This window comes from Macaca nemestrina, chromosome 10 (assembly GCF_043159975.1).
Source record: "Macaca nemestrina isolate mMacNem1 chromosome 10, mMacNem.hap1, whole genome shotgun sequence".
Lineage (NCBI taxonomy): Eukaryota > Metazoa > Chordata > Mammalia > Primates > Cercopithecidae > Macaca > Macaca nemestrina.
The window spans coordinates 6,051,987-6,116,641 of NC_092134.1; the positions used below are offsets into that span (position 1 = coordinate 6,051,987).

Genomic DNA, 64,655 nt, shown 5'->3' on the forward strand with positions numbered 1-64,655 from the left:
ATATAAAATTATGCAAATAATACTGTTAATAATAATAATCTTATAATAACTACTATTATTATTAAGGTTGGCTTTATTGGAGTAACCTTGCTGAGGATCTCTGAATGACAAAACTGTTTTAGAATCATTTAAAAGTGATTAAATGTGCTAGCACCTTACTCTTCCTGGATATAGATTTTAGTGCCAACTTGTAATATGGGCTTATAGAATTAAAAATAGCAGCTTATCATTCATATTATGCTTTAAAATTATTTTAGATGAATCAACATCATATTGTAATTATCTACTTAAAATACATCCAAACTTTTATACATATTATTACCCAACACTAAACTAAATGAGCAGTTTGCATGATTGGAGAAGTGGAAAACATTCCGATCAAAATCAGAACATAATGTTTGCACATATATTTTTAAACAGCTTTATTGAAATATAATTAATATACTACACAATTCACAATTCAGCGTTTGTAAGTGTATTCACAGACTCATGTAACCTTCCCCACAATCAATTTTACAACATTTTTTTGCTCAGAAAAGATATCTTGTATTATCATTATCATTCACTGCCCATTACTCCCTCCTCCCAGGCCCTGGCAACCACTAAGCTTCATTCTGCCTCTGGACTTACATATTCTGGACTTTTCATATACATAGAATCATAGACTAGGTGTGATGGCTCACACCTGTAATCCAAGTACTGTGGGAGGCTGAGGCAAGAGGATAGCTTGAGCCCAGGAGCTTGACACCATGCTGGGCAGTATAGTAAGGCCATGTCTCTACCAAAAAAAAAAAAAAAATAGCCAGTTGTGGTGGTGAATGCCTATAGTCCAAGCTGCTCAGGAGGCAGAGGTGGGAGGATCACTTGAGCCCAGGAAGCAGAGGTTGTGGTGAGCCATGACCTTGCCACTGCACTCCAGCCTCGGTGACAAAGCGAGACCTTGTCTCAAAAAAAGAAAAAAAAAATCATATAATGTGCAATGTGATAGAAGAATAATGGACCCCAGAGATGCCCACAGCTGAATCTCTGGAATTCGTACATATATATGTTACTTTACATAACAAGAAGAGATTTTGTAGTTGTGATTAAGTATCTTGAGCTAAGGAGATGATCCTAGATCATCCAGGCACATCCTGTGCAATCATAAGGGACTTTATAAAAGGGAGGCAAGAGGGTCAAAGTCAAAGAGGAAGAAGGTGGGATGAAGGAAGCAGGGATTAGAGCAATGTGGCCAGAAGCCTGGGATTGCCCACAGCCTCTGGAAACTGGGAGAGGCAAGCCACAGAGTCTGCCTCCGGATCCTTGAAAAATAACGGATCCTGACAAATGTTTGATTTTAGCTCCTTAAAACTGAATTCTGAATTCTAGAAATGAAAGAGAAAAATTTTGTGTTGTTTAAACCATGACATTTGTGATAATACATTACAAAAGGAAACTAATATATGTGGTCATTTGACTGATTTCTCTTTTTTTTTTTTTTTTTTTTTGAGACAGTCTCGCTCTGTTTCCCAGGCTGGAGTGCAATGGCACAATCTCGGCTCACCACAACCTCCACCTCCCAGGTTCAAGCAATTCTCCTGCCTCAGCCTCCTGGGTAGCTGGGACTACAGGCACGTGCCACCATGCCCATCTAATTTTTTTTCTGTGTGTGTGTTTTTAGTGGAGACAGGGTTTCCCCATGTTGGCCAGGATGGTCTCAATCTCTTGACCTCATGATCCACCTGCCTTGGCCTCCCAAAGTGCTGGGATTACAGCTGTGAGCCACCACCATGCCCAGCCTCGACAGATTTATTTCACTGAGTGTAATATTTCCAAAGTTCATTCAAGTATTATGTCCTTCATGTACTTCATTTCTTTTTCATGGCTTAGTAATATTCCATTGTATGGATGTACAACATTTGGCTTATGCATTCTTCAGTTGTCAGACAGTTGGCTTGTCTCCACTTTTGACTATTCTGAATAATGCTGTCATGAGTATTCATAGACAAGTTTTACACATGTTTTCACTTCTCTTGGGTATATAGCAAGAAATATTAGGGTGAAGCAAAAGTAGTTGCCGCTTTTTACCATTATTTTTAGTAACGGTAAAATAATAATGGGTGTAAATCAGAGTGACAGAAAGCTACAAAAAAAACATATTGCATAATTTGAAGATAAACACACCAAGTTTTCAGTTTGATTGAAAGATCTGATTGAAAGAAAACTGCAGGCCGGGCGCGGTGGCTCAAGCCTGTAATCCCAGCACTTTGGGAGGCCGAGGCGGGTGGATCACGAGGTCAGGAGATCGAGACCATCCTGGCTAACACGGTGAAACCCCGTCTCTACTAAAAATACAAAAAATTAGCCGGGCGCGGTGGCGGGCGCCTGTAGTCCCAGCTACTCGGAGGCTGAGGCGGGAGAATGGCGTGAACCTGGGAGGCGGAGCTTGCAGTGAGCCGAGATCGCGCCACTGCACTCCAGCCTGGGCGACACAGCGAGACTCCGTCTCAAAAAAAAAAAAAAAAAAAAAGAAAGAAAACTGCAATTCCTTTTGCACCAACCTCATACAACGGTTTGTACATAAAATCCTGCTTTAACATTTGAGGAACTGACACACTCTTCTCCACAATTGCTAGGCTGGTATACAGTAAAACAAGCAAATGACAAGGTTCCCATTTCTAACATTCTCATTAACAAGTGTTATTTATTTATTTTTTTATTCATTATTTTATTAATTTTTAGAACCATCTTAGTAACTGTGAAGTGGTATCTCATTGTGGTTTTGACTTGGATTTCCCTAATGATCGATGGTACTGAACTTCTTTTTAGGTGCTTATTGGCCATTTGTATGTTTTATTTGAATAAATATTTATTCAAGTCACTGACCACTTTTAATTGGGTAACTGATATTTTTAATTTTAATTTATAAGAGTCATTTCCATATTCTGGATACTAGACCTTATCTGATATAAAACCTGCAAATATTCTGTAGCTTATCTTTTCACCTTCTTGACTGGTTTTTTTTGATACAGAAAAGTGTTTTTGATTAAGTCCAATTTATGTATTTATTTGGTTTCTTGTGTTTTTGGTGTCAAGTCTTTAAATCACTGCCTATTCTAAAATCATGAAGATTTACAGTTGTGCTTCCTTCCAAAACTTTCATAGCTTTAACTTTTACATATAAACATACAATTAACATATAATCCATTAAGTCTACTGCTAGTTGTGTATCCAGAGGAATTAAAAACAAGTCCTTAAGTAGGTGCATGTGCTTTATACTCATAGAAGTAACAATAGAAAGAAACCTGGAAACAACCCAAATGTCCATCAGTGGATGAATGAATAAGCACATCGTGTTACATCCACACAATGGAATATTACTGAGCCTTGAAAAGGAGTGAGCTATTGGAATAGATAGCAACATGGATAAACATTGAAAAGATGATACCAAGTGGAGGAAGCCAGAAACAAATGGTAACATAATGTACAATTCTATTTATATGAAATATCCAGGCAGATAAATCCATAGAGACAGAAAGGAGATGGAGGCTTTTAAGAGTTGGAGGGTGGGAGGAATTGAAATAAATTACTTAATGGGTAAATGGTTTACTTTGGAAAGAGGAAACTGTTTTGGAACTAGATAGAAAGGGTAGTTTCACAATATTATGAATATATAAACCCCACTGAGTCTTTTACTTTAAAATAGTTAATCATACGATATGTGAATTTCCACTCATAAATTACTATAAAGTTACATTTTGGGGTTTATTTTTTTTTCTGGTATTTCATAAGGACTATGACTTTTTGTCAGCTTGAATTTCCTGATAGCTACAGCAGATTTAATAAAAGGTTACAAATAGATTCAGCATCCTGGGATCACCAAGAACCACAGGCATGCAATAACAAATAAAATGTGGGCCTCTTTGGTGAGAACTTCATGATCCACAGGGTATGCACGGGCGTGAGGGGATGGAGGAAGAACGTGCTCAGTACCACGAGAGACATGAGCACAGTGTTTCAAGGGTTTGGATGGAGACAGACACTGGTGTTCTGCAGGGAAGACTTCGGGAGGTGATGTTGGATAAGGCGTTTGGGAAGGTAGAAAGCTTTAGCAGCATGTGGGGGCTCATGTGGAGGTTCCAGGTGTAGGGGACTTAGCAAAGACAAGGATGTGGGAAACACACAGCAGTGAGAAGAGCATGCAGCTTCTATTGACTGAAGGAAAGAGCACGTGTTCAGCAGTGAGTCCCAAGTCTCAACACATGAGGGACCATATTCTCAAGCTTTTGTAAACCTGCATACAACTTGTTTAGAAGGGAAGACCCTCCTAGTCACACTATAACTATGAATGTTAATTAAAATGAGGACTGACAAAAAGTGATACCTATTTACCTCAGGCATTTTATTTTAATTTAAACTGTATAAATGTCACCGATTTCCCTCTCCTTTCCTGTAAGACTGTAGCAATCACTCAAGGAGGCCGTATCACATTGCCAGCATCCCACGTGAGGACGCCACAGCAAAGGCCTGCCAGCCTGTGCACAGGTGCCATCTGGAAGTACGGGGAGATAATGCCCGGGAGGAGGCATTCCTAAATGAATGGGGAATGGATGTTGGTGGATAAATGCTTCCAGCCGTCCATTGGGAAATTCTGACAGGTGTTCCATATGGCCACTAAAAATCCCAGTTTCCCAGTGTTCACAAGCACAAAAAACAACCACATGGCGTCTTCCCCTCTGTATCCTGCTCTTTTCCTCTCTTAAACCCACTCTCCGTGATGCTCCTGGAAACACCTCCCAAATCACCAACCTCCAGCAAGATTTTAACTCAGATTTTATATCAGCGACCCAAACCATGACAAGGCACAGAAATTTTTCTCTGGCCTGGCATGCTGGTTGGAGTTTTCCATCTTCTTTCTTGCATAAAATATATCTATCACTCATCTGCTGTAATAATCAGCTTCAAGTAAACTGGAGCAAAACCTAAAGACACTTGAGAAACAACCAGGAAAGAGAGTCCATAGAGCCTTTTATCATTTGTTTCCAAAATTGAATGCTGTTTTCTTTACTCCCAATTTTACAGTGTTTCCTTCCAGCAATTTATATTTATCCAGACTTCCCAATGTATCCAAGGAAGTTTTCCTAGAAATCACATCTCTCGTTCTTTTCACCATGTTAAATAATTAATTATACTACTCAATTACAATAACAACTAGTCAATCCAAAATGAATCTGCTAAAAGCCTGCAAAAAATCTGGAGTCAAATGTAAAGTATATCGGAGTTAGTTATCTTTGTTAGAGGGGCATAAAGGAGGTCAATTTAATTTTCCAAGATCCAGGTAATGATAAATGAATTATGGGGGAAGAAATAGCCTATAGAAGAATATGAGATTGAAGAGTCAGATTCAATACAGATACATGTAGTGAACATATATATTATATTTTAATTAATACATAATACGTTTGTGTATGTATATATGTGTTTACACAGGCATACACACACAGAAACCTAAAAGCATCTCAAATAATTTTGATGTGATAAGATCGTATATGCCGTTAACATGTTAAACCTCAACATCTCACTGTGCACATTAAGGACATAAACTGACATGTAGAATGAGTGCAGTCCACATTCAACAAAGAGTCTGGGAAATATGAATCACGCTAAACCTGGAGCCCGTTTTGTAGAAACTATGCAAACACTCTATGGCTCTTGCACCACAGGAATATAGATGAGCCCACACTCAATTTTACCGGAGGCTTAAGATGACTGGACAGTTTAATTAGAAGGAAACTGTCTATTTTTTTCAAAGTAAGAAATTGAGAATCCATCTCGATAGGTATGCTAATGTATAGTTAAACAATTCCTAATAATGAGAAGTACAAACAATATGATATTTATCAGCGTTTGTCCTTTATTATAAAATCAAACCTATTGAATGTTACACACATTTTTCTAGCTCAGACTTTTAGCTAAATGTGGCGGGTGGAATAAAAAGAAAGGAAAAGTTTTCCTGGTTGAATTTATTGAAAATGTTTATCCCTACCATTCTTCCTCTTTATCTAGGGTCAGTTAGTCTCACAGAATATTCACATTGGAAATGAGAATACCAAAAGAATAAAACATAAAACTGAGATTTGGGGGCTTTTAGTAAGTTCAGATGTATCACCATTGAAAATATGAATGCAATGGAAACCTGGAGCTTCTTCTAGCAATTGACTCAATCTTGAATTTGTCTTGAATTTAGGTCATGGTGAAAAAACAACTGTAAATTAATGATATTGACAACATAATTGTTTTGCCACGCTTTGAAGCACCATTGAGACGTAGAAATATGTTTCCTAATGGTGTGCACTGCCAATAGTATCAATGAGCTGTCAGAGGAAGACCAAAATAATTTGGATTTGATATATTCATGGGCAAGAGAACTATGTGCTTAGATTTAAGGATAAGATAAGATAATGCAAGACAGAGAAGATATTTCTGTTTATATTTCTTCTTGTCTTTTTTAGTACCTCTTTCTCTTCTTAAGAGCACCCCAATTTATTTGCGTGCATTAGAGAATTTAAGACAGCTCCTCCTCTCCAGTGTTTAAAAGGTGGGTTAAAAATCCCTAACTAAACCATTTGTCTGAGTGGAAAGACAAATTGCTTGATGAGGTTCCAAGTCCCATTCTCTCAAAGTCCCTTTCATTTTTCCAGAAGGCTCCTGACAAGAGACTGCTGGGGACGTTCCTGTTCCCTGCCTTCCGGGACTGCCGTGGGTTGCCCATTGATGGGTCAAAGTCCAGCTACTTGGTAATTCAATGAGTCCCTAGTGTGCATCCAATAAATTATCTTCTGTTTATATTAGAATAAACTGTTTTTAATCTGCGTGCTAAGAATCTCATTAAATGCATCATAAATTTCAAAATCAAAAACTAAAAAAAAAAAAAAATATTGTCTATCGAGTACTAAAATTTGCCTGGGTGTTCTTAAGTATATGTGGAATCCATGCCTTCAAAACTCGATAATTTTTCTTCTCCAGTAATCCATATAGCAATTAGTCCCCCCCAAAGTTAATTAACATCCTGTGATCACAGTTTTGGTGAGTGCTCCGTAGGTTCCCGGACTGAAGAAAGGGAAGTACTCGAAAAGATTTCAGTGAAGATAAAAAAGACAGGGGAGACATTTTGTACCAAAATACAGACATACTGGCTAATTGCTTTTTTTTTAAGCTTTACAAAAAAAAAAAAAAAAGAAAGAAATAAGACTTTTAGCTCAACACTGCACACACAATTCCTACCATCAACTGCACAGCACATGAAACAGAGTATTTTAAACATGAGCCAAAATCTAGAGATCTCAATTCATTTATATACTGTCTCTCTAAATTCTCTAAATGTACCTGCCACTAAAACTGGATTCCCATATTCCCTTATCTAGTGTTGTCCCTTAGACATGGTGTCCCAGGCCACTTTAGCACAATAAGATGAGCAGAAATGATATGTATCACACTGAAGCAGAACGCTTCAAATACAGCTTATCTTCTCTAGTTAATCGTTGTCTTTCTCCGGGCTTGACTCAGACAAATATGGTCACCGTGGAAGCCACATGCAGAAGGTTGTGGAATCACAAAACACAAAGGGCTGAGTTTCTCATGACCACTTAGAGGAGGGCCGTATGTGATCAAGAACAATTGCTTTGGTATTAGAAGTAATAGATATAAAAGAAATAAACTTTTATCAAGTTTGAGCTGTTACATATCTTTGGATTTGTTTGTTAGAGCTGTCAGCATTACCTTAAGTGAGAAAGAGAGAGAGAGAGAATGCTGCACTGTAGACGTTTGCATAGTTTGTGTGACATAGGCCTGAAGATATACATTTCTTTCACTCAATAAATACTCTATGCTAGATAGTCTGCAAAAGCTGTTGATAAAATGTAGTTTATCATTTTTAGAGCATCATGTATTAATCTTCTTGGTCTCAGAATCACTATAAAGTGATCTTAAAAATTGTTGATGACCCTGAAGGTCTTTTGTTTCTGTGAATTATACTTGGATTTGCATTTACTATATTAATCATTAAGAGTAAGCTTTTAAAAAATATTCATGCATTCATTTGAGACAATATAAATATATCATAGGTTAATACAAATATTTTTTGTGAAAATGACTATACTCCCCAAACCAAAATTTATGGGGATGTTACATTTTTTGCAACTATCTTCAATGTCTTACAGAAGACAGCTGAATTCTCAGATCTGCTTCTTCATTTACTGTGTTATGACAGGTTGTTTTGATTGAAGTATATTAAAAATATAAACCCCTCCTCCAATGGAAAAATAGTAATTCAAAAAATCTATTCAGATAAATGTAGATATTTTTCTTTGATACTATACCCAAAATCAACAAGTGGGATTTAAAAAATTATTAGGTGTATTATGGAATTTGAAACTATATCAATATACAATTCCTACTCTGCTATATTAAAATCCATTGGTATATCTTGCATATTGAATAGTTCTTTTAGCTGTGTTGGATTTTGTAACATGATGCATTAATAGTTTGAAAGAGATTAGTTCACTGTTTCTTCAGATCTTTCCTTTTTCACAATATATTTTTTTAAAATCATATTTATTCATGTCATCAGTGATCTCATTAGCAGTTTTGAGTATTGAAAACATATTAAGCTTGTGATGATAGATACAAAGTTTCAAAAATTATTATTGTTACTTGAAAGTTCAAATTTTATCTCGGGTAACAAATGTCATCAGTTTCCCCCTGCCCTTGAAGTGACAAGCTTGATTCATATTTGAGAAAATGTCTGCCAAATTCCAAAATCTGAATAACTCACAGTTTATCTGTCAGTTTGTCTTTCATACAAAAAAAGGAGTTTCATGAGTGTTTTTTAAGCTAAGAACTCAAATAATAAGAGAATTCATTTTTTATGATAAACACTATACTCCAATAGGCAAAAGAAGTGCTTTATGCTTTATACAATCTTCTTATGTCCTGACACAAAATACTTAGAGATCTATGCTCAAGTGCTGAGATTTAATAAAATTGATAATCTTTCCTTTATCAGAAGATTTAGTCGTGATGTCAGGGAATCTCACAGTGATCACCAGAGCCTTTTCATCCCACTGCCTTGATCTATGCTAAGGTACCGGCGGTATCACCCCCTGCCGTTTTCCTCCATCAGGGCAAGGATCGGCGCACTTGCCCCAGAATAAACCATGAGTAAAACGTTTTCCAACATTTCTCTGTTAGAGTACCACTTCATTTTCATCACATAAAAGGCGATCTTTGATGGCTACTTAGTGCTCATGCCAGATAAAAATAGCAAGCCCAGGTGCACTTAGGGATTCATCCATTTTTATCTTTTTACTTCTTTCGTTTTTTATGAATTATGAGTTTATTATAAAAGAGGGAGCTGGAAATTATTTCACTGATGAGAGATTTCAGAACTTCAGTGGAGTGGGCAGCTTCGTGTGGATGCCATTTCAATAGTGATTTATTTCAGTCTAGATACTTTCCAAGTATGTAATTATCTCTAAGAAGAAAGAATCTTTGCCATCTAGAACGATGTTGATGCCTCTGTATTCTGGGAGAAGAACTTCATCTCTAACTGTTGTACTAACTGGCTGAATCTCTCCACCCTTTCCTTTAGAGCCCAATCCAATAGCTATGACTATTGCTCGCATGACTTTTCCTCGAGATTTTTCTGGAGACATAATGCATCCTTTAGTTACAGTTTTGGTGGTACTCCTTTTGACCAATACTCATCAAAGAGTGGAAGGAACTTTCTTTCTTTTTTTTTTTTTTTTTTTTTGAGATGGAGTTTCGTTCTTGTTCCCCAGGCTGGGTAACAGTGGTGCGATCTCAGCTCACTGCAACCTCCGCCTCCTGGGTTCAAGTGATTCCCCAGCCTCAGCCTCCCAAGTAGCTGGGATTACAGGTGCCCACCGTCAAGTCCAGATAATTTTTTTGTATTTTTAGTAGAGACGGGGTTTCACCATATTGGCCAGGATGGTCTCAAACTCCTGACCTCAGATGATCCACCTGCCTCGGCCTCCCAAACTGCTGGGATTACAGGCATGAGCCACCGCGCCCAGCCGAGTGGAAGGAACTTTCTAAAAGCTGGTCCTACCATCACTCCTGGTTCCACAACTCATCCTCATCCATTTTCAAAGCAAACGTATGATGCCGCATATGAGATATTAACTCAGTCTTCATGTTGACAGCTAAGTCTTTCTGTCAGTGGGATACTGTATCATGGGAAAGTGGAGGTTCTGTCCTTTCTTTTACTAGAGTTTCACCTGGGAGAAATCCAGCCATGCCAACCCAGCAGAGCTGTGACATTCCCTTGCCTACTGTCGATACCACATCATAATTTACCCTTCAGAAACATCATGTTTGTTTTTCCCTTCTAATTTGAAAAGCAGCAACAAAAAGTTGTGACTTTAACGAGCACACATTAGTGCACATATTGGTGCAAAAGTTATTTCAGTAATAACTTCACCAAAAGTATTCAATGCCTTCTTTCAACTCGAAAAGATTAATCACAAAATGATACTGAAGTCTGTCTTATACCATATTGTTATTTGAGATGTTCTCTTGAATACGACACAAGAAATTAACACTTATTAAGTTAAGGGGAATATACATTTTTTTCCTGTTTTATTTACCATTTAAACTTCCACCTAGATTTAAAATTTTATTTTATTTTTTTAATTGACAAATAATAATTATACATTTTAATGGGGTATCTAAGAATGTTTCTATATATACACACAACGCAGAGTGATCAGATCACAATGACCAGCATATTCATTTTCTCAAACACTTATCATTCATTTTTGGGGGAATGTTTAACATCCTCCTTCTAACCATTCGAAACTCTATAATTTTTTTTTTTAAGGTAAAGTTGTTGTATTAAACGTCGTGTCTTTAAGGACTGGGAAAATGACATAACAAGCTTGAACAATATGTGTAAACACATGTGAAATGCAGTTTGATTTCAGTAGTTTACTTGGAGAAAAAGCTGTGGAAGAGGACGGCCACACTTTCCTGCTTCCCCAGGGCTCAGGGTTAGAACGAGGAAAGGCGACGTACAGACGTTAATCAAGGTTCAACACTCAAGTCATGTAAACGTAGTTAGTCATTGGGCCCTCAGTTGCCAAAAAAGCCAGGCACTTCTGAGGGCTTCCACCCCTCACCCAAACCCTGTGCCTCCCTTCTCAAAGGGGGCACCCCCCCTCCAAGCCCAGCTGATCTAGGGAAACTGTATAATACATTATTGTTAACTATATTCATGCTACAGTGATACAGAACAGTAGAACTTATTTCTCCAAGCTAGCTATAATTTTGTATTCCTTCTTAATTTTTTTGTTTTTTGTTTGAGATGGAGTCTCAATCTATCGCCCAGGCTAGAGTGCAGTGGCGCGATTTCAGCTCACTACAGCCTCCTCCTCCTGGGTTCAAGCAATTCTCCTGCCTCAGCTTCCTGAGTAGCTGGAATTATAGGTGCCCACCACCATACCTGGCTAATTTTTGTATTTTTAGCAAAGACGGGGTTTCACTGTGTTGGCCAGGATGGTCTTCAAATCCTTTAACAAATGTCACCTTCTCCCTCCCTTTCTCCTCTATTTCATAGCCTCTAGATTTTTTTGAGCAGATTTCTCCCTTTCATGAGATAGACAACTATCTCAGCAGTCATTTTTAATTTTTTCAGCATTTTTATGTAGTTAGTGCTGTTTTAGCTTGAGAAAGCCAGTCTTCAGATCTCACTTTTGAAGTTCTAACCATCTTTAAACAAAGAAAACCATATTTTAAGTAATATTCGGATTATTTTAGAATAAAATCCTATTGAATGGTAAAATTGCAGATTTGGAAAAAATAAAACTGTATCAGTTTTTGAAAAGCAAGTATCATTTGAAAGCTAGATAATAGGGTATCTCTTGTGTTTTTTCACAGGCTCAAGGAAAACTATGTCTTCAAAATAATGTCTTATTGAATGATAATGAGGTTCCAACATTCCGCAGATAAAGCTGAAGATAAATAGTAGAGAGTCAGGAGAAGCACTAAAAACAAACAATTATTTTCTGAAAATGTACACTTTTTTTTTTTCTAAATTTTCAGCCTTGGAACATTTTAAGAAACACAAGAACACACAGGCACACAGCCCATGAATCTTCACAGCAGTGACATCGCCACACATCAGTAAAAACTGCCCTGTACACACCTAAGAGATTTTTGAGTGAAAAAGGCACCAGTATCTTAGCATTATTTTGTAAAATGTTGTGATCGTAGAGGCCCTTCGGATGATTGCCTGAGACCTCCAGGGATTTTCTGAGCACATTAGTAAAAGCATTGTCCCAGAGATTACAGCTTAGAGGATATAGCTATGTAACAATCCTCCCTCCCATTTATATGATATTCATCTCCTATTTATATGGTATCCATACATGTTTTGTCACATTCAATAACTCATTTGACTCTCCCTAAATCCCTGCAATGTTGTAAGTACACCACGGAGGGATCATAGTCACTTTCCAGGCATGAAAACTGAGGCCCTGTAACTTGCCCAAGTTTATGAATTTCCTAAGTATCTGAATCAGGACAAATTTTGTGACCTTTGCACATATATTTTTCTTCAGAACATTTATCACATCCAGGATAGATACGGCATGTGTGCACATGATGTCAGAAGCTCAAAATCAGAAAAGAAATGTAACAGGGGGAGCCAATTAAAAAGAGAAGAAGGTGCAAATAAAAATGCAAGCAGTGAAGTCTGACATAAAATATCTTCTCTCTTAACATGAATAAGCCCATTATCCCCTTTTCCAACCTCACTCAGAGCTAAGTGATCCTCTCTGGAGGTGAAGAGCATTTCAAGCTTGTCGTTCCTTGCCTTCAGCACCCCCCCAATCGCCCACTCCTGACATGCATGTCTCTTTCTGCCACTTTTACTATCCAATATGTGAAAAGATCCTGCTTAATTATTCTCATCTTAGCGTTAAGTCTATCTTGGGTCTTAGAAATGTCAGTTTACAAAGAATGAGATGCAGAGGAAATATAATTTTAAGAACCTCTTTCCATATCTGTCATCTGACACCTTTGTTCTCAAAAATTAAGACAATAAAACAAACAGAAGCAAACAATATCATTCACAACCCAATGCAAATTATTTCCTTTAACAAGAGTTTAGAAAACTGTAATTGATGAGAATAAATAATGTTTTAAAACAATAACTTTGTGGATGATTTGACATTCACTATTTTTTGAAGTGAGCTTCTCATAAGATGAATGGTGATGTGCTTTTGAAGAACTGTCTGAGGCGTTTGAACAAGTGCCACTCCATCTTGAATAGGTACTAGGTAAAATAAGACTGAGGCTTACCAGGATGCATTCCCAGGCGGCTGGGCATCCTCAGTCACAGGATGAGATAGGAAGACAGCACGAGATACAGATCATAAAGACCTTGCTGATAAAACAGGCTGCAGTAAAGAAGCTGGCCAAGTCCCACCAAAATCAAGATGGCAACAAACCTAACCTCTGACTGTTCTCACTGCTCATTGTACACTAACTATATTACATTAGCGTGCTATGAAACACTTCCACCAGCGCCATGACTGCTCACAGGTGCCACGGCAACCTCAGGAAGTTGCCCTGTATAGTCTAAAAGGGGGAGGAATCTTCAGTGTTTCTTTTGTAGAAGAAATGATGCACAGCGTAGACAGAGAAAAATGGTAGATCTTGAATTAACTGGCAAAAAAATCCTATAGGCAGTAACTAATATCTGGACCAGTAAATTACCGGGACAAAATAAGTGGCTTTGTTGATGTGAAGAGATTTAAATGGGCGTAAACAGCTGCAAATGAGACAGGAGAGCACTCAAATAATATAAATAAGAGTAAGGTAATTAAAGTCAAGTGTAGTCGGAAAAAACATGCAAAAGGCAATGAGTGGTCGTATTTCTTGAAGGGTCTCTCCCCCACACTGAGTACACAGCAAAATTCAGATGAAATCCCTGAATGAAGAGATCTCAAAGGCTAATCACAAAAGAGCTCTCTAGAACCACATGGAGAGGGAAAGGAGGATTTCCAAGAAGAAGTGGCCAAGGAGGTCTTGGGGAAAAATAAGAGAATTTCTGCCAAGAAAGTACGTCTACCATTGACACAACCAAGAACCAAGAGATTTTTAAGCCTGTTAGAAGCCAATGTAGACCCACCGAGTTTCTGTATTAGGCAATGTTAAGCCATTTGGATTCTGAGACACTTTTTCTTCCTTTATGTTCAATTGAAATAGAATTGGTTATTCCCTCGGTGAATATTTAATGAGCTCTCCTTTCAGTCTCCCCATGTGCCAGGTGCAAGGAGACCAAAAGAAACGAGGTCCTTTCTTCCCTCATGGAACTTAACAGCATAGAAAACAAAGATTTCTTCCTCAAAGGTTGTTTATAAAAAGCAAATTTGCACATGTGAAACCTGTTACGAAAAAGCACACTGAGAGCGACAAAAAGTGACAGCATGCATCAATAAGATTGGACATTAAAACACCAAGAGAAAAACCCCAGAAACGTGCTTGTCTGACAGCAGTATATAAAGCAACAAACGGGATGAGTCAGGCAGCTTCAGAGGCCTCGCTGCATCCAATGCTGGTACCCGACAAACAGCCAGTGCTCATGGTGATGATATTCAGATGCACAAACACACACACACATGCACACACAGTGATACACACACACAGACACACACACACAGACACACAGTCACACATACAGACACAGAGTCCCACATATGAACACACACAGGTACGTACACACACAGACACACAGCGATGCACACACACACAGACTCAGATGCACACACACAGACACAGTCACACACACACACACATGCACACACATAGACACACACAGTCATATACACAGACACATGCATATACACAGTCACACACAGACACACAGTCACACACACAGACACACACGTGCACACAGATGCACACACACAGTCTCACACACACACAGTCACATACCCACATACATACACACAGACACATGCACACAGACACACAGACACATATAGGCATACAGACAGACACAAGACACAGTCACACACACAGAGACATACACACACAGAGTCATGCACACACAGACACCCACACACAGAGTCACACAAGCACTCAGATACATTATCATACATTCCTCATCTTCTGCTTAAAGGACAAGAAAGCACAACACATTAAGGATACTCCAAAATATGGTTGTATTCAAGTTTTGTTGCTTAAAGTATATATGTGTCAGAGGCGTTGGAAGCAGTGCAACTCCCATGTTGAATAGGGGCGGGGTAAAAAGAGGCCGAGACCTACTGGGCTGCATTCCCAGAGGTGAAGGCATTCTAAGTCACAGGATGAGATCACAGGTCAGCACAGAGACAGGTCACAAAGACCTTGCGGATAAAAGGATGCAGTAAAGAAGTCAACCAAATTCCACCAAAACCAAGATGGCGACAAGGGTGAGCTCTGGTGGTCCTCACTGCTCATTATATGCTAATTAGAATGCATTAGACACTCCCACCAGAGCTATGACAGTTTACAAATGCAATGGCAACATCAGGAAGTTACCCTATATGGTATAAAAAGGTGAGGAACTCTCAGTTGCAGGAATTGACTACCCCTTTCCTGGAAAATTCACGAATAATCCACCCCTTGTTTAGCATGTAATCATGAAATAGCCACTCAAAATGGGCAACCAGCAGCCCCTGGGGCTGCTCTGTCTGTGAAGTAGCCATTCTTTCATTTCTTCACTTTCCTAATAAACCTGCCTTCGCTTTACTCTGTGGATTCACCCCGAATTCTTTCTTGCGTGAGATCCAAGAACCTTCTCTTGGAGTCTGGATCAGGACCTTTCCAGTAACATGCATATTTGGTGTATATTAGAATCACATGTTGTTAACAACATCAGATACATGGGTTTTCCGAGCTGTGATCTGATATCTGTTTTGCCTTATTTGTTGTCAAGCATTACACATAAAAGTTACTCAGGCCAAGATGGTGAAACCCTGTCTCTACTAAAAATACAAAAATTAGCTGGGTGTGGTGGTGGGTACCTCTAATCCCAGCTACTCAGGAGGCTGAGGCAGGGAATTGCTTGAACCCAGGAGCCGGAGGTTGCAGTGAGCCAAGATCGTGCCATTGCACTCCAGCCTGGGCAACAGAGTGAGACTCTCAAAAAAAAAAAAAAATTATTCAGGGCCAGTGTGTCTCACACCTGTATTCTCAGCACTTTGGGAGGCTGAGGTAGGAGGATCCCTTGAGCCCAGGAGTTCAAGCCCAGCCTAGACAACATAGGAAGACCCCATCTCTACCAAAAAAATAAAATAAAAACGATAGCCAGGCATGGTGGTGTGTGCCTGCAGTCCCAGGTATTCAGGAGGCTGAGGCAGGAGGATTCCTTAAGCCAGGGAGGTGGAGGCTGAAGTGAATCATGATCACACCACTGCACTCCAGCCTGGGCAACAGAACAAGACCCTGTCTCAACAACAAGTTGTTTGTTGTTTAACCCAGGATTTCTTTCTCCATCTGATGTGGTCAGTGACTCAGGTGTATGAAGATATTGAGCAGGAGTCACCAGTTCAGTAGGGGCTACTCAGTAAGTCAGAAATAAGATTCAGAGAGGGGGTGAGCAGAACTAACCCATGACCTCAAGTTCATTTGTAGGATAGATTCTAGGAGACACAACTGCAAGGATAAAAGCTACCACACCAAGAAGGGTTAACCCAGTCATCAGTTCTTGACACCCAAGGTCATTCCTGATGTTCCTGAAGCTCACCTGGGCCCAGCGGGCATGCATTTGGAAGGGTGGCACAAGGGTCTAATGTCTTGTCAGCGCATACTTCAAAATGAAAAAACTCATTTTGGTCACTGAAGGTCTCATTTACAGAAATAGATTTCCAATAAGGAGGCATTGGTAACTTTATTCAGAGCTGTGCGGAGAAATGCCTTCCAGAATCTGAAGTCGCTAAATGGCTTTCTAAAACCAGAACTATTAATGTACTATTTGGAAGCTTTGGAAGAAACTTTTCGGCCTGATTGAGTTAAATACCAAAGTTGAAATTCGGAAAAATGCTATTAAATTATAAACTTAATGCAGGTAAAGGGTAGAACAAGTTCCCCCTCACTCTACTGCAGATGGTAAAATACCACCTAACATTCTGTATCATTTTGTATGGCTCCAAAAATCTAGAAGAGTGAGCAGGGCTGACAACTCTCTCCATGAGACTCTGAGCATCCACGTGGGGAGTGCATTCGTCAGACATTTGAATCTGAGCAACTCCATCTTAAACAGGAACTGGGTCAAACGAGGCTGAGACCTACTATGCTGCATTCCCAGGAAGTGAAGGCATTCTAAGTCACAGGATGAGATAGGAGGTTGTCACAAGATACAGGTCACAAAGACCTTGCTGATGAAACAAGTTGCGATAAAGAAGCCATTGGAGGCCGGGCACGGTGGCTCACACCTGTAATCCCAGCACTTTGGGAGGCTGAGGCGGGCAGATCATGAGGTCAGGAGTTCGAGACCACCCTGGCTACAGTGAAACCCTGTCTCTACTACAAAAAAAAAAAAAAAAATACAAAAAATTAGCCAGGCGTGGTGGTGGGCGCCTATAGTCCCAGTTACTCGGGAGGCTGAGGCAGGAGAATGGCGTGAACCCGGGAGGCAGAGCTAAGCGCAGATCACACCACTGCACTCCAGCCTGGGTGACAGAGCGAGACTTGTCTCAAAAAAAAAAAAAAGAAGCCAGCGGAAACCCACCAAAACCAAGATGGCGATGAGCATGACCTTGGTCGTCCTCACTGCTACACTCCCACCAGCACCATGACAGTTCACAAATAAATGCCATGGCAACATCAGGAAGTTACCATATATGGTCTAAAAAAGGGAGATGTGAATAATCCAACTCTTGTTTAGCATATCATCAAGAAATAACCATGAAAATGGGCATTTAGCAGCCCTCAGGGCTCCTCTGTCTGTGGAGTGGCCGTTGTTTTGTTCCTTTTCTTTCCTAATGAAATTGTTTTCACTTTTCTCCATGGACTCTCCCTGAATTATTTCCTGCGCGAGATCCAGGAACCCTCTCTGGGGGTCTGGATCACGACCCCTTTCCTGTAACACTCTGACCCTCCCCAGTGTCAGGACCTGTGCCAGTGCCCAGAGGCTGGAGTTCTCAAGAGGTTGCCTCCTCTGGTTTTCTGAGAATTGTTAGGCCAGCTCCTGCAGGAAGGTGGAATTCCTCTCCTTTGCAATTACATCAGCGTCTCTTGACTCTTGTCATCAGAGAAGTAGAGAGTAATCATCTTAAAATTAAAGCTGTGAGTTCCCAGTAAATTATAAAAGGTGACTCTTAGTAAAGGAAAATAAAGCTTTAGGGGAAGGGCAAAGCAGATGGAGTGAAACAAAGTATGATTAGGAATTTCAAATACAGTATACAAAATTAAAATAGTGGCTGGTTTATAATATGCATGAGTGAATTAACTACAGATCACTGAACACATTTCCCCTCTGAGGACATTTCTCTCTTCTTCCTCTTTGTTCATAAAGAAATACTAATGTGTATGAAGGAAGGAAAAAAGAAAGGGAATGAGAAAGAGGGAGGAAGAGAGGAAAGGAGGGAGGCAGAAAGAAAGGAAGATTTTTCCTATATACTTTTCAATTTTGTCAATAAAAAGCATATACTTCTTTAATCCTTTAACATGAATCTTGCTAATTGCAACAGCTTGTTATTTCTTATAAAGGATGCATCATTTTCTGTGATACGAGTGACAGGTAACAGGATAAAAATAGTAATAAAGAGAAAAAATGTGATGAGAATCAAGATGTACAGCAGTTATTTTAACTTTAAAAGTCAAATAATTCGCTCACTCATAGGGTTAACTAAATGTTGAAAGCACTCTCTCATTCCTCTGCTGGGTGGATGGTGTATAGAAAATGCAAACATCACTTATTTTTTACAGAATCATTAATCATGGTTCAGGGTTAACATATGAAGACCTAGAGATTAGGTCTAATTATTACTTGGCATAAAATCCCTTCAAGAAATATGTTTTCATAAGAAAAAATGTACATTATGAAAATATTTTGACCTTTTGCCTCTGCTCCATAGGACTTCAGGGAGCAAAGTTATGTAGATGTCCTGGTTAAAATGGATTTTTTTTTTAGGGTCAAGACATTGAGGGTACAAAGAATCATGCATCCTAGGAGGTTAAGGCAAAAAAAAAAGGACGTTAACAGGTTTTTATGTTCTTGTTTTTCCCCCTTCACTTCCATAAAAGCTTGATTTACAAACAAACTATACCTACCAGGGAAAAAACAAAGAAAGAAAAGGAGCTGATTTTGTCTTCTTGGACCCTTGGTGCTGAATTTTTGTCTGTTTACTGGTAGTTAGAAGACACTAAAAGCTGAGAAAGCATCACAATGGAATAATCAAGAAATTGATAATCATATGGGATGAAATAAATTAAAAGCTTACATTTCATAGCCCATTACACTGTGGTCTACATAACATTAAATTATCCAAATGAAATTGTAAAAAAGATCGGTTAATCAGCATTTAGTAAAGATGTCAAATTGTACCCCCCCACTCCTTCCCAAACACCACTAAAATACAAATATTGATTCTGTTTGTAAGTCATAAACCCAACAGACAAAGGGAAAAGGAGAGGATGTAATAAAAAACAAACAAGAAACGGAAGTTGGCAAACAGTGAGGGCCCCAGCCAGTTAAATCCTATACCAATGGGGAGGGAGCGGGAGTCACACAGCAATCACATTTATTCCACAGAATTCGGCCCCCTCCCCAGTTCCATGCACCTGGATACTGTGGAGGAAAAGGTAAAAATTGAACATGAGCTCAATTGAACATGGACACAAACAATGGTCACCAAGGCCCAGAACAGGTTGTGTGAGCCCCTTGAGGCGTTGGTCCAGAGTTGTTTCAGAGGAATCTCTATTTCAATCTATTCCTATACGTTAGTTATTCAAAACAATAGACAACAGCAAAAACGAGTTGACTTTTTGTGTTCCTTGAGCCAAGTCGCGAAGGGCCCTGGTGACTGGGCCTCATGCCAAACAACTCGTTACAAAAAGAGCTCAGGTCCCAGACCACGCCAAAGCTTCATGAGACCTCTCCTCGGCTGGGCTGTGCAGGGACGAGTGGCCGACTCTGGAACCCAAGCTGTTGCTTCCCGGTCTGGTGGTGAATCCTCCAAAGGCTGGTGAGTGTAAATACGTACATCTTTTCCCTTCTCCCCTTCCCAGTGTAATGTATTATATCATTTGCTTATTCTATGATTTGCTTACTGTATCTGTATTGCCATATACTTGGGATAAAGTCTGTTTACCCTTAAAGGTATTGCGTGTGTGCCTTTTCTTCTCCCCTCGCACGTTTCCTGCACAGAACAGATACCTACCTTCACTGATGTTGGATTCTTCTCTGCAGACTGCGAAAGAGAAAGCCTCCAGTATGGTTGGAAATGAGCGTCCATACTGAGCAGATGCCAGGGTGTGCTGAACACTGGGATGCACAGTCTTTCCTCAGCCGTGCTCCAGGGTGATGAGGGCAGATCAACACCCTCCTCACAGGAGACCGGATGCTCCTTCTCTGAAGATATTGACCAAGGCAAGAAGAAATGCCTAAAGCAACCGGCATGAGGGCCTCTGGAATGAAACAGCCCAGCAGACCGCCCCACAGGGATCAGCCCCAGCAACTAGCCACAGACTCCACTGCGCAGTTCCCACTTTCTGATATGGACGAGCAACAAAGACCACCACACACGAGGACACCCTTCAACATAAATGACACCAAACAAAAAATAAAACAAGCAGACACACATTGGGAGTCCAAGGCAGGAGGACAGCTTTGAGCTCAGGAGTTTGAGACCAGCCTGGGCAACATAGTGAGACCTCATCTCTACTAAAAATAATAACAATAGAATAATCAGCTGGGCATAGTGGCATGCATCTATGCATTCTTAGGAAAATCACAGAAGTTTGTTTTCTCAGCCTCTCTAGCAGTCACAGGTAGCCATGCTGACCTAGCTTTTGGTGAATGAGATGTAAGATGTCTGCCAGAAGCTTCTGGGGGTGGGGGGCAGGGGGGAATTCTCTGATAAAAAGAAAGATGCGGTGTGAAAATTTTGTCTTCACCCACCCCCCTCCTTTGTGGTATGTGAGATGTTCTTCTGTCTGGAGCTGCAGCAGCCTCTTGCATCCATGGGGAGAAAACCTGAAAATGCAGCCATAGACTGATAAAAATAGAATAATAAGAAAGACCTTAAATGCCTAAGGACATAGCTGAGCAACTAAAAGTTCCAGTAAATCCCCTTCCCCTGACTTGTTCTCATGAACACCATTGGTATTGCTGTTTAATCCACTTCCCATTATGTTTTCTGTCTCTCCAAGCTCAGTGCAAACATCTGAAAGAAATGCCTTTTCCCACAGGCTTCCCCTCCCTTCCCTGGTCACTCCTGGTCATCCATCCAGACTCAACTCATCCGTTCCTTTTTGGGAAGCTTTCCTTGATGTCACAGAGAAATTGCTCCCTCTGCCATTTTCGTAAATGATTTAGATTTTTTTTTTTTTTTTGAGATGGAGTTGTGCTCTGTCACCCAGGGTGGAGTGCAGTGGCGCGATCTCGGTTCCCTTCAACCTCTGCCTCCCGGGTTCAAGTGATTCTCCTGCCTCAGCCTCCCAAGTAGCTAGGATTACAGGCATGCTCCACCACACACTGCTAATTTTTGTATTTTTAGTTGAGACAGGGTTTCACCAAGTTGGCCAGGCTAGTCTCAAACTCATGACCTCAGGTGATCTGCCTGCCTTGGCCTTCCAAAGTGCTGGGATTACAGGCATGAGCCAGTGCTGCTGGCCAATAAATGATTTAGAATCTTTAATTGCAACATTTATAAGATTGGTATTACAGTTATTCATTTACTATCTACATAGATAAAAGATGGGCTCCATACAAGTCAACATGCATTATGATTTTGACACCTCATCTCCCATCCTCCTTTGTAATCTCACAGCCCCTTGAATATGTTTAGATAAATCAGACGCCCACTCCAGTCTCAGGCCACGTGCTCTGGAGGGTGACATCACCCCAGGCTTCATGGGGACCATGTGACTCAGGTCTAGCCAATCAGTGCACAGAATCCCTTTGGGGGTTTCCCTCATGTCTGGCCATATAAATGTGTTCATGAATGCACATGTGATTGTGGACACCTCAGAATAGAAGGTTGATGGCCTGGGGAGAGTAACGTCCTGACATAAATCTCAGAGCATTGTCGGGGCCTCACACAATATACACATATTTCAGAAGATATCCAGGTACGTGTGTTTGGTGGGGGAAGTTTATTGACAATCTCATGTCCTCAGGGTTAATGAAGACGGGACTCTTTCTGTCCAGGATGAGGTCCTGTCCGTTATAAGCACATGCCAAGTGGAATTTACCAAGATTCGGATTTCCCCAACCTAAGCACCCGAACATACCTTAAAACATAATTGATCACCTGACATATTTGCAACCACTGCCCTCAGCCAACCACTTTTCCTGGACCTCATGCCCAGCAACATCTCACCATGCCACCTGCATCAGCCTGAGGACAATTACACATCAATAACCTATCAAAGTGCCCAGCTGATGTGAAACTATGCACATTTCCTACTCTGGGGGCACAGGCCGTCATCTGAGGGCCTAAGGAATGTAGAGCCTGTGAGACCTGCCCAGGATCTGTTTGCAATTAGAGTGAATCCCAGTGTGGCAGGGTCCCCAGGACCACTACCAGGTTCAATAATTGATAAAGATAATTCACAGGACTCAGCATAGAATCAACCCCTGACTATGACTTATTATTGAAAACGCAAAGCATAATTAGCAAAAGGAAAATGTGCATGAGATGAAGTCAGGAGGAAGCGAGGTACAAACTTTCAGAGTCCTCCTCCAGTGAAGCCGACGGGAAGCACTCAGTTCCTTCTGTAACGTGTCTCAGCATGTCTGAAACGTTGTCTTTCAGAGAAGCTCATCAGAGAATCAGCACCTGGAGTTTCTATTGAGAGCTGGTCACATTGGCAGTCTCTGCCTGGCATATACCAAAATTCTAGACTTCGCCCCAAAACACAGGAGGTCACCATAAACCACATTGTCTGCATAAATAATCTTGATGCACTGAGCCATTCTTATTAGGAAACGGTGGGAACTCTCTTGAAATCCAAGTTCCAAGGATGGCAACCAAGCGCCAACCTTGTCAACAGGCCGTTCCAAGGACAGCAGTCTAGGGCAGTTATGTTAACTCTCTTCTGCACACCCCAGATGTCTAGGACCTCTGGGGGTAATAATAACTTTCATTTTTGCTAGACTTAAAATTAGAGGAACTACAGGTGGCCCTTATTACCTTCACAAAAGAAGTGTGACTTGGATTTGGCACAAAAGAAGACTAAACTTAGAGATGATAAAAGATAAACCATGTCCTTCTGAGCCCCTGAATACAGCCGCAGCTGAAACTCAAATGTACCTTGGATGCTTGTGTTGTAAACCAATAAATTCCCTGTCTTCTATCTAGAAATAATGTGATTTTTTTTCACTTGCTAAAGAAAGAGACCTAATTTTAAAATTTTATACAGTTAGAACCACATATTGTTTACCACAGGACAATGTAGTTCTTAGGAAACACCATAAGCTATTGAAAAAAGTTTTGAAGAAAGTAAAGAAGGAAGGCAGGAGTTAAATAATGGCCGGGGTAAGAGGGAGAATGAAATATAGGTTTTGTTTGTTTGTTTTGTTTTGAGATGGAGCCTCACTCTGTCACCTAGAGTGGAGTGCAGTGGCACAATCTCAGCCCACTGCAACCTTCACCTCCTGGGTTCACACAATTCTCCTGCCTCAGCCTCCTGAGTAGATGGGATTACATGCACGTACCACCAATGCCCAGCTAATTTTTGAAATTTTAGTAGAGATGGGGTTTCGCCACGCCTAGGCTGGTCTCGAACTCCTGAGCTCAAGCGATCCACCCACCTTGGCCTCCCAAAGTGCTGGGATTACAGGCATGAGCCATCTAGCCTGGCCAAATGTAGGTTTTAATTAAATAGCCAATCTGAGAAACCAGGAGAGCCTATATAAAGAGCCTGAAAATTTCCTTAGAAATCTTATCCTTCTGCCCCCAAAGGATGCCACCCATGAAATAAAATACACTGTGGATTACAGTGCTATCTCTGAACGGAAAACACAACCTTTAAAAGATCATTAGTGTGAAAAGAAAGTAATTGGATTGTTGAATGATAAAAAGAAGTAGGTTTTGATAAGGAAAATTGTTCTAAGTTGACACCCTAGGGAAATCATTTCTAAAAACAGTTAATAATGAGATAGATTTCATGCTTCAAGAGAACCCTTAATAGAGGTTTCATTGGATGAGAGACAGAGAATATTTATAACCTTAATACAAATGATCCATTTGTTAGATACTGGCCCTGGATAGTTTTTTGTTGATTTGTTTGTTTTTTCTATCTTGGCACATGGGAGAAAAAGGAAAGAAGTGCTATAGGCCTGTATTTCAGTGAAACATCTCTTGAAAAAATAATTTGAACAGTGGAGTCATTCATTGCTTTTGAACAAGCCAGTGTTCAGATATGCAGACATGCGAAAGAGATGAATAAAGAATGAAATCCATATTTCCTAAACTTGACAAACATGGACATCTTCTAAAAGGTACAATAATATTTTGATATACCAGTAACGTTTCTCAAGTTGCTAGTGTGGAAGGAAAATCCTGAATCGGTAGTTATTCACCATCAGTCTGTGGCGGATGTCACACAGTCGCAAGGGAAAGAAGGTAACACCAGTGAGTGAGGGTGGCCTGGTGGACCAGATGGGAAATTTAGTGTTTTAGGGACTACCTATTAATCTCCTTCAGTCCTTTCATAAGAGAGGAATATGAGCCCAACAGTACCATTTTTTTTTTTCAGAACACTAGAAGTTCAGATTTTTAATAAAATTTCTAGAATTTATAAATTTTATAACTAATTTGAAAACTTTATCACATTGACAGGTGAAAGAGAATTCTACTGAGGTTCAGCCTGGCTACTGAGAGATTGCTTTAGGACATCTTCAACATTACTGGGATTCTGAATAAAAAATGCCACTTTGGACATTGAAACCATGTAACATTACTCAGTCACAGAGGTCTGTATTATCTCATTGGCTTAAATCAAGAAGGTTTTGATTCTTGTTACATTATGGCTCAGTAAGGGTGGATGGGAGTTTCTGCTCCATGCAGTCATGCAGGAATCCAGGCCTTTTCCATAATGTGGCTACTTCATTTCTTGGGCTTCATCCTCTGTAATCAACTGATGGAAGAAAAAGGAGAAAGAATACGTACTGGATTCAACTTTAGCATCTTAAAGGTGATAAAATTTGATGTCAAACCATTAATAATTTCTATTTTGTCGATTACTGAGCTTAAATATTAAAAAATAACTATTGGACATTTGCAGTTCATCTTTTATCAATTGCTTACTCAGTGTACTTTTTAATTTGTATACAATTTTTAATTTTAATGTGAAATTTATCTTTTTTTTAAAAAACATGTAAAATCTACCAGATTGATTGCCTTCAAATTCTCACAAACAACCACATGAATCGGACTCTTTTTACAGATGATGAAAGAGAAACTCAGATCTGTCATGCCAAGATGATGCCACTGAATGGGAAAGAGTGGGGACTTGAAACTAGGACCATAAATCCCATGATATTTTCTGTGTCTCCTTTTCCTTTCTCCCTCTGCAAGATCCATCACAGAAACTAGGTCAGCCTGTAGGAAAGAGAGAGGAAAAGATGTAAAACAAATGCTCCTTCTGCCCCTGAAGTGTGGGAGCTGGGAGAGTGTGTGAAAAGCCAGCATGGTGTATTGGGACTGCCTTTGATCAGGGATCGCATGACTTTCATTCTTTGTTCTCGCTCTGGGACTGGCACTTTACACTTATAACCCCTCTGGCCTCAGTTTCCTCATAATCAATACAGAGGTGATGGCAGCTTCCCAGCCTAGAATGCTACCAAATGGGGGACGTCAATGTAAAAATGCCGATAGTGCCAAATATGGTGTTATGTTAACAGTTATGAGGACTAGGAGTTGAGGGACAAAAGGTCTACTATTACTGTTTCAGTAAATAATTGACATGAAGTTTTGATTATTTACACGAAAACATTTTGTAAACTATATAGAGTTTAAAGCAAGTTAATAAATTACATTTGAATGATTACTTGGACTAGAGTTTAAAACAAGTTAATAAATTATGTTTGAATGATTACTTGGACTGAGTGATCATTCTAAGTGTTCAGTCTATTGTTTCAAGTGAATCTGCAAAGTATAGGGACACTTTAAAAACAACAGATTCGTCTTTATAGGCAAAATACCTCCAAATAATTGAAGAGTATGTGATTTCTCAGCTCTACAAGATCATCATCAAAATAGTCTCACTCCAACAAAACAAAACTCCCTCAGTTCCTAAGGCAGTGGCCCTCAGTGAGGGGGCAGCTTTCCTCCCAGGAGAATCGCGGATGGTCTGGAGTCGTTTTGGTTGTCATAACTGGGAAGGGAGTGCTTCTTACATCTAGTGGGTATTGGGCAGGGATAACTGTAAACATTTTATGATGCACAGAACAACCACCCACGAGAAAGAATTATGCCGCCCAAAATGTCAATAGTGTTGAGATTGAAAAACTCTACTACATGCCAAATGGCAAGACCCAGAACCTGTGTATTTTGAAAGCTGATATATCTGAATTTCCTTTTTTTTTTTTAACTTTACTACTTTTATTTTTGCTCTGAGTCATACATTTTTTTGTTTTGTACTTTAAGTTCTAAGATACGTATGCAGAACGTGCAGGTTTGTTACATAGGTATCCATTTGCCATGATGGTTTGCTGCACCTATCAACCTGTCATCTAGGTTTTAAGCCCTGCATGCATTAGGTATTTGTCCTAATGCTCTCCCTCCTCTTGCTCCCCACCCCTACAGGCCCCGGTGTGTGATGTTTCCCTCCCTGTATCCATGTGTTTTCATCGTTCAACTCCCACTTATGAGTGAGAACATGCAAACATATTCCCTTAACACCAGGAGATACCCCTTCTAAAGGGGAAAATGGGGCTGCTGTCACCTGGAGCTTCTGTTATCCAGTGATCCGCCTACCCTATTCCCCAGTGGTTAAGATTATTGAGACTCTGATTATTTCAAAGAACAAGAGAAATTCAATTACTATCAAGTCATTTCATGGAGCTCTATAAAATAGCCCACTGAAAATGACCAAAGTGAAATGCACAAATCTGAATGCTGCTGATTCAGTTTCAGAAAGGGCAATGATGCGTCTGTGTTTCCAAACCACAGTCTCTCTTTGGGAAACCTATTTGGTCTTTAAGGCTCAGGAATCCCCGAATTGATACCCATTTCCATCAAGACATTATTGATTATCTCACAAGAAGAGTAAACACTCATGCCTGTATCAGATAATTGTTGGGAATAGGCCCTCAAAATCTGGCCATAAACTAGCCCCAAAACTGGCCATAAACAAAATCTCTGCAGTACTGTGACATGCTCATGATGGTGATAATGCCCACACTGGAAGGCTATGGGTTTACCAAATGAGGGCAAGGAACACCTGGCCCACCCATGACAGAAAACCGCTTAAAGGCGTTCTTAAACCACAAACAATAGCATGAGCGATCTGTGCCTTAAGGACATGCTCCTGCTGCAGTTAACTAGCCCAACCCATCCCTTTATTTTTGTCCATCCCATAAGGGATACTGTTAGTTAATCTAGTATCTATAGAAACAATGCTAATGACTGGCTTGCTGTTAATAAACATGTGGGTAAATCTCTGTTCGAGGCTCTCAGCTCTGAAGGCTGTGAGACCCTTGATTTTCCCCTTCACACCTCTATATTTCTGTGTGTCTTTAATTCCTCTAGTGCCACTGGGTTAAGGTCTCCCTGACCGAACTGGTCTCAGCGGATAATAAAACCTGACCAAAAGAAAATACCCTAGAAGTTGTTTTCTGTCTTTTACAAAGATTTAGTAAATCATAAGCATTCAGAAAATGTTGGCTGCATTAATGAGTGAAGATTTCCCTATATCTATTCTCGAATACATCAAATCTTTCCACTTACTAAAAAAATCAGATATAGTTTAGAGATAAAATCCTATAATTTGTAAATGTTAGCAGTAGTATATTGTGTGGTTTAAACAGAACTCTCTTGCTTGTCAAGGGAAGCCAGAGTGAAACCTCAGAATTAAAGATTGTATTTTTTTTGTCTTTGTTTTTCTGTTTTTCCAAAACAAAGGGCTATCACATTCAGCATCTTTAACTTCAGAAAACAAGATCCACTCTTGTTAATTTTAGCAGGAAAGGGCATATTAAGAAATGCTAGGAAGCTCATGCATTGTCAAAGCAAAGGTAGCAGAGGTTTGCTTGCGATTCCAGAAACAACTCCAAGAGACACTTCAACAGTCAGCCAGCATGGTAAAGAGAAATGAAAAGTGGGAAGACCAGCAAACCAGAGCAGCCACAGGATGGAGGGAGCCAGGGAGGTGAGGGACTGTGGAACGGGAGGGGCCATTAGTGGGAGGGGTCATATGTGGGAGGAGCCCTGAAGGAGAGGGACTATGAAATGGGAGGAGACATGGATGGGAGGAGCCATTGATGGGAGGAGCCTTGAAGTAGGAGAAGTCATAATGGCTCTAACACTTGAGAAGATGCCACCACCACTTTTGATCCAGGAATCATGCTACCACATTTGTGACTGTCTTTCACAATGTTGATGCCCTGTGTCACAGTTATTTCCTAATGTAGCTTCCATATCAAAATCTCACGCAAAAGCGTCTAATTGGCAGAGCTCAAGTCTCATTCTTTCCCAACTGTGACAATGAGGTTAAAAAATACAGCTTTTGGTGTTTGTATTCTATGTTTGGAAGCTGGATTCACAATTAAAGAGGGCTATCAAAATATAATGAGTGTATGTTAGGGCTTGCTGTATGTCCACAATCTCTGAATCCCTTTCTTCCTGGACATACAGGTAAATTTCCTGGCCTCTATTGCAGCGAGCAGAGTATGTGATGTATGATTTGGTCCCTGCTAATGAACTGTCTGGCACATTCCTATGTGGCAGTTTCAGGTGTGTCCCTAATATCCTCCCATGTAATCTTTCTAATAGTCTTTCTTCATCTGTTGGCCCAAGGCGCAAGGAAGCCAGACAATGCTTTTGAGATCTTAGGGGCTTCCCACAGTCACTGGAAGGGAGAAGCCTGGATCCCTAAGTGACTGTGGAGCAGAGCCTCTCATATTCCAGCAGCCAACTGGACTCTAAAGACACTTTAGCGGGCTGACTGAAAGTACAAGTTTATCTGTTACTATTGCTAGGTTTGCTTTAATTGATACAGAGTACAATGATTAAAAATAGTAATACCCAAAGCTATAACCTCCAAAGAAGTAGGACAAATTCTGACATCATTGAAAGGGTAATCTCAAGTCAAATTATTAAGGTTTCATGAAGTCTTTGGGGTTTATTTTCTGCCAACATACCCTGTAACATTTGTGATAATGTTATTACTGAAGTAGTGAGAATCATCAGAAACACAGATTACAAGATCTAATAGAAAGTTAACCATTTTGAATAATCAGTCTGTCTATGAAAGCTTTGGAAAACTTCCATCAAGAAAATGCAGCTAACTCCTTTTTATACATGCTCTGCTATGGATGATATTGTTTGCATATTTAAAATCTTATGATTGAAAAGTTACTTCTTTGCTTCTTTATGGGCCATTTACTCTACTGTATTATATCAAGAAGATGCAAAACAAATGTCTAAGATGTAATTTACTCTAATATGTTACTTAATGCAAGTATGTATGAACTGTAAATTGTTTTCTTATAAGTGCAGTAGGTGTGAACTCAAAAATATTTTTGCCTTAAGGTCCAGAAAATGTTCTTAGAATATTTTGATAATTGACCTTTTCCTGTGATTGACATTTCTAGTTCAATTGTCCTATTGTTCTCTAGATAGCAATCACTCACCACTATTTTTGCACTGAGGAAATGTCACAAGAGGTTGCAGAAAATATTAAATGTCACCCATGCAGATGATAATGATGTTTTCTAGAATGGGAGCCTCTGCCACCAGAAATAAATAAATAAATAAATAAATAAATAAATAAATAAATAAATATATAACTGTTAACGCTGCTTGGCCCTTAATTTTGATTCCCTGACCCTTCTGTATTTGTTGTAAGAGTGATAAAAGGTGACATTCTGGAATTATTTTAATTGATATCACAATTAACATATTCTTCGGGTAAAGAGCCAAGTTCTGGACATAGATGGCTTGGGTATGATTTGAGGCTTCAACTCTTGCTTATTTCATAAACATTGTCTATGGGTAAATGAATCATAAACCTGGCCCACATGTGAGGAAATACAACTTAGATCTCATCTCTCTGTGGAAGTTGTGGGAAAACAAAAAGTTGTTGTCCTTAATCTAACACAGAGTGGGAAGGCTAAATGTCACCCCTGACTTACTCTCTCTCCGCAGGGCCCTTATTCAGTGACCAACCTGAACAACTGCACAGAGCAGCCCCGCCCATAGGAGTCCCAAAAGAGAACATTTGATCTTCTTCTCAACATAGTTATTCTTTGCAAGTGATTTCTCCCTGACTGACCAGGAAAGAGAACTGCATATCTTAATTTTCTGATTCCAAGTGTAGCAAGGTTACAAGATATTTGTTAATATTATAGTTTCACATTCAAATAATTCTTCTGTGCTCTAGTAAATCATTTCAGAAAATGGCATCTAATGAAGCTAGTAAAAGTCCCCAGTTACTGGCCACTCCATTTTATCTTCCCCCATGAGTTAACACCAATTTTGACTTTAAATCACTCAGGTGAGATGAACAAGCAAAGCCTACTTAGATGAAACTATCCAATAGATACTATTTTATGGCTGTACTTAAGGGCAGGAGTATAAATCCAACACTAACAGATGCAGTGCCTATAAGTGGTCTGGGTCTCTGCTCCCTCATTCTGAATTACTGGGAGTTTTATAGTTCTTAATATTCTTTCTTCACCTAAAATAGAAGCCATGTCCTTTCACCAGTAGGTGACAAACACATTAGATTTCTGAGGAAGGCACAGTGCAAAATCAAAATTGCCTTAGAATGAATGCCTTTGGATGACAGTCACAGAAGGGGTGGAGCAAGTCCGAGTGTAAAGTTCCTGTAGCTGAACCTGATGTTTAGCCTAGTGGCTCGGAATATAAACATCCATTTGGGCATCACAGTGTCTCTGAGCTGTGTGAAATTCTCAAGCAAGCCTGGAACCTATTGCTTTAGGGAACGGATGACCCTCTCAAGGTTCTTTGTGGCATAAACATCCAATGTCACCTCCATCACATACATATCCTTGCAAAGAAAAACTCGGGGCAGACAGCACAGAAGCCATCAGGCGTGAATGGGTAGAGCTGACCCCTGGTATCAAGTTTGAAGCTGAATCAACTGTCATTCCCACCTGATATCCATGACTGGTTAAGGTGATAACCCAAGACAACCAGCGTGTGGCATTGCATAACATCTCCCTAACCACAGAGACAAATTCAAGGGTGCAAATAACCTAAACTAAGTCCATCAGTGAAATCAAAACTTTCCTGTGCCAGGAGAGGGAATTTCAAGAGAGTGTGTTGGAAGGAGGACTGGAATTGCAGCAGACATGAGGATCAAGGTGACATAAGGAGGAGAGAGCTCAGAGAATCAGCTAAGAGCATTACACTGAACCAGACTTCTGATCAACCATCGTCTCTGCAATCCTCAATTTTCCTCATCTGAAAAATGGAAATAATTGTGTTAGCCAAAATAGGAAAATTTGTGCAACGCGTAACCACGAAACTCAGTGGCTTAACACAAAGAGGTTTATTTTTCAGTCACAGTCTAACATGAGTCAATGATGGGGTTCTTCTCCATGCAGTCACTCAAGGGCCCAGGATTCTCTCACTGTAGGGATTCTTCTTCTCCTGTGGGCCTCTCAGGGTCCTGCACTGGATCATCTGTGGCCATCCAATGGAGGGAGTAAGGGAGAGAGTAATAGGAAGAGCTGAGCAGGAGGTTTTGTAAACCCAAAACAGAGGTGACAACAACACTTTCACCCGCTTCCCACTGACCAGAAATCAGTTTTATCAGTAGGAGATGTTGACTAGGTGGAGGTTCAAGAAGAGAGAAAGAGTTTGGTGGACTTGATGCCTCTCCTACAATCATATCCCCTACCCCATGGGGTGGATGAGAAGATCAGAGGGGAGAATGCAAGGCCGGAGTCCTTAGCCACAGCACTACTGACATTTAGGGCCAGCTAATTCTTTGTCGGGGAGAGCTGTGCTGTGCATTGTAGCGTGTTAACAGCATCCCTGGGCTCTACCCACTAGAGGCCAGTAGCGTCTCTCCCATTGTGCCAACAAAAATTGTCTTCAGACAATGCCAAATATCCTTTTAGGGTAGAAATGGACCTTCAGTGAGAACCGCTGACATATGGCCTAATAAATATGTTTACTTTTTATTGTGTTATCTGTATTAAGTGTGAGAATTACATTGGAACATTTTTGTAGGACTACTTGCCACCAAATTGATGCTTATCAATATTAGCTATTACAATGTTGTTTTTGCTGCTGACATCACCATAGTGGTTTCTACACCATGCCATTTATTTAGAAACCTTTATATAAGTCACTTATTGAAGTGTCAGGAAGGTATAAGTAATGAATATATCTATATATTGACTTCATTATTTTGTAAATTCGGTAGTTTGTTCCCTTGGTATTGATTCAAAACTGTTTGATATCATTTTCTGCAGAGATTATTTAGCACAGATAATAAAATATCCATGGTAATAAAGATTCTTCCTTTACAGTGATATCTGCTCTCTCATCATGTAACAGAGTCCAGTGCTGTAATATGTTATTTTCTCCAAATCCCTAAATTATTCCTGTAGGGTTAATGTATAGATAGATAATAGGCAAATAGCAGATAGTTATATAAGAGACAAATAGATGTTTATTTTTAAGGGTAACTAACAGATCCGATACATCAAAACAAAGAGGGTTCATTTCAAATACTGTAGAATATACATCTTTTTATTAATTTTTGGCAGCACAACTCCCCTGTCTTCAACACTAGCTGATATTAGGATACAATCTGTGGAATTGTTTATACAAGACCTGGACCTCAAAACCAAGGACCAGTATTCTACCAGTTGCAATAGAAAAACACAGATGATTCCACCCAGCCTTTAAAGACCCCCTGTATATACCAACAGAAGCCACATCAATCAAAGGTAAGCCAGTGTATCCCAAAGCCATCAAAAACCTCCCCTGCTTCAGCACACTCTGGGAGAAAACTTCATCCCCGAAGGATACTCACCAGTCCGGGACTGTCTTAAAACTTAAGACTCCTTTGCTTCCATAAAACTCTTTTAAAACCCCTGGGAGTCTCTGCCAAAACGAAAAGCGTGCTAAGTCCCTTATTGGTAAGATCTGAATAAACAACCTTTGATGACCTTTACAGGTGGTCCTCATTCTGTGGGTGGATTTTACAGAATAAAACATCACAAAAGCCAAAGAAAGGTTGGCGGGGTAGGCAGAGTAAGTAGGAAATTTTCTTCAGATCCCAAAGGAGAAAAAAAAAATGCCTAAATGTGCAGCATTATTTTCAAAAGAGATTTTTGTTCTTAAAGAGTTTCAACTCATCAGCTTCAGCCCTAAAGCTTCAATATAACAAACGGTGTTTATTAGGTAAAGATGCCTCATGTATCTCTCCTGATAAAAGCAGCGACTCTTTCATTGCATTTCATCTAGCTGAGTTGCCTAGAGATTAAATGCCTTTTAATAATATCTGCTGAACTTTTTCTATACCCCTGTGCAGCCTTAGCCGCAAAATCCATTTAGCCATTATTCACTGCCAGACTAGAAAGAGGTTTCCCTGAGAAGAAGAAATTCCACCTGTGGGCCACAGCCTGGAAGAACCACAGGACCACAGCTCCCGGCCCTTAGAGTTTCTTGCCTGCCCTTTCTGGCAGCCTGCCCTACAGATTTCAGATTTGCTTAGCTAGTCCCTAGCACGTGAGCCAATTCCTTGGAACCTTTCTCTCACTTTCTCTTTCTTTCTCTCTCTCTTTTTCCCTGCCCCATGTCCTACTGCTTCTGTTTCTCTGGAGAACCTTGACTATCTACTGATAGGTCTGTTAGTTAGAGTCACTAGGCTCTGATCAAATTCTCATTCTGCTAAAATCTTCCTTCAAATTTATTAAGTCATCAATTCCTGCTTAGACAGGTATATGGGGAATAAAAAGGGTAGGTGCCTGCTGAGCAAGGTGTCAGATCTCTGGCAACAAAAAGTGATTTACTCACGGGTAGTAAGAAGAATTTACCAACAACAGTATAGGTTTGAAAAGGAAAGGGTTTTTTAAAACTTTTATTTTAAGTTCTGGAGTACAAGTGCAGGTTTGTTACACAGGTTCGTTAGTTTGCTAAGGATAATGGCCTCCAGCTCCATCCATGTCCCTGCAAAGTACATGCTATCTTTCTTTTTTATGACTACATAGTATTCCATGGTGGCAATTCCTCAAAGACCTAAAGACAGAAATACCATTTGACTCAGCAATCCCATTACTGGGTGTATACTCAAAGGAATATAAATAATTCAATTATAAACATACATGCGTGCATATGTTCATTGCAGTACTATTCACAATAGCAAAGACATGGAATCAATCTAAATGCCCATCAATGATAGACTGAATGAAAAGGAAAGTTTTATTAGAAAGAAAGAACACTGCAGAGGAGCTCAGCGGGAGCCTCAGCAAGAGAAAACTGAGCCCACCACAGTGGATGTTCCTTAGGGGTGTGTATGGACCTTAAAGCAGGAGCTTAAGGGTAAGTTTGGACCATATTAGCCATGTAGGTCATGATAGCTGATTACATTTGTAGACATTCTGGTGCCTTGATGTCATCAAGGGTTGCAAAATGAGGTCTGACGCATATGCATTGTGGAGCGTGTAGAAATTCTAGTTACTTATACATTTTGGGGAAAGAAGGCTGGTACCAGATGCCTGCTTTGGATAATAGGGAAGTCTAATTACTTCTGAATTCCACAGGTAAGGAGCTTTGCCTCTAGAAGTCCTGCTTGATGAGTACCAGGTGATCTTTGCTGTCCTCAGTGTCTGCTCCTGGTCAAAACTCTCACTCTGAAACAAACAAGCAAACTAACTAATGAAAATCCTGAAAACTGGGCCGCTAGAGCTTTTCCAAAGTTCTCAATTCGTTAAAATTCTTCCATCAAAATTACAAACCTCATGCATTGCGATAAAAATGTAATGTATATAAATGAATTATTGTGGGGTGATGTGTATGTGATAAAATTATAAACTCACTCTTCCTTCTCAAGCAATGTATTTCATTGATTAGAGGATGCTCTGTGTGTGTGTGTGTGTGTGTGTGTGTGTGTGTGTGTTTCTTTCAGGAAAGAATAACCTACTATTGGAAGTATGAAAATTGATTTTAAAGATTCCCACTGCCCTTCATAATTCATCATTGTATATAACAAGGTGAAATTTATGTTACCTAACTGAATTTGGTGGTGCAATTTGGCAGTTAATTGTTGTAAAATTGTGTTTGTAACCAACAGTGACTGTAATCGGATGTCAAGTTTAATTGTGTCTTGAAACCTAAATGGCATGTCCTGGGAGATACCACGTCCTAGACAAGGCGCCTCAACGTCAGCCAAATACCTCCTCATATGGGCCGTGTTTTTGTTCACAAGATTGGGAAAACATATGCTATGGCTGATATCATCAATATGTCATGAAAACATATGCTATGGTTGATATCATCAATATGTAATCAACACAAAATAAAGCAGCTCCCAAAAGAAAGGCGTGACCCGGCCAGACCATAACATTCCAACGTGGAAATGAAAGACATCATTTTTTGCCTGCCATGAAAAGAAACTAGATCTACAGAAAGAGGGGGAAATGCAGGGGGGCAGAGAAAAATAAATCTCAGAAAAATAAAGCTTCAGAGCTTTTTGTTTCCCTGTTACGGAGACCCCATTCCAACTTAACTTTTGTATTCCATGGGACATCTTGCTTCTCATAATAAATTGTCCTTTTAAGCTCTGCTGACTTGAGAAGATCTCTTTTACATATAGCTGTAGGATGCTAACTTAAGTAAGTATCTGGTGGGTACTAGACTGGTAGAATGGCTGAAACCAGAGGAACCTAGTCAATTACAGTAAAAGCTCAGAAGTCATAAATGTGTCATACAGCAGTAGAATTTATCTCTGAAAATTGGAAAGTTTATATATATTTCTCCCATGGGTTCTTATTTTAACACACTTGTTACTTATAAAATGTTAGACATAGAAGGACTTTTTAAGATTATCTAGTTCTGTAAATCACACTATCCAGAATAACTGTTGCTTTGGGGGACATTTGACCCATTTTGGAGGGGAAGACGGCCTCGCATCCAAACAGCCTTTCGTTTGCTGGGTGGTCCCCACTGTGTGACTCCTGATAAGGGCTGAGTTTTAGATCCGTTTGAAGATGTCAAATGAGACCACAAATCTTCTTCCTGCTTTCTGCCAGCTCAGGCACGGGAAGGAGAGCTAGACGTGGCCCACTGAATTCCTGCCCTGACATTTGCATCCAGCAGCAGGGACACGAGGACAGAACCAGTGGCAGCTCCAGCATCCAGTTCACAACCACATTGCTCCTCCGCTACGTGGTCTGCCCAGCCTCCAGCAATTCCAGCTGGCTTCCTCTTGGCTGTTAGTGGATTTGGGGAACTACCCATTAATTTTCAATAAATTCATTTCTGTTTAAGTCACATCAATACTGTTACTGTTATTTGCAGCCAAGTTCCCTGGCTGATCCCATAACAGAGGATCATTCAGCTCCCCTGTGTCCTGCCGGAGACAGAGCTCATTTTCCAGGGTAATCCAGTTCTCTTTGGGGTAGCTCTTGGTATGAAGTCTTTTCCCTAATGCTTCTACCCATTGATTATAGTTTCGACTTTTGCAAACATAAATCTATGCCTTCATTCTTTGGTTACAAGTAGCATAGGTTTCTTGGAGGTTACATAAATTAGGATATTTATATGCATGAAAGAGAGAAGAAACAAGAAAAAAAAAAAAGAGAAAGAGAGAAAGGACAAAGGAAATAATAAAGAAAGGCCATCTAAATGGTTCAAATGTGCTGTCCACACTGAACAGCACATCGAATGCCCCAGAATGAACCCAGAACGCACGTAATGATCCTGTTGTCCCCTCTGTCTGGGTCCCGTGCTGTCTCTGAGTCTGAGCGTCACATCACCCTGGACATGATCCTCGTATTTTCACACTACCTGGCCCTGGAGTGCCAGGCACCCTCTCCCTTTGGAGATCAGCTGAAGATCAGCCATTCAGCCTCAACACTGGAGGGAAATTGGCTGCCCTGGACATGCGGAGAGATTCCCTTGTCCTGTACTTTCAAGTATCTTAAGGGATGCCCAAGGGTAATTCTGACTGCTTTTGCCATCAAGACTGAAGCAGTATTTTTCTCTGTATAGCCACGTGACTTACTCCCCGTCTCTCTCAAGTCTTTCCTCCAGTGGCAGCTTATCCAAAAGGGTCTGTGGACCATTACGTTGAAACAGTAAACCCTGTTCCTGACCACTGACTTCAAATGTACATTCCCTGGATACCTTTCTCAATACCCTGTTTTTCTGTCTGCCCTGCCATATTCATTTACCTGTGACTTAAGAAAAAAATTTTTTCCCTCTACAAAAATATAAGCTTCTCGGCCAGGCACGGTGGCTCACGCCTGTAATTCTAGCACTTTGGGAGGCCGAGGTGGGTCGATCACGAGGTCAGGAGATCGAGACCATCCTGGTCAACATGGTGAAACCCCTGTCTCTACTACAAATCCACAAATTCCTGGGCATGGCGGTGCGTGCCTGTAATCCCAGCTGCTCAGGAAGCTGAGGCAGGAAAATCGCTTGAACCCAAGAGGCAGAGGCTGCAGTGACCTCAGATCGCACCACTGCACTCCAGCCTGGCGACACAGCGAGACTCCATCTCAAAAAAAAATATATGTATATATATAAAATATAGAACATATATATAATATATATATTCATTTATATTTATTTATTTATTTATATGTATATAAGCTCCTCAAGGACAGAAGACACATCATCCTATGTATTCTGTAACCTCTGCAGGTACAGTGATGGCTGTCACAGAGCAAGTGTACAATAAACACTAAGAGAGCACGTGCGTAGATACCTATTATATAAACTCAACTATCAGGCAGCCTGGGAGAGCCATCCTCTCACTCTCTCTCTTGCTTTCCGAAAAGGCTCCCATACAATATTTATTTCTTCCTGTGAATTCTCTTACCTTTCCCACTGGATTCATTGGTGAAAACCCTTAACACAGACTGAACAAATTGCAGCTTCCATGAGAAGGGAGAGCTGTGTGTATGTGGGTGGGGAGGGGGTCAGCTAGAAAGTGGTTGCTGGGAAACCACAAACAATGTTCCTCTGAGTTGCAATGATAACAGAGATGCCAGATTGACTTTACAGTTAGAGCTGCATCTTAGAGAACCTAAAAGAAGCTGGGCACAAATGTCTAGGCTGACTTTGGAGAGTTCTACTGATGTAAACATATCCGTTGGCTGAAGTCCCAAGTCCCTCACGGGCTATGTGATAATGAACAATTTTGTCATAGCTCCGTGCCTCTGTTTCTATATCTCTAAAATAGGAATGAGGGAAGTTTCTATAATACCTCAGGGGGCTAATGTGAGATTTAGATTCATTCATGTATTCACAGATGTCTATTTAGAAACTCCTATGTTACAAACATTGCTTTACTTCTCAGAGATACAGTGGAGAATAAAATAGGAAGAACCTCTAACCTTGAAGTACATAAATACATAAATAACAAGGGTGTTTCAGGCATTGAGAGGTGCTGTGTAGAAGACAAATAGGGACCAGTTTAAATCCATGTGCATTTGTTAACTGTGGCTGTGATGGTTCTGCAACCAACCACAGCACCTCAGAGCCCAAGCAGTCATCATTTGTGGCTCAGACATTTGTGGATTACCTGGGGACTGGCTGATCTATGCCGGACCTGGCTGGGGTACCTTGTCTTCAAGGGGTTGTGCTCTGTATGGCTGTCACTTTTGTCTTAGAACCGATCAGCCCAGGCGTGTCGTTGCACAGGAATGGCAGAGGTTTGTGACAGACAGTGGAACATTCAAGGCCCTTTAAACCTACCTTAGCACAGGCACTCTGCCCCTTGCACCTCATTCTATTGCAACCCAGGTGACATGACTGAACAGAAATCCAAGGGATGAATAAATTCATTCTGCTGTTTTGTTGGCAGGAATTTGAAGCTCACTGATCCCAGAGGTCCTAAATTATGTTTATATCAATAGAACTCTCCAAAGACAGCCTAGACATTTGTGCCCAGCTTCTTTTAGGTTCTCTAAGATGCAGCGCTAACTGTAAAGTCAATCTGACATCTCTGTTATCATCGCAACTCAGGGGAACACTGGAACATGGTATACACACAAGGAAGGCTTAAGGAATTAGCACCAATGATGCAATTGATCCCAGAGGCCCTACTGAATAGTCACGCTCAGCAAAAGCCTGAATCGCTGGAAGAATCTGAGCTAGAAAATATCGGAGTTACAGATGTCCAGGTTGAGAAAAATCCTCCAGCCAAGGAACTCATTTAGGGAAAAGGTTAGACAGTAAATGGAATATAAAACGGCTGGCGAGTCCCAAGTGTCTTGAGGCAAGGAAAGGCCAGGGATTGGTGGCAGCTGGCTGGACCCTGGGCTGGGGGTCCGGGGCCATGCTACTTTTGCATGCTTAGAGGACATGTAAACCACAGACAGGGAACCTGGTCCCGAAAGGTTCATTTTTCCCTGCTTGCTCTACTGAAAATAATGACAGCGTATAAAATATCATGTGTATATTACATAGAGACCTCTGGAAAAGGTAATAAATTCTTGGGATTTGGGGCACAAAGGTGGGAAGCAAATCTTATTTTATTGCTCAGTGATCCATCCTGCTCAGCCTGTCTCCCTCCTTAATTTCTGACAATCCACAGGCTCTTCCCGAGTCTCTGCCTGGGGCTGTGTTTGGAAAAACAAGGTCACATGAACCACTGGGTAAAAGGGAGGCAGGGATTTCTCAGCATCACTGACTCTGTCCTTAGTGGCAGGGAGATTCTCTTCTGCAGGGGTGTAGGATCTTGGGTGCAAACAGGTTCCTATTCAGTGGCAGGGACTACATTACTCTCTTGTATTGGTACAGATGCCCCTTGTGTGGGGCATTCTCAGGCATTCCAATTCCAACTGACGTGGTAGCTCAATTTATCTATTAAGAATTTGCTCAAACGCTGTTTCATTGCTTGTCTAATGTTATAGCTGCCTCCTTTGCCTGCTGTGCTTTGCCAAAAGCTGCGTGTCTCGCTCCTGTAAGCGGAACTTGTCCCTGGAACTTACCTCACCTCTTTCCATAGAGATCTCAGTTTTCAAAGTTATTGTGCTTATGTTGATTAGCCATTTTATTTCCTTATTGTTAACATAAGAGTAACATATGCATGCAGCTTTCATTTTTCTAAAGGAAAACCAAACTTCATAATTTTTTGAATGGAATTAATAAAAACCAATTAATCACGGTTATGCCTACGGTGCCATGTTCAACAACAGATGCTTCTCATAGTAATTAGGTTGGAATAATAACAGGAGAGGAAAAGCCCAGTCATTAGTACTGCCAAGAGTGCTAACAAGACTGTTTCATCAATAAAACCGCTGGGACAGGAGTTCTTAGCATCCAGGGCTGGCAATGATTTACTGTGTGCCTTCAGTGGGGCCATTCCAACTTCCTGGGCCTCAGTTTCCTTAACGAAACCTAAAAAAATAACATAGTTCCTTTTTCTTTTTTTCTTTTTTTTGAGATGGAGTTTTGCTCTTGTTGCCCAGGCTGGAGTGATCTCGGCTCACCACAACCTCCACCTCCCAGGTTCAAGCGATTCTCCAGCCTCAGCCTCTGGGGTAGCTGGGATTACAGGCGTGCACCACCACGCCCGGCTAATTTTGTATTTTTAGTAGAGACAGGATTTCTCCATGTTGGTCGGGCTGGTCTTGGACCCCCTACCTCAGGGGATCCACCCACCTTGGTCTTCCAAAGTGCTGGGATTACAGGCATGAGCCACCGTGCCACCCATAGTTCCATTTTTAATTTGACCACAAAACAGCTATTTGGGGGAAATTGGTCTGCGAAAGGGTGGAGGCAATGTGACAATTCCCTTGTAAATGGCCTGCATTTTTTTTATTTAACGGTTATCCTTTGGATTCTAGATATACAAATCTGTCCCCTGAGCAACCTTGGGTTATTCATACACATTTTGGCTGCTGTCTATAGTTCATTGAGCTTTTGTGTTTCCATCTTTTGTCACATAGAGACAGTATAGCCAGATACAGAGATGATTTCAAATCCTTACTTCCCCACTGTCTCAATAAGAAAGGGTTATGCAGCTTTTTGCATTTAGCTGGCCCGTGTAGGGAGAGTTATGGAGCATCATGCTCGTAAAACACTTAGCAGACCATCTGATGCATTGTGCGTGGGGACACTCACCAAATAAGTTGATGTTACCATCATGATTTTGAGGCTTCCTGGAGTGTGCTGGGGCACAAAACTAGTTGTGGCTACCTCACCAGATGCAAGAGACAGGCCCCAAATTCTCCTGCTGTTTTTGTTTGTTTGCTTTTATGTCTTTATATATAGTATCAGGGTGTGTGAGCAGAGTTTAAACTCAAGCCCAAAATAACAACCAGCACGGGAAACATCTGGGTCCATCAGACTGGTGAGAGGGACCCTATTATGGGCCTGGGTCAGGAGGACTGGAGACTGGGGTGGGCTTACCTTCAGTACTGGGTGGAAGAAATTTCATCTCGCGCCATTCACAAGAAAGCCTTGTGCTTTAGAGGACTTACAAATGCTTCAGTGACCTTCCCATTCTGGCTGGTGGGGATTGTGAGCTCTGAGTACTTTTGTGAGCTCTGAGTGCTTTTCCCTCCCTCCCATTGAGGTGGTTCCTCCTTGGCTAACCTCACGTGCATGTGTGGATCAGAATCCGGCTGAGGACTTCACCTGAGCTTTCTGTATAGCCCAAGAGTTTCTTCTAGGTGCAACTTTCCTCATCTTTGTTAACTCTGCTTGCAAATGTCAGCTGCCATTGTCCCCCCAGAATCCCTACTCCACGGCAGCAGCTGAGGAAGTTCACCAGGCTTCAGCTGGGTCCTCGCTCTGTGCAACGTACGCAAAAGTCTCTCTAGGCAATGGACGGGGGCAGCCATAGGGTCCACCCTGATCATTTCCCATCTCTTAGGGAATCACTGTCCTACATTGTCTGATGCCTAATGTCTTGAAGACCATTATTTTATATAATTTTGTTTTTTTTCCAGGTGAGATCATGAATCTAGTCTTGATTACTTCATCTTGGTCAGAAGGAGACTTTCCATCTGTGTAGTTTGCTGAGGTGAAAATCCAGATTTTTGCAGTGGCATTGGGCCAGCACTGTGGCCCCATGTGATACGGTTTCCATTCTGCCCCGTTCTCGGGACAGTTTTTGAGGCACCACACAGTCACCTCTGTCTAGTCTGTTTACCCACCCCCTCACCCGCCTGGTTATTCTGCCTGTCCATCCTTGCTTCTTTTTTCTAGTAACTGCATTCCATGTTGTCCTTTGAGGAGCTGTCATTTGACCACTCTCCTTTCATGTGGAAATCCTTTAGAATTGGCTTGATCATCAGAATGTGTCCTGTCCCTTCCTATAATGATGGCCTCAGAAATGCATATGTGACTGAACACATGTAACGAAGAGTCCTCCAAGAGAAGAATGTGGTCCCTAATGGTTCCTGTGGAGGGAATTTTTGTGGAGGGTTCTTATTGCAGGCATTCAATTACGTGCCTTTTTCTGAAGTGACCACTGTGGTTAGGAGTAGGAAGCTCCACTTCACCTGTGTATGTGTGGGGTGTGAGTATGATTTGCTAAACTGGTAGAATAAAAGCATGGCACTGCACATTCGTTACCAAATGGAAAGAGAATACGGCCAATACAGGAGAGCGAGAGAGACAGAGAGATTGAATATTTGGGAAAAGAAGGAAAATTCCTTAGGAGACTGTTTAGGACATTGAGGGCCTGGCTCAAAAATATAGCAACAGTCAACTAATCTAAAGAAATTTTCCAGGTAAATTTTATTTCCATTTTTTTGTTTGTTTGTTTGTTTGTTTTTGAGAAGGAGTTTCGCTCTTGTTGCCCAGACCCGAGTGCAGTGGCTGCGTCTTGGCTCACCACAACCTCTGCCTCCCAGGTTCAAGCGATTCTCCTGCCTCAGCCTCCTGAGTAGCTGGGATTACAAGCATCCACCACCATGCCCGGCTAATTTTATATTTTTAGTAGAGACGGGATTTCACCATGTTGGTCAGGCCGGTTTCAAACTCCCAACCTCAGGTGATCCGCCGGCCTCAGCCTCCCAAAATGCTGGAATTACAGGCGTGAGCCACTGCACCTGGCCTTATTTCCATTTCTTATTGGAAACTTTGTCTGTGTGTTTTTAAGCCAGAATGGTTGGGATTTAGTTATTGGTACATAAAATAATCCTACCATGACATTCATCGTAAAGCTGTTCACACCGCCCTTTGTTAGTTAGCCCTGCTTGTACAGGCACAGTGTGGGTCGCGGATTATGCCAGCACCCAGAAACCCCAGTCTGAAGGAGGAGTGAGGCCCCAGCCATCGCTGGAAGGGATGGCCTGTACAATTACTGGGTTTTTTCTAAGAGTTCTGAAGCACAGCATGGAGGGTTTGGAAGTTAGGTATGCCCTTTACTTCACAAATAACAGCAGTTAGATTGGCCCTGAACTGCCTCCTTGTTTTGATTTGTTGAAACTGGATGAATTCAGGCGTGAGAGTGAAGGGCTCCCAAATCCTTAGGTTATGCAGAATGTGTACACTAAGACCTACTCTTAAATATCTTTTTCCCTGCTTTCCTCTTGCTACAGAGAGAAAGCACAAAAGATTTTTATAAAAGGTGATACTGTTGGCATAGGAGATGGGGGGAAAAAACAGTTTTCCAACTTGGTGATCATCTGTTGCTAGTTCTCTTTCCTTCTCCCGGATCTGGTTATCGGTGGATCACCGTGTCCTCTGAAGGCTCTCCCAGAGCTGTACTGGGGATTGCAGGGATATGAGGACCACTTCATAAAAGCTCGCTTTTTTTTTTTTTCTTTTTTTTTTTTAGATGGAGTCTCTCTCACTCAGCCACCCCGGCTGGAGTGCACTGGCAACCTCCGCCTCTCAGGTTCAACAGATTGTCCCATCTCAGCCTCCCAAGTAGCTGGGATTACAGGCACCCGCCCCCATGCCCAGCTAATTTTTGTTTTTTGTTTTTTTTTTTAGTAGAGACGGGGTTTCACCAAATTGACCAGGCTGGTCTTGAACTCCTGACCTCGGGTGATCCGCCCACCTCGGCCTCTCAGAGTGCTAGGATTACAGGCGTGAGCCACAGCGCCCTGCCAAAAGCTCACCTTTAATTCAGCTCCGTCTAACTTGTGTTTCTCCTGTGCATTTTTTTTTCTCAAGGCGTTGAGATTTCTGCAGTGACCAGAGCTGCTAATTAGTTATCACAAGCTTTTTCCTTAGGGGAGAGAAAATGGTTTTGATAAAATCAAAGTGCTTCTTTCTAATTCTGATTCCGTTCCTTTGTTCTTTTTTCTTAGGTCCCCAGCTTACAAGGGGACTGGCTGATGCTTCCTTTTACTTTAGACTGTTTCTTCGCCAATGTTAAATGGTAAATCCATACCTGATGTATCTGTCATTGATAAAGTTCAGGTGGTATTTCAAGTTTCTATAGAAGCTTTCTCACTTCCTGCGTGAACATTTTCTAAATGGAAAGATTCTTCCTTCCATAGGATATTTTCAATTTGAGTTCTAAGAAATGTATTTGTTAGATTTTTCTTTTTCTTTTTCTTTCTTTTTTTTTTTTTTTTTTTTTTGGTTTACTATCTGTCTTCTAGTTTTTTCCTCTAGGAGAAAGTGTTTAAAAGCATGAAAAGGTTTCTCAAAAGGAACTTTGCCTAATGGACAATGTGGTCTTCATTTTATAATTCACTCTTTATATTTAATTTCAGATTTCCACCTTCTACATTATTTTCTATTGGCTGGTAGATACGTGATAGTCAGAAACGTTTCCATCAGACACTTAAACTAAATCTATCATTTAGGGTTTGTGTTTTGTATCCATGAGAGTTCCAATAATTTCCTTCTGTCTATTCAAGTCCTTCTCCCTTTCTTTCCAGCCTTCAATTTCTTGTAAAAGAAATTTTCAGTGTTTTTAAAGACCAGAAAGTGCTTTCTCAGGTTGTGAATTATTTTTCTGCCAGGTTGGTAAGCTGTTTTCACTCAAGTGACTTAGAATGGCCGGGCTTCATCTTACAGAAACCATATCTAACTTTGAAAGTGACCCATATACACACTTCACCATGGACAGAGGGGGCTCACCTGTGGCTTATTTTCAACAAGGCCCCTTTTATCATTATACAAAGAGATAGACCTGTTCATATTAGTACTAACTGATGACAAGCCCAGTGTTTCTAACTCACTCAAAGAGCTGGCCTATCTTGAAGGAAGCTCAAGAATTTCCTGGGTTTATAATCTAGTCAAATGTGTTAAGAATTTTACAACATTTTTCACTTTGCCAGATAGTCTTTTGATTACTTGCTTTGTCCGTGTTAAACTATGTTTGTTTGTTTGTTTGTTTGTTTTGAGACAGAGTCTCGCTCTGTTGCCCAGGCTGGAGTGCAGTGGCACAATCTCGGCTCACTGCAAGCTCCGCCTCCCGGGTTCATGCCATTCTCCTACCTCAGCCTCCCGAGTAACTGGGACTACAGGTGCCTGCCACCACGCCCAGCTAATTTTTGGTATTTTTAGTAGAGACTGCGTTTCACCTTGTTATACAGGATGGTCTCGATCTCCTGACCTCGTGATCTGCCCACCTCAGCCTCCCAAAGTGCTGGGATCACAGGCATGAGCCACCGCACCCAGCAAATTATGTATTTTTTAAAGACTATTAAGAAGGATTACTTACCATCACCTCCCCAGGAACCAGGAGGACTTGTGTATCCCCTGAGCCTTCAGACACCCCCACTGCTAACGCAGAGCTGGGAGTAAAGGCTTGTGGCCATCAGCAGACCTAGTACAGTAGCCAAGGCCCTGCATGCCTGCCTCTGGTGGCCAGACACCAGCTTAGACACAAGACCACACTGGACCCTGGGGAATGTGGAGCTTGGAATGCAAACAAGCACCCGGCAACCAGGACAGACTACCAGGGACTAGAGAGCCAGGAGGCTTCATTGGGTAACAAAGTTCTACCCAAGCATTCTCTTGCATTCAACCTGGGGAACGAGACAGCACCTGGTTTCACACTCACAAGGCATGAGACTGTGTGCAGCCAGAACGACCAGCAGGGGGTGCAAAGGCCACTCCAGGCACCTGCTGGCCTCAGAGAAATCAGCAAATCAGGAAATCAGGAAGCCCACTCCTGCTGTCCTTTCTCTGCAAGGAAATGTGCCAGGGGACTGCAGCCCAGACAGTCGGCAGTAGAGGACTCATGAAGGTCATTATCACTGCTTTTTCCTCCTCTTATTGAAACTCTTCCCTCTGCAGCCCTGGAAGCCTGATCCTACCTACAGGTGTCAGAGAAATCTCCCTCCCTCAGAGTCCTTGTCTGGTTTGTTTTTGATCCGGCCACAAATACTAGGGCAGAAAAATAATGGACGGTACAAAGGTCTTTACTGTCTTTTGTTGGTTTGTTTTTATTTATTTATTTTTTTTTGAGGTGTTTTCCCATGATAATGAGTGCAGTGGAGGCATAATATATTTCACGTTGTAAACCAAAAAGTATCTGAGACAAGACTCAATCAATTTAGAAGTTTATTTTGCCAAGGTTAAGGACATGCCGTGACACGGCCTCAGGAGGTCCTGAGAACAAGTGCCCATGGTGGTCAGGCCACGGCTTGGCTTTATACATTCCGGGGAGACAGAAGACATCAGTGGTCCAGAAAGGCGGGACAACTCAGAGTGGAAGCTTCCAGGTCGTAGGCGGATTCAAAGATTGTCTGATTGGCAGTTGGTTGAAAGAGGTTGTCTAAAGACCAGATATCCATAGAAGAGAAGGTCTAGGCTCAGATAAAGGGTTGTGGAGACCAAGATTCTTATCATGCAGATGAAGCTTCCAGGTAGCAGGCTCAGAGAGGATAAATTGTAAATGTTTCTTATCACACTGTAAAAGGTGTCAGACTCTTAAGTCAATTCTCTCCAGGATCAGGAAAAGAATTTTTAAAAATGTTTATAAGCTCAATTATTTTATTAATTTATTGTTAGCAACTTTGAGATCTGATTAAGAAATCTTTCCTAAACCCAAGATAGCAAAGAGTTTTATCTTCCGTTTTCTCTTAGAAGCTTTATTCTTTTAATTTTAACACTTGGGTCTATAGTGTCTCTCAAAATCAAGTAATGGGTCACTTCAGTTCCAAGTGTAACAATGAAAAGTGAAAGCTGTGAATTACCTCTTTCCCTATATTTTCACAGTATCTTTGTGCAAAGAAAGCAGCAAAGAGAATTGCATCATATAAAGAGTGAATTAAACCATCTAAAGGAGTAAAAAGTCGTCATCACGTGGACAACAAATTAAGACATAGCATCCATCTCACTATTTGCAAAGTGGTTTATTCCTACAGACAATGCAGATATGTAAAAAGGTTTTTCTATACTTTCATCCTTTGTAGGACCTAAGGAAATAAGCCCACATTTTGAAATAAAATTTTTAAAAATCGTGTAAAAAAATGACCTACTGTAGCAATGACGTTTTGAAGACATCTCGTAGAACATGAAGACCGCCCAGTATTATGAATTGATAACATGATTGCTTTCTTGGACTGGGAGGATAATTTCCCTAATGGACATTAAAGCATTTGGATCGTTATTTTCCATCTGGAAAGTGATAGTGTCCTGATTGTGTCAAGTAAGGGCACCCCATGAAACATAGGCTCAGGTCATGTCCTTCTCCAAATTTTCCTCCATTAAAAAATTCTAAAAGATAAACACAGCAAACATGGCACCATAACTTATCTAAATTTTACAAATTCATAAAGAGATCATTGATGCATATTAATGATGTGAATTTTAAAAATCTGATATGTAGTATTTGCATTTTGCAAACAAAAGTCAAAATAAAGGTATACTTTTTTTCATGAATGCCATTTTTCATTTTCAAATTCCACTTTTTCTTCTTTTATTGGAACTGCATTTACTACACGGCATAAATGCATAGTGAGATCTGGAGAGAAAATGCTGGGATCTGTGGCTCAGGTTTTCTATATTCTAGGGGGAACAAGTTCCCCTAAATTACCTAAATTATGTTTACATAAATAATTATGTAAATTTAGATTGTTTGTTTTTAGGAGACAGGGTCTCACTCTGTCACCCAGGCTGGAGTACAGTGGTGTGATCTTAGCTCACTGCAACCTCTGCTTCCTGGGTTCGAGAGATCTTCGTGCCTCAGCCTCTCAAGTAGCAGGGACTACAGGTGTGTGCCACCACACCTGCTAATTTTTGTATTTTTTTTTTTTTAGTAGAGATCGTATTTCACCATGCTAGCCAGGCTGGTCTCGAACTCCTGACCTCAAGTGATGTGCCCACTTTGGCCTCCCAAAGTGCTGAGATTACAGACATGAGCCACCACCCCCAGCCATAACTTTGTGTGTGTGTGTGTGTGTGTGTATATATATATATTTAAATATATATATGATTATTTATATTAAGAAATAATTAATAAAATAATTTATTTTTATAATTATTTATAATAATAAATAATATATATATTTAATTAATATATATATATTTGAGACAGAGTTTCATTCTGTCACCCAGGCAGGAGTGCAGTGGTGCAATCTCAGCTCACTGCAACCTCCGCCTCCCAGGTTCAAGTGATTCTTCTGCCTCAGCCTCCCGAGTACCTGGGATTATAGGGGCCTGCCACCACACCAGGCTGATTTTTGTATTTTTAGAAGAGACGGGGTTTCATCATATTGGCCAGGCTGGTCTCGAACTCCTGACCTCGTGGTCTGCCCACCTCGGCCTCCCAAAGTGCTGGGATTACAGGAGTGAGCCACCATGCCCAGCCTTTCAGGATCATTTTCTGCCAGCTTTTTAGATTCATAAAAGCATGCAGTTTCACAGATTAGTTTCACAAAGACAATTTTTAAGTTGTATGTCTATTATTATATGATGATTGTGATGTTTGGAAAAGGGGGAGCCATTGATCATTAAGACACATCCAACTAAGACTTCCCTTTCCATACCAATGACAAAGGATGGCATTTGCCAAAATGGCAAAGCTGACAGTTTCGTGAAGTGCGTGGTAGCCAACAGGATGGCTTGTAAAAAGTTTAGTAAATAACTCGCCCCCAATCCTGAAACATCTGCAGCAATCTTCAGGGATCCAAGCAACTCCTCAGTTGTCTTGAGTCTTTCTTATGTCTCCAGAACTCTGCATGTCTGGGCCAGTAGCATCTTTCACTCTTGGCCCCATACAAAACTCTTGCCCTTACACATATACATAATCAAGCTATTAATGCAAAAGAGCAAAATGGGAGCCAAGGCCTCAGCCACTAAAATGCTAAGTTTTTAGGTAGTTTGCTCTGCTGATTAGAAAGTAAGAAATATTTGTCCTGTTTCTCTTATCATCAAATGGGGACATCTGGAAAAAAACTTTTACTCAGGTTTGTAGGAAAAAGGAAAGTTAATTTTTTAGAGATTCAACTTCTTTATGCCTTTTCAGATTAAACTTTTTTTTTTTTGAGACGGAGTCTTGGTCTTTTAGAACTGTAGTACATTGGCACAATCTCAGCTCACTGTAACCTCCCCCTCCCAGGTTCAAGCCATTCTCCTGCCTCAGCTTCCCGAGTAGCTGGGATTACAGGGGTGTGCCACCACGCCCAGATAATTTTTGCATTTTTAGTAGAGATAGGATTTCACCATGCTGGCCAGGCTGGTCTCGAACTCCCAACCTCAGGCAATCGGCCCTCCTCAGCCTCGCAAAGTGCTGGGATTACAGGTGTGAGCCACTGCACCCGGCCGATTAAATACCTTTTAAAATTGTTTACATTACTTTCAATTTCTGCAAAAAGAGCATGTGTGGAAAAAAGTTAATGCATGTTTATAAATCTAAATGTCAAATTACACAGATATTTACTTTTTCTTGTTTTCAGCAGCTGGAAATCTAGGAGCAGAAGCCCAGCATAATGATCTCTGAAAGCCTGGATGCACGGATTCCTCTCTTACTTCCCAAAACCGTGGGGTAGAAATATGAGTATCAGCATGCTGCACAGACTTCCACAGATGTCCAGGGAACTGAATTTCCAGAAGTTATCATCTATGTTCTTTCCCAACCCCCGCTTCAGTTTACATATCGCAGGCGTGTTTGTTGAAAAGCAGTCAGCTAGAAAATAAGAGTGGCTATAACCTGTGCTGCCCAGTGATCAGGGAAAGAGAGCGGATGAAACTTCGATGACTTTCTGTTAGTCTGATGAATATCCATGCCAAATGTAAGATTAGTTGAAGGCCTTATCGCTTCCCACCAAAATGTTCCTTCACTTGCTGTATAGTACATTGAAATGTAAAGTTATGGGTTTGTTTAACAGTTTAATTTGTCAGTGGGCATTCAACTCTTCTATTTGTGTTTTTACTTTGAGCTTAGTAGGAGCAGACAAATAGAGGTGACCCCTGTTTTCTTCCTGAAGCCATTTTTCAGGGCAGAAGTGCCTTAACCACTTCATTGAGAAACCACCTTTGCATGCAGTACCCTGAGTTGGCTTCAGCACGCCAAGCTCCACACCATGGGAAATACCCTGCTTTCCATGTTGTTTTAATCCCAGTGCTCATGAGTAAGGACATGTCCTGTCTCTTGTCCATGAAAATACTCCCACAAAACGAAGTCACACCCAGGATCTGTTAACGGAGATACCCAGTGGGTGAAGGAGACTCATTCCCTGATGCAATTCAGGTCACACAAAGTAAAAAGGAAAACAAAAACCCTTTTCTGTTGAGGATACAGATGCGAAGAAAATGGAAAATGCCTTTCAAAATGCACAAGCCTAGTTTTCTAATTATGTTTCGGTGAACATGCCGGTGAACTTACCTGTGTGGCTTGGTATTGAGGTGGGTTTTCAGCTACTTCTCCACCAAATCCTTTGAAAAGCAGCAGTGGCAGAAACAAATAACCCAATTAAAAACAATAATAGCAACAATAAAAAAAGAAAAGATAAAGAAGAAAGCAGTGGTTTTCTTTGGCTAGCTGAGGAACTTTCTACTAGGCGTTAGCAATCGCTTTGCAAACTTTTTTTTTTTTTTCCAGCAAATGCTTCATTCTCTAGACAAATTTCAAGAATTTTCAAGCATCAGCAGACTCAATTCTTCACCCCCATTTTAACAAAGAATCAGCTGAATGCCTGTGTTTAACAGTCAAGCCCATTAAACCTGTGATTTGTACGTTGCTCACACTCTTTATTCCTATTAGCAAGAGATGCTAGGAGAACTTCTTGGTCATCAATTTGATGAGTTCCGAGGGGAATGTGGGTTTAGGTTGTGGCGTTCATATACATAGACATCTGGCTGAACACATGTAACTAAGAGTCCTCTAGTTTTCCTTGCTCTACTGAAAATAAAGACAGAATGTGTAAAATATAATGTATATATTATACAAAGACCTCTTGACAAGGTAATAAATTCTAGTGATTTGGGGCACAAAGGTGGGAAGCAAATCTCATTTTGTTGCTCAGAGATCCATCCTGCACAGGCTGTCTCCCTTCTTAACTTCTGACAATCCAGGGGATCTTCCCAAGTCTCTGCCTGGGGCTGTGTTTGGAAAAACAAGGTCACATGAACCACTGGGTAAAAGTGAGGCAGGGATTTCTCAGCATCATTGAGGATGGATGACTCCTATTCAACATAGTATTGGAAGTCCGGGCCAGAGCAATCAGGCAAGAGAAAGAAAGAAAGGGCATCCAAATAAGAAGAGAGCAAGTCAAACAATCCTTGTTTGCAGATGACATGATCCTATATCTCCAAAACCCTACAGTCGAGACCCAAAAGCTCAATAAGCTGATAAGCAACTTCCGCTGTCTCATTTGTAAGTGGGAGCTAAATGCTGAGAACACATGGACCCATAGAAGGGAACAATCACACTGGGTCCTGTCGGAGGCTGGAGGGTGGGAGGAGGGAGAGGATTAGGAAAAATAACTAATGGGTTACAGTAGGTTTAATACCTGACTGACAAAATAATCTGCACAACGAACTCCCATGACACAAGGTTACCTAGTAACAAACCTGCACATGTACCTCTGAACTTGAAATAAAAGTTATATTTTAAAAATAACAATACAATAGATGACCTGAACATTTCTGTTTTGAATAGCTCAATCATCAGCCCTTTGTGGTCATGAAAATGTCCAAGGTAATTCCTCTATGTCCTTCCAGGTCTATTTATTAAATATGCCAATGGCTTGATAGAGCCCACACTGAGGTCTTACTAGCCCAATATCTGCTCTTTTAGCCATCTCGTCTTAATAAATTAAAATACTGTCTCATTTTCTTATTCTAAAAATCTTGATTTGCTTAGTATTGTATTTGCTTAATATCGACAATATAATACTATTATTTCAACAATAATTTCTATTTTAAAAGCTATTTGAGATTTGAGTAATTTCTTTTTTCTTTGACAATTATTTTTCCAGTCCCTGTGTTCTCGACAACTGCCTCTTGAGCTTGAGCTTCAGAGCTCATTCATATTTTTCCTGATCCACTCATTTTCATGACTTGATTGAGCATACTTGTTGATTTTCAATCTCAGTACACATCCCATGAAAGTTTCAACTTTGCTAGGATTATGGATGTGAATGCTTTTCTTATTTTTCTTTTTATTTTTTTAAATGACAGTTTTAATCTGCAGCTGTTTCCTAGGGGTTTTCTTTTTGTACTTATTAATGCTGGTTTTATATTTGAGCCTGGGTGGCAAAATATGTTTTTCAGAAAATACTCATATGAAAACAGGTGTTTTCTTTGAGATTTTTTGTTTTCATACTTTTCCAATGAATGTTCGGCCACCAGATAACAAAATACAAGAATTGCATGTGATTCACAGATATTCCCCCACCTTTGCAAAATTCATGTTGAAAATTGACCCTTTCTCACTGGTTGTTAATATTGGTAAGTAAGATCTCTCATGCATTGCCAACATAAGACGTCAATGAGAAAAGGAAGGAAACAAAGTGAGGATAAGTTGATTAGTTTCTATTAATAGGCAGTACAGTATGGAAAAGTAGAGAAAACCTGAAATTCAATATGGATTCCATTAATTAAAATAAAATGGCTAATCTCTTGCTAGAGACTATCATTCTTAGCAAACTAAGGCAGGAACAGAAAACTAAATATCACATGTGCTCACTTATAAGTGGGAGCTAAATCATAAGAATTTATGAACACAAGGAAATAACAGACACTGGGGTCTACTTCAGGGACGATAATAGGAGGAAGGAGAGGAGTAGAAAAGGTAAATATTGGGGCCAGCACGCTGGCTGAGGCCTGTAATCCCACACATTGGGGGGCTAACGTAGGTGGATCACCCGAATTCAGAAGTTCAAGACCAGCCTGGCCAACATGGTGAAACCTCATTTCTACTAAAAATACAAAAAAATTAGCTGGGTGTGGTGGCACACACCTGTAATCCAAGTTATTCAGGAGCCTGAGGCAGGAGAAGCTTGAACTCGGGAGGCGGAGGTTGCAAGGAACTGAGATGTGCCACTACAGTCCAACCTGTGCAACACAGTGAGACTCTGTCTGAAGAAAAAATAAAAGAAAAAATAACTATTGGGTACTGGGCTTAATACCTGGGTGATGAAATAATATGTACATCAAACCCCATGACCTATGTTTACCTATGTAAAAAACCTTCACAAGTATCCCAAAACCTAAGACAAAAGTTAAACAAAAATAAAACAATAAAATTTTAAAATTTAAAAAATAAGTAAAAAATAAAATTAAAAAAGCCATGGCTAATCTCAATGAATTAAACTTCTGTGTAAACAAAGCATGTCTCAAATAAAACATAATATTTTTACAATTAAAAAATATTTTTACATGTTTTAAAAAGACCTCTAGAAGTCAAAAACAACAGAAAAAAACCACAAGAACAAAAAACAAAAAAAGCAAACAACAGTAAAACCCACAACAAGCAGATGTTGTTATAAATGTCTGTGAAAACAATGAGCAGTGTTTGTTACAAATAAGGCAGCTACATTCTTATTTCCTTCCACGGGAGACTGGGGGTTGTCCTATTTGTGGTACGTTCCTCTTGGCCAACAGGTGCGCCATGTTGGAATCATTCCTGAACCACTCTCTCCTAGTTTCCTTAATGCTCTGTGGGATCACGGAGGTGGTCTTTATAGTCTCAGTGTATTCTTTCAGTATAAGGGCATCAATTTCACACAAGCCTAGTCTCACACCAAGGGCAATAACTGTCCACTGTACCTTACCGGTATCAAAGAATTAAACATCTGTCAAATTCTTTCTCATTGCAAACAGCTGTTTGTCATGAGATGGGTATCAAGGCCTTTGGCTGAATTTATTTCTATGAATTAGCACTGAGCCTGTACCAGGTCATATATAAAACCATTCCTAATACTTCAGCAATGCCTATGTGGGCTGTGTTAAAAGCACACCCTGGCTCATTACATATTTGCATTTGATTTGCAGGACTCTGACACCAGAGATCTAATTAATAATCCCCTGAGAAATTATTCTGTGCTAGATTACCCTCTATTGGTGACCAAACTCACAGCTCCAACTCTCTGAAAAACAGAAAGCGTGTAGTAGAATTCAAACATAAGAAAGTTTTGTTCGTTTGTTTGTTTGGTTTTGAGACAGGGTCTCCCTCTGTCACCCAGGCTGGAGTGCACTGGTGTGATCATAACTCACTGCAATTTCTGCTTCCCAGGCTCAAGCAATTCTCCCGTCTTAACCTCCTGAGTAGCTTGGAATACAGGTTTAGGCCACCACACCTGACTTGGTGATTCAAAAAATTAAAAAATTGTTTTAGTTTTTTGTAGAAACGGAGTCTTACTATATTGCCCAGGCTGGTCTCAAACTCCTGGGCTCAAAGGATCCTCCCACCTCGGTCTCCCAAAGTGTTGGGATTACAGGCATGAACCACCATACCAGGCCCATATGAAAACATTTTAAATCTGCAAGTACCCCAGCCCCATATCTTCGCAGACCCACTTGATGTTATCGCTGTCAAACAGGATGGAATTTGTGTATGGTCCGCTGTCCTCTGGCAGGATGGTGGTGTAGGAAGTGAACTTGACTCTCTTCCTCTTTGGTCCTGAAGAATTCATAGGTTCATTTTTAATTTCTTTCTCATAGACGTAGTCAGAAAGTCTAAATAGTTGGCTATGAGAAGTCTTCTGGGAACTGCTGTTCAGAAGGAAATTTCTCTCCTTGAACTGCAGGCCCCTGTCTATCATGGTTGTGCACTCCTCCGATGGGAGTGTAATGCCAACAGGGTTCTCCAAAAGTCTCACTTCATTCCCAAGCCAGACCCAGTCGTGAGAATGGGGGACATTGCCCTGCTCACTCACAGCAAACCTTTTGTGTCTGTGTTTCCAGGAAAACGCCATGCAGTTGATCAAGAAGACCAGAATGGCCAAGAAGGAGACGCAGAGCAGGGCATACATGCCTATCTCGAACTCCGTTAGCCCCCTTGAGGTCACTAGGATTACTGGGCTCCAGTGACTTCTCTTGGGTGGGGAAGCTTGTGAAGCTGTCTGGACCACCATTTTTGAGTCATTTATTATTTTCTTCCATGGGAGACTGGGGGCTTATGCTTTTGTTGGTACTTTCCTCTTTCAACATGACCAACAGGTGACCCTGTTGAAATCATTCCTGAACCGCTCTCTCCTGATTTCCTTCACTCGCTATGGAATCACTGAAGTGGTCTTTACAGTATCAGTTTATGCCCTTGATATCATTGCCGTGTCTTTGGTATTCATTGCTACTTGGTTCAAATTTGACCTCAGCATTTCCTTTACTCATGGCAAGGACACTCTTCCTCTTGGTCTTCAAACAAGGTCACTAATCATCATGTTTAACTTAATCAAAAGCCCTTGGCTTTCACCCTCCACAACCACAAAGCATCATCTGAACTCAAGACAGACCAACCACATCATGTAATAATGAGACAGTAACCATCTCATTGAACCTTAAAGGTGACATTGAAACATCAACATACAAAAATTCAAAAAGAACCAAAAGTTTGTGTTATGATAAATATATTTCATACTTGAAAAATTTATTCACATAAATGTTGATGCCAAAAATTATTTCAATATACAGAATTAGAAAAATAACCTCTAGTGCTCTGTAAACTTAAACAGTTCTTGACATGCATCGGACAGTCATTAGTGATGATCTCTATCCCACTGATGTGAAGAACAATACATATTAATAAGTACATGGAATTAGGAAGTACACATTGACTTATTTCACATTCTATGACTGAATTTTATTTTGTACCTTCTTAAAATATTTTGAAGATTAGGAAATACATCCAAATTATTTTAAAGGGCAACTAATTAGACCACCACTCACAATAATATTATTTATACCAGAACAGATAGAAAAAAATGCAGATAAGGCAATACACTCCTAGCCTGAGGTATTTGGCAAAAGGATGCATTATAATTCCATTCTGCTTCAAAGACATAATGCTGCTGATACTCTTTTTAAATGATCTGCTAAAACTCTAAAGATGTGGGAGCATTTTAGAACTGGCAATAATTATAGTGAATAGGTAGCAATTTGGTACTTACTTGTAGTACCTGAAATGGAATTTCTAAGTGTCAAAAACTGCCTGCTTTGGTAAAAGTGGAAAAATAGAATCCTTTTGCCATGGTCTAACAGAAGCCTGTCAACTGCACAGATAAACTTGCTGCAAGGAAATGGCATTTGGACCTGTGATGGGTATATAAAAAACATCTGAGCAGAAACTTTTTCCATGTCATGGAGCATTGCTGTAAAGGACAGGACAGACTAAACAAAAAGCAGAGAGAAGCTTCAAGAATTTCCATCTCAGCTGCAAGTACTTGATGCTGATCTTCCTTGCGGGATATGAAAACTGAGAGGGACAAGTTATCCTCTGATATGGTTTGACTGTGTCCCCACCCAAATCTCATCTTGACCTGTAGCTCCCATAATTCCCATGTGTTGTGGGAGGGAGCTGGTGGGAGATAATTGAAACATGGGGGTGGTTTCCCCCACACTGTTCTCCTGGTAGTGAATAAGTCTCATGAGATCTGATGGCTTTTTGTAACTCCTTTTGCTTAGTTCTTATTCTCTCTTGTCTGCTGCCATGTAAGAAGTGCCTTTTGCCTTTGACCATGATTGTGAGGCCTCCCCAGACACATGGAACTGTGAATCCATTAAACCTCTTTTTCTTTATAAATTAGCCAGTCTTGGCTGGGTGCGGTGGCTCACACCTGTAATCCCAGCACTTTGGGGGGCCGAGGTGGGCAGATCACAAGGTTAGGAGTTTCAGACCAGCCTGGCCAATATGGTGAAACCCTCTCTCTACTAAAAATACAAAAATTAGCCAGGGGTGGTGGCGGGCGCCTGTAGTCCCAGCTCTTCCAGAGGCTAAGGCAGGAGAATCGCTTGAACTCGGGAGGCAGAGGTTGCAGTGAGCTGAGATTGTGTCAATGCCCTCCAGCCTGGCTGACAGAGTGAGACTCCATCTCGAAAAGAAAAAAACAATTACACAGTCTTGAGTATGTCTTTATCAGTAGTAGCATAAAATCGGACTAACATACCCTCACCAACCTAAATCTCAAGAGTTTCTGGGAGTCACTCATCTTTAGGAACTTGAAGGATATCCTAGGAAACCACTCTCTTGTATCTTTAGGTAAGTCAGCCAAGAGCCACACGCCCAGCTCTGTGTTGATGACCAGTCACCCAGGAAAATCCCCGTCCCTTATCCAAGAGGGAGCTAAGAGAGGGGAAGAGGATATTCAAAAATAAAAGTGAAAACCTGTGTCTCTGCTCCATACGGTATAACCAAACAAAAACAACCAACTTTGAAATATGTATAGGAAATATGTATATATGTATACACATATATATGTGTATATATACTGTATAGGAAAACAAATCATTATAATGGCAAGGATGTTTTATTTTTAACAACAACTTTATAACACCATTGATGTTTATACCAAAATATGTTCCTAATTTACTGCCAAAAGTAGGATTTGCTGAAATGGTTTATTAAAGCATTTCGTAATTGTTTGATTTCACCTGCCAATAGAAAGATTTCTAAGGAGAACAGCTTACTGCATTTTATTTCTTTGATTCAAACTGTAATAATTTCATACATTTATAAAAGGGCATGAATTAGCTTATTAGTAATAATTTAAAATTTCAATAAGAATGCACATCTTGTTGCTGAGCATTCAAAGTGCATGAATCATCACATTAAAAAATTAATATATATGCTGATAAAATGGAGTAAGTGTAAGACGGGTGTGGTGGCTCATTCCTGTAATACCAGCACTTTGGGAGGCCAAGGCAGGTCGATCACCTGAGATCAGGAGATCGAGACTAGCCTGGACAACATGGTGAAATCCCATCTCTACCTAAAATACAAAAATTAGCCAGATGTGGTGGCAGGCTCCTGTAATCCCAGCTACTTGGGGGGCTGAGGCAGGAGAATTGCTTGAACCTGGGAGGTGGAGGCTGTAGTGAGCCAAGATCGCACCTGGGTGACAGAGTGAGATTCTGTCTCAAAAGAAAAAAAAAAAAAAGGAATGGAGCAAGTGTAATAAAACAGTTTAAATGCTGGTGCTTAGCTGTCTCTCCCTACTTCATTACCTTCGAGTTTGACATAGATATTTATGGAATGATAACGAGTAGACTCTGAAAACTTTCCTAGGTACCCTAGGAAAGCACAATGGAAAAAGGAATTTTAAAATTTTAATGGCCTAAAGGCATCAGTCTAACCAATTCAATATTCACTTGAAATTTAGTTCTAGAGAGAAACGTACCATCATTAAAGCAGCTATGGAGAAAATGAATGTTAGGCAACTAACTTGTTGGACTAACACTTTATATTAACAATTTAGTTTCATTAAGAGTATCTATTGATCAATCTCCAAAATATTACTCTGTATACATTAGCTAGAAAATATTTTCCATAGTTGTATAAGAAATAATAGAATACAAGACTCTAGTAATTTTACATGTTGTGCCAAAAACAGAATTTTAAATATTTTTAAATATTTTTATTCACTGTCCAACACCAAGTACAGCCAATGGTTCGACTCCAAAATTAGACAGTAAGGTTCCTTATCTTTCATGGGTAATATACAGAAAGTGAGGGTTATGTTTGAAGAAAAATATTGTTTTTATTTATGTTTTCACCGAGCTTTTCCTGTCAACTTAGGTCACATTGACGACGTTAGTTTGTTTTCGTTCACTACAATCCTGTGATGTGAAACTGGCTTGTATGTTTACTCTCATTTCACTGATAAGTAAAGGCTCAGAGAATTTAGAAGGTCTGCCTACTCACCCATCTCACAAATGACCTTGGAAAAACCTGATTCCCAAAATCTCTTGGGCCCAAGCCTTAAGTCTGCAGAGGCATCACATGGCCGTGATACGAATTTTGCTCCTTAGAGCTGCCTTCTTCAACAAGGCCACTAGATTCCTTGAAGTCAGACATGCGTGAACTGTGAATGTGTCTAAATGTCCCAGTCCACACTTTATGAGTAGCCAGGTGCAGCCAATATCTTATTACGCAGACAGCTGCACTCCCTGGGCTCAAGGTATTCTCCCACCTCAGCCCCCTGAGTAGCTGCTCCTCACTCTTAAAGACCCTTTGACCACATCAGGTCAGGTCAGCCCGGAATCCAGGATAATCCCCTGATTTTAAAGTCAACTGATTAGCAACATGAATCCCATCTTCAACCTTGATATCTCTTTGCCATGTAATGTAACACATTCACAAGTTTTGGGTATTGGGATACATACGTCTTTAGGGGAGTCGGTTCTTACTTTGTTCACCACAGGAGATAACTAAACCTTCCTGTTAGTCATTTCATTTTGCTGCTTGGCAGTGGAGCATGGCTCATTTGATTCAGGGCCACTCCTGTGCTCTGTCCCTCAGTGACAAGCCCTGTGCATTGACCAGTCTCAGGCCCAAGACGGGGGTGGTCATGCAGCCATCCTCCTAGCTGCAGTGTTTGTGGAAGGATGAACACATAGTCTAGGCAGAGGTTCCTGAGTTCTTCCTTGGGATTTTCCCATCTAGGGCTGATAGGAATGACCCCTTCTTCCTCCCTGATAGACTGTACTGCTACAGTATGAGTTCAGGACTTCCTGTACTCACCTTTCATGTGGCTTAGAAAGAACATGTCTGCAGTGCAGAGAATGGAATCAAATTATAGAAACAAAGAGGGAAGAAAGATCAGGAGAAATAAGAAGAATGCTGTCTGGTGATGTTGAAGTCCCAGAATCCAAGGGAGTCTGTTCTCTTGGCAGATCAATTTGTGCATAGCATGGCTTCATGACAAAATAAATTGCCCAGTATGGCTTAAACTAGATTAGAGTGAGCTTTCCTGATTTTCAACCACAGTCCTGAGAAATCCAAACAGAATATCAAGTTTATTTGTTGCGGAACATCAGAGTTGCCAGGAAAAGCTAGAGAAATACTGTTCTGGGGCATGATGAAAAAAAAAAAAAAAAGAACAATCTCAAGGGAGGATTTCATTGTCTTCTAAGACTAGGGAAGCAGGGATTAAATCCTCACTCAAACTCTTGAGAAATAGTTTAGATAAAATAATCAAATGCTTATTTTCTACCTTGGTTTTGGGAATCAATGTCACAGGCAAAGCATTGGCATTAGAACTAGACCTTGGCTGGGTGCAGTGACTCTTGCCTATAATCCCAGGATTTTGGGAGGCAGAGGCAGGTGGATCACTTGAGGCCAGGAATTTGAGACCAGCCTGACCAACATGGCAAAATCCCATCTCTACTAAAAATTTAAAAATTTGCCAGGTGTAGTGGTACGCACCTGTGGTCCCAGCTACTCAGGAGGCCGAGGCACAAGAGTCCCTTGAAACCAGGAGGCAGAGGTTGCAGTCAGCTGAGATTGTGCCACTGCACTCCAGCCTGAGTGACCAAGCAAGACTCTGTCTCAAAAAACAAAACAAAACAAAAAACCACCTAGATCTAGCAGGGGACACAAGACAATGCAAGTTCATAAGCTCAGAAATAAGTCTCTGCTCTGCTGGAAAAGATACTTACTGGCAGAGAAATGAAAATGCTTACAGTATGAGAACTGGGCCACAGGAGGTGGGTTTGAGTCCCAACCACTCCCATCATCACTGTATGATGTAAACTGTGCACCTAAACTCTTAGTTCACTCATTTCCACACCTGCAAAATGATGATAATGTCAAAAAATAATTTACAAAATTGTTGGGGAGCAATGAGAGTTAATTCCCCCAAAATATTGCTTAGAACAACCATCTTAGAGTTGGCACATTTTGGGCACTCCGTAATGCATTGGTTTTTAATCATCACTATTATTATCTACACAATCCCAATTTTTACTAGATTGATTCCCAAGCATGACTCTGCTCTCTTCTACCCTTGTTATTATTATTGCTATTTTTCATTTGACAAGCTACCCAATCAGGTAGATGAGTAGAGCAGTCATCAGCCACAAGCCAGGTGTTCAGAGAATCCAACAACCACATCAGAAGCTAAAGACTTTATTTGACATAAGCTCCTTAGCTTCTCATTCATTCTCTCTTTACACAACCGGATAGACAGGCACATGCCTTTGTTGAGCTTTTATTCTGCCTTGGAAATCAGATACTCAGTCCCAGGTTGTCATCGTTTTTCATTTCTCTCATTATACCCACATGCTGGGGAATCCATTGACTTAAAACACTCCATTTCTTGAGCCAATAATTATTAGTAATGCCAAGGGGAAAAAAACACTAATCACTTTTTTCTTTATGGTGCTTAGGGAAATTTTATTTTTATTTTTATTTTTCTCCTCTATTGTGTTTACAGTATACCTGTTTTTAATAGTCTCTCTGAAATAACAGTTATGGAAATACTATTATAAAAAAGTAAACTGCTGTTGCTGAAAAGAATTTTATGACAAAGTTAGAAGGCAAGAAGTTGCATATGCACATCCCAAATGGCCTTCAGAGCAACAAGCAAACCCTGCTCTATAGGCAGCTGTGCTGTGTTGAAGTTCAATCTGTATTGATACGGTTTGGCTCTGTGTCCACACCCATATTTCACATCGAATTGCAATCCTCAATGTTGGAGGAGGGTCCTGGTAGGAGGTGATTCAATCATGGAGGTGATTTCTAATCATTTAGCACCATTCCCCTAGTGCTGTCTGTGATACAGTTCTCAGAAGATCTGGTGGGAAAAAAGTGAGTGACAGCTGGGCGCGGTGGCTCACGCCTGTAATCCCAGCACTTTGAGAGGCCGAGGTGGGCAGATCATGAGGTCAGGGGATTGAGACCATCCTGGCTAACATGGTGAAACCCCATCTCTACTAAAAAATACAAAAAATTAGCTGGGCCTGGTGGTGGACTCTTGTAGTCCCAGCTGCTTGGGAGGCTGAGGCAGGAGAATGGTGTGAACCCAGGAGGTGGAGCTTGCAGTGAACCGAGATCGCACCACTGCACTCCAGCCTTGGTGACAGAGCGAGACTCTGCCTCAAAAAAAAAAAAAAAAAGGATGTGGCACCTTCCCCTTCTGCCTCTCTTTCTTTTCTATCGGTCATGTGGAAACATGCCTGCTTCTGCTTTGCATTCCACTGTGATTGTAAGTTTCCTGAGGCCTCCCCAGAAGCAGAGGCCTGTGTAGTCCACAAAACTGTGAGCTAATTAAACTTCTTTTCTTTATAAATTACCCAGTCTTAGGTATGTCTTGGTAACAGTGTGAGAATCACTAATATATGTAGCCATGGGAAGTTATGTACCATTCCAGCCTTCCCGTCAAAGCAGCATTAGAAACCATTCATGGGCAAGTTTCTGGCCCCTCTTCTCGTGGCAAGTGAATTTTGCTTTATATAAAAGAAGATTAAAAGCTTGGTGTGTGTTGTGTGTCTGTTACTCGCAGCATCTCATTACTATCTGCCCCTATGCAAGTCTTGAAGACCAGATTATCTGTTCCAGGTACCTACTCTAGTGTCCCACATTCAAACCTTGTTACTTGAACCATCAAGTAGGGTTGTGATGGGGATCTCTCAAGTGTCCTGCTCTGCATCCAATCTTTTTCAAAGCACTAGATGGAGACCAGCAAGAAGGAGATGGTCAGTATACACAAACTTCCCTTGCGTCTGTGGTGCTTAGGGATTCTTCCCTATCATGCAATTCTACACTTGACCATCAAGGATCATTAAGATAGCTGCCATTTTCTACTAACAAATTTCTCTGTCAGCTTTCCCTCGGTAGTCTGACTGACTGTGGAATATGGAAGGATGGCATCCCATTGTCTCATACAACAGGAAGTCCGGAGATTGGTGGCTCCCAAATGGTTCAGTAGCTCAGTGATGTCACTTCCTGTCTTTGCATTCTGCCATATTAAGAATTTTTCCTTTGTGAGGTTGAACTTGTTGCCTCGTGGCTACAGGATACTGATCTAAGCAGATGGATAAAGGACTCTTGCTACCAAGGCACATGTTATCCAGAAATAAAATATTGCCCAGAAGCCCCCGCAAGCTTTCCCTTGCATCTCGTTTGCTGGAACTGGGTGACCTGCCAGTCTCTTAACCAATTAGAAAGATATAATCATGACCAGTTTAAATTTGAGGATTGGACAAAGGAGGGAGGCTTACTTCCTTGAGGGCAAGAGTTTAGTGCCTACAAAATACAAAATCAGAATTCAATGAGCCAGAATGAAAAGGGGTGAGAGAATATAAAAGCAGGTAAAAGAATATAAAAGCAGAATATAAAAGTATAGCCTATCAAGGTAAAGAAACAATGTCACAGATACATGAAAGACTCCTGCATGCCACTTCTTAACCTCATTACTTTCCTTATCTTTTCAGCAGCAAATGGTTATTCCCTAAAGTGAATAACATTGTAGAATTTACCAAAAATTTAGGGCAGTATTTGAGTTAGATGTAGTAATGAGGGTTTTTTTCCAGGGTCTCAGAATCACCAAAGCTGTTGTTGGTCCATTGGTTGATTATGAAGATCTTTCAAGTAGGGTTTATTTTTTTCAAAGAATGTTTCTTCAGTGTGACCACTGCCCTGAATGTAGCAATATTATTCCCCTTTTTAGGACTTTTCAGCATGGGATGAATTGTTAATCTAATATTGTTGATTTTATTCTCTGCTTCTTTATTTTTCACAGCTATTTTTTTTTTTGTGCTTCA

The 64,655-nt window shown here is 40.7% G+C and overlaps 3 long non-coding RNA genes and 1 pseudogene across 3 annotated transcripts; 1 reads left to right on the forward strand and 3 right to left on the reverse strand.

Annotated features, from left to right (window-relative positions):
- Positions 1–25,168: 25,168 nt before the first annotated feature.
- Positions 25,169–26,978, reverse strand: LOC139356605 (uncharacterized). The gene is made up of 2 exons (XR_011608683.1): positions 26,420–26,978; positions 25,169–25,353 (listed from the first exon to the last, which is right to left on the reverse strand). It is a non-coding gene; the product is annotated as an uncharacterized lncRNA (long non-coding RNA).
- Positions 26,979–33,472: 6,494 nt separating this feature from the next.
- LOC105495426 (transmembrane protein 132B-like) lies at positions 33,473–60,640 on the reverse strand (annotated as a pseudogene).
- Positions 34,140–46,423, reverse strand: LOC139356604 (uncharacterized). Its single transcript, XR_011608681.1, has 3 exons — positions 46,228–46,423; positions 35,168–35,272; positions 34,140–34,658 (listed from the first exon to the last, which is right to left on the reverse strand). It is a non-coding gene; the product is annotated as an uncharacterized lncRNA (long non-coding RNA).
- On the forward strand, positions 46,511–51,464 carry LOC105493482 (uncharacterized). Its single transcript, XR_011608682.1, has 2 exons — positions 46,511–46,755; positions 50,411–51,464. It is a non-coding gene; the product is annotated as an uncharacterized lncRNA (long non-coding RNA).
- Positions 60,641–64,655: the final 4,015 nt, after the last annotated feature.